The sequence below is a fragment of the Protopterus annectens genome, chromosome 8.part0, assembly GCF_019279795.1.
Source record: "Protopterus annectens isolate FY-2018-M chromosome 8.part0, PAN1.0, whole genome shotgun sequence".
NCBI lineage: Eukaryota > Metazoa > Chordata > Ceratodontiformes > Protopteridae > Protopterus > Protopterus annectens.
In genome coordinates, this window is record NC_056741.1 from 219568409 (window position 1) to 219640497 (window position 72089).

The following is a 72089-nucleotide window of genomic DNA, read 5'->3' on the forward strand; positions in this document are numbered from 1 at the left end:
AATATCAGTAGAAATTTTATCAGTGGCTTTGTCTGACTATAATATGGTAATATAGGACGACAAGGAAGAGTGTTTTCCCAAAATACAAAATAAAAAAGATATGTCCCTCTTAATAAAAAAAATTGAACAGTAGAGGCCATGGGTATGTGGATTATACAGTTCTGGCAAGACTTCCTGGGATTTTCCATCCTGATTTTGCAGGCATGGGATACTTTTAAGTTAAATTTATTGGACTATGCTCACCATATCAGATTGCTGAATAAACTAGAGGACAACTTGCAAGGTCAAATCAGTAACTTAAAAAAGAGAGATAAAGGGAATAAAATATGCGCAAAAACATCAGTCATGAGAGGTTAAAACTATATCAATGGATACAACAAATCAACTCCCCTGAAGTATTAGCACAATGTTTGAAAGAACGTAATCAGATCTGTGCTATTGGTCTTTGAGGGATAGAGAAATTACCTGCTACTGCTCAGCACAAGACATCAGTGCAGTTTTTGCAGATTTTTACATAACCTTGTATCAGGCCCCCATGACATCCATACATAATACATGACAAGAATACGATTATTACTTATTTAGTTTATTTATTTATTTAATGACATTTGTTAACCGGGTTGCTCCAGCTGGGCTTTTGGCCCGTTTTCAGTAGAGACCCAAGGAGAAAAGCTCCAATACAGGCAGTACAAGAAATAAAATGGAACAGTTACATTAACATATGATACAATGTTAAAAGATTAGTCAAGAGTAATACAAAATACAAAAAGAAAGGAAGCAAAACATTTGTGTTATATTTACCGTATGTTTACAGAGTAGAGATTATTTACAATATTTACACACAGATTGATTGAATGAGATATGAGAACACAGAAGAGATTGTTACCCTCAGCAGAGAGATCATTATGTTGAGAAGGGGGTGAGGGTTAGTAGAGAGGAGGGTCAGCCTAGGAGGGAGAGAAATAGATTAGGTCGGGGCTGTACAAGGACAGATTCTGGTGTTGAGCAGATGGAGTTTGAGTTTTTCCTTAAAGTGAGCAGGGTGAATGGTGGAACATATTTCACAAGGCAGTTTGTTCCATGTTTGGGCTATGGAGTATTTATATAAGAGTTTGCCTACTGATTTTTTTGGTTGGTAGATGTGTAGATGTTACTGATTAGAAGTACCGAGAGTGCGAAAAGGTGTGTTGATAGAGATGAGGGCAGAGAGAGCTTGGCAAGATGAAGGTTTGTAGAGAATGAAATGAAGTATTTGTAGCTGAGAAAGTAACAACATACTGGGGAATTCTAGCCAGTGTAGGGATGAGAGGGGTAGACAGTGATGTGTATTGTGAGGTGGGTTTGTTATGAATCTAGCTATCTTATGGTAAGCCTGTTGGAGTTTGTTTAACGTAGTGGTTTGGATACTGGTGAATATAGATTATATTGCCTCTTTGCAGGAAGAATGGAAGAAATGTATGGGATGACCCTTTTCCCTCATAGCAGAAAAACAAGAGATAAGGTCCCTGAAAAGGGGGAAAATCCCCAGGTCCAGATGGTATCCTGGCTGAATTATATCAGAAAATGGAGAGGGAAATAACACAATCCTTGCTAGCCTTGTTCACCAATACCATACCATGTAAAAGTAGTGAATATAGTATCCTTGCTGGAAGAAGGGACGTACGTCTCAGACCTTCAAATTTACAGACTTGTTCTCTGATCTTGGTAGAGACCAAGGTCATACCTAAGAAGGGTTGTTAAATGCAGACATGGCATCTCAGCTTTATTAAGATACTTATATAATGTTTATAAGATTATCTGACAATTAGCAACACCCAAAACAGTGCTTTACAAAGTCCTTTGACTCCATTAACTGGGATTTTCTATGGCAAGTGCTGAAAGCTTAATCTTTTTAAGTCTGAATGTCGATCATCCCTAAGCACATTACCCAAAGGCAGATTGAGTGAAATAGCATTTGCCAGAATATTTTAAAATTGTATTGGCTCTACTGTGAGATCACATTTGCATGAGGCATGGTTCATCCTTAATACATGTTTTTTATTTTTCTAATGCTGGCCATGCACAGTTAGTATTTGAAAATAACGGTGAACTCCTCCACATGGGGGTACACAGGGTTAACCTAGCCTATTTTTATGCTCTACGTCAGAAAGATGTATTTCCTGAAGACTAACCATTTCAGAGACTAAACTATGATACGCTTATTCCAACTTACAAGGTTGCACATGTTTAATATTTCATGACATAATTTTTACGTGCCTAACTAATCTCACATGAAAGGATAAAGCATCACAACCTCACCCATAACAAAGGACATAGCCTCATGCCTTTGCTTTCTGCATTTATCACAAATCAGACCTATATAAATGAAGAAAACTATTAAACTATCACCTAAAATGCCTTCTACCTTCATATTTATTGACTCTACAGGATATGATGATTTTTGGCAACCAGTCAGCTTACTGATGGAGCTTGCTATGGAAAAAGTGGAAGGGGAAAAAATATGGAAAACAGTATACCTGAGCATCAGCAGTGTACTTCAGCTGATCCAGCCATTACCATTTGTTAACTAAATTCCTGTAAATGAAGTTATTTATGAATATGCAAGACTGCAGTAGTCAGAGGTCAGATGTGATGGCTAAACCTTGTAAGCACTTAAAGCTTGTTGTAACTGATTTGGCTGCTTAGTTGACAATCTGTTCTCATCTGACTAACCAATGGGAAGAGACATCTCCAAGAACAGTTTTCTCTTGCTTATGTGGCACAATACCAGGGCATGGAGTGGCTAGCCGTGACCTGTTGCTGATTGAGGTATGTAGAACATAAGAAGCCAGGCTAATGAATAGCATTATATCTTATTCCTAGGTGAGATTTTTCATTTATTTTAATGGAGAGCCATGGCTAAATTATTTCATTAGTGCAATCAATATATTAAAGAATCATGCTATTAATTTAATTAACTATTAAAGAGTTATATGTAAAGGGTACTTATGGTGGTAACATTTTTTTTGTATTACTTTTAAAATTATTTTCTTTTTGATTTTTAACATAAATTTCTTATGTTAGGTCACAGTGAATATTTATGTTTATTTTAAATAAAGGAATCGCTTCCTTCAGTAATAATTATAATAGCAATACGTGCTGGTAAGACAGGACTGCATCCTAACAGCTTTCATAGGATATATATATATATATATATATATATATATATATATATATATATATATATATGGGATCCGGACAAATCCCCGAACGACCATTTCGCCAAACCTCATATGGCTGGGCATACTTCCGTGAAAGTGCTTTTCACCGAAAAAGCACTTTCATGGAAGTATGCCTGCAGCTAGAGGGAGTGGTGGGGAAATGACTGCTGCGGAGATCGTACTATGGTGTGGATAAGGGAATATTCATTTTCCCCACTGTAGTGCGATCTTGGAGTGAGAATATTAAAGTAGGTGGGTGTGGGGGGCACAGGGTGGCTTGCCCCCCTGCATAAACATTAGTTTAATTTTTTTTGTTTTTTTTGTTTTTTTAACATAGTTTAGCGAAAGCGCTTTTTCAGCAAAAAGCGCTTTCGCTAAAGTGTGTTCGGTGAATGTGGATTCAAACTATTGAACTTTTGTTCAATAGTCCTGGATCTATATATATATATATATATATATATATATATATATATATATATATATATATATATATACATACACACACACACATATATATATATATATATATATATATATATATATATATATATATATATATAATGCAGTCAAACAGCCCTTAGCCCTTAGCCCATAACCAGCCTTAGTCTAAAGTACATCAAGGACTTACATGAATAATGACTAAAGAGTGACATTTACTCATGTTCTATCAGGGATGCAATGAAAATTTTAAATGAAGGATAAAGCAAATGTTTGTCATAGATGAGAGTGTATACAGTGTAAATAGTTATTTATTCAGCATCTATTGTATGTTTGAAATATTTTGATTTTTCATGTTTAATAGAAAAACAAAATAAAAATGCTTTGTAAATAAAAAAATATAAATGAATCTGCACAACAATAGATTAACTGTAACCCCATCAGCCCACACATGCTGCTTAGAACTTACACACATTTTCCAGTAGACTTTGCATGCTTTGATTAAACAGTGGATGTGTTCAGAAGTTACGGACAGACACATGCGCACACACACACACACACACACACACACACACACACACACACACACACACACACACACACACACACTGCTTATCCCTTATATACAACTTTCTGTAGACTTTGTACACCTGTTGTTTGTTCACAAGTCACTCAAGCACACACACACACACACACACACACACACACACACACACACACACACACACACAAACAGGGGAGCTAAAAGGTATCAATACAGCATGCACTAAAATTATATAAATACTTCAGATGTGATATGTTAAAGCTGACTTTTTAAAATCTTACACTTTTTCCAAAACATGGTTTGTTGCAGGTCATTTCTACAGTTCCCTGTAATCTTCATAGCCTTATGTGTGACAGAAATTATCCTTAAAGTATATAAGCAAAACTAACAGATACACAATGTTACACAATGAGGAACACTCTTTTGCACAGTACAGTTAACTACAAAAATTCTAATTACTGTAAAAGCACACATAATTAGGAATAAGACATAGCATCTGGTGAAATGATTACAAAGATACAATAAAATGATTCATGCAAACTTTCTGCCCAGCTTAACTAATTGCAATTAAGATACAGATAAGGCACATTTAAAATTTTCAGTCTGAAATATTAGCCCTTGCAATCTACTATAGAAAAATAACATATACTGTAAATAGCCATAAAGATTTTCTCAATCTTTGTTACAAAATGCTATATGTCATACAAGAGATGAATCATATAACTTATCATATACATCTAAAACTGTAGCGTTCATGAAAGAGGTGCATCCTTACATTTAAGAAGCATTATAAAACTATAGCATACATGAAATGCACACTAACATAATTACAGACATGCATTCATGCAACTGTTGCAGGAAAAATTGTGAATGAGAATAGATATTAATGCATTGAAGCAGGTGAACAGACCAGTTCATATGCAGAAAATATCTAAAATGTCTGTTTAACATCTTGGAAGCCAGTCTGTCACAGAAGAGGTGTAATACCTTTAGAGTTCATCACAGAAAATGAAGTGATAAAGGCCTCTGAAGATTAAATACAGCATAATTGTGGTCTCTGACTGTCATCTTTTCTGTTGCACCTTGATTTAGGCCACATATTTTATAAGAATAAATAGCACATTTTGTATTTTACATATGTCTGTATAATCCACATTAACATATGCAATTACATTTGGTATGCCATAGTGATTTCTGCTTATGAGTGTACCACACTATACCACTTTTTTTGATCTGCCTCTGAAAAACCAAGCAAACCAAATCACCACTGTGCCATCATATTTCAGGGCTGCATCTTTTAATTACTGCTAAAGATGAGATTAAGTCCATTAAAGGTAAAATATTTGAATTCTCCAAGTCTTTTCTTAGACATATTCAAGAAAATATGTAGAACTCTTGGAAATATTTACGTATTTATTTCATCATTCCAGATACTTAACTAACTGCAAAAGAAAATACAGTATGGGAGTTACAGATAGTGTTAGTAAAACACAATACGGTCAGACCATTGCTGTATAAACTTTGTTTATCTTTTTTAAGCATGAACAGCAAAAATGGGAATGTTGACTCATTATAACAGCAAAAAATGTTCAAGATTTCTCAGTCTGAAATATTATCCCTTGCAACCTATTATAGAAAAATAATATATAGCATAAATAACCATAATGATTTCTCAACCTTTGTTCAGAAATGCTATATTTCATATAAGAAACAAATCATATAACTTATCACATACAACTGATGAAAACTGAAAAGTGAAATAAGCCCCATTTTACATAGTGTTTACAGTTATTGACAGGATACTTATCTGTCCTCTAAATGTTTCTGTTCTTTTGTTCTTACATGGTAGCAGAATATATACAAATATATACCTGCATGAGATTTGAATCTGGATACATTCTCTGCAGTGGCTTTATCACTCTCAGTTTCGTAAATATCTCCATGGTCATTTTCAGATGCAAAAAGCAGATTCTTGTACCGAGCATCATATTCCATAGCTGAATATTAAGAATACTATTTCTCCAAATAACTCAGAGTTATTATTAATATGAGTTCCTTTTTCGTCAGCTGTAAATCATATCTGTACTTAGTACAGATAGTTACACACCCATTATGCTAAGCAGTACCAATATCTTGTTACCTCCCCACCATGTAATAATGTAAGAGCAAATGCATACAGAAAAACAAAGAGAGAGGAAAGTGAGTGCACGAAAGAGGGTAAACAATGCTAGAGGTTTAGTAAAACAAATGGTAAAAATTAACAGTGGTTCTGAAATCCCAGCACTATTCATTCATAAAATATGATTTTTGTAATTAGTTTAGAGATAATTTATTATCTAAAATTATGCTCATTTCCAGAAATTAGATACTTACTACTTTAAACAACGTAAATTTGTATTTTCTCTGCAGATTTTTTAAGTCAGCTTAATGTTCTAGCAAGCACATGTCAAGCATTACTTCTGCTATATCATTCCCTTCCCTTGTCGGTGCCTCAGTCAGAATTTTCATAAATCACAAAAACTGGTTGACTGTCTTTCTAGAAGCAGTATATACAGAATACTATTGAAGGCAGCTCTGTGAGTTTGTTGGTTAGTTTACAGCAGAACAAAATTTAAAAAATCGGAAAGCATTTGTTCAACAACTAATACCTCAAGCATTTGTTCAACAACTAATACCTCAAGCATTTGTTCAACAACTAATACCTCATACTTCCGCTGAAGCACTTCAGTCTCAGGGAGTCAACTTTAAAGTATAAAGGTCAAGCTTACATGTATTACTATATAATATACAGCAAGCAAACAAACATGCAAAAACAATGTAGTGAGCAAACATACTCGAGCAAATTAAAATTAATAACTGGGAACTGACAACCTGAAAGGAACCTGTATTAAAATATTACTTGCAGAGAGGGGCAAATGTGGGAAATGCAACCATTCTGGCCATGGGTTTCTCAGACTATTTTCCAGTGCCTGTGATATACCTACAATTAAAGATACACAGAAAGTATTCCCATTGAAGAGAAATCTATGTCTGATATCTAGGCCTTTACTCCAGCCATCCTGTGGGGACTAGCTGTCTCAAATGTGTAGTTCCCCATTTCTTGTCCTTTCATGTCTGATATTCTGTCACAGTTGAGTGATCACCTATCCTTCAGGTATATTGCTGAGGCATAACCTTCAATCTTCTCTTCATATCTGAGAGGAAATAATCTAAACTTTCCTCTGTCACACACACCTAGCCTATATCGTCTGAATTTGCTCATTTTATCATAGAGTGACAAATCCCTCCACCCCAAATAGCCAGATTCCAAAAGATCTGTGCTCAATGTAAGTCTGCCCTGATTACAAAAGGTTTCCTCTCAATGTAAGTGACTTAGGTGTAAGAGCTCTCTATAAAAAAGGCTTATACCAGGGGCCAGATTTGTTCTCAGTGTAAGAGGTAACACACTGAGAGCAGGTCTTCTGGAATAAGTCACTTAGACACACCTGCTTTGCCTTCATGCAGCAGTTTAACAGCTTTCTTGTTTTTTTTTTTTTTTGTTTGTTTTTTTAGCCATCACATCTGACCTCTGACTACTGCAGTCTTAAAAGTAGTAGAACCTGAGGCTCCCACAGTTTAGTTTTTCACTGTTCCATACATTGTTTCTACCATCAAGGATGGTTAGCAGCTGATGTATTTTTTTTTTGAAGTGACAACCATTTGATACTCTGGATTTCCTGTAAGCCATCATTCAGTCATCTACATGTTTGGCTTTCATCTCCCTTGCCCAGTGGTTAACGATAATAAAATATCTGCATTTCAGCCTTTCCTGCAAAGGAACCCTGCAGATTTTGAGTCCAGCATCTACCTTACTAGGATTAACTTTTCACTAAACAAGCCTTGCCTCTGTGTATGTGGTTGCCCAAGTTCATATACATGGGTGATACTTCATGCCTCATCAGGATTAATATTTCAGTGTTATCTAGTTATTTATAGTCAGTATAAATACCACGTCAAGTTTCCCCTTAAAAGAGGATGCTGACTAGTGGGGCTAAGCTTGTCAACACAAGTTAAATAAAAATAAAGAAAACTAAGCTAATGTAATGTTGAGGCGGTACATGCTTGTCAAGTATAAAGGGTCCCAACAACTCAAGCTACCTAATGAAATCTCTCACTTATTGTGTTATGTTTGATGACAACTCCACAGGCATAGGCAGCAGAAGCAGATGGATGGTCACCCTCCAGTCTGCCTTACTCCTATTTCAATACAGCCATTATGCAGCTTCCCCCTCTTTCACATTTTTTGAGACAATACTGGCATTCCCTGGTCCTCGTTATATGTACCAGCTCAGGTGCTACAATGCCCACTAGTGTTTACCTGATAAGCTGCTCTAAAGAGCAATGTCTTGTACCCCTGTCTTGATGAGAGGCAGTCCTATTGACTGCTAGGGACCCAGCAGTTGGAGTAGTGCCTGCTATAGAAGAGGATGGCCCCAACTTACCTCTGCCTACACCATGGATGATCTTACAGAAAAAAACATTAACTCAAACATAGTGACATAATAAAAAAGAAAGAAAATGAATAACTGAATGGCACAAAACAACTGCTGACACATGTAGTACAGTCTATTAAAATATTATATCTAAAGAAACGAAACAAAGTAAAATAAACAGAAAACGACAAAATAAGAATATAATAGTAAAATAATAGAAGATGATATGGAAAAAAGCAGTGTTGGCGCTTTGGACTTGATATGAGTTTGACTAAGCTGTGTTGCAGCTAACTCGTATCTCAACAATGTAATGCCGGAACTAACTTTATCAATTTTTAGCTCTCTTGTCCTGCCCCAGAGCTCATTGTTTTTTTATCATAAGAATATAATAGTGTCTCAAATGTAACTGTTTAGCTATACATTCTACAGGTTATCACCCTATTACATTAAATGAAAAAAAACAATATAACAATAAAAAATAATAAAATGCGAACTGGAAAATCTGAAAAAAAGGAAAACAAAAATTACATAAATACAGCTGTTCAGTTATATATTGTAATGTTTATTAAAATATTACTTTACTGTCACCAGCACAATACATTTACCCTGCTTCTTGGAGAGTTTTATCCGCCTCCTCTGCTAGGTGATCCTGTGGTACTCAGCCTCCTGTGCTGCTACAAACAACAAGCAGTGAGTAGAGTATACCTCTGATAGCAGAAAGTATTTATAGCTACAGATACTAAGCCTAATTTGCAGTGATAATGTAAAAAAAACAGAATGATTACAATAACAGGGGTAGTTCTCCCTCTCTAAGTCTTTCTCCTTCCCGGAGGAGGTGTGTGTGACACTTCTTCAGGTCATTACACTTATGCAAGCACTGCTTACTAGGCTTTCACTTTATAAGGGGGGGTCCCCTCAAAGTCCCCCTGCCTGCCATTTGCCAGGAGTAAAGATTTTGCACCCCTGCTGCACCATATTACATCCCTGCCACAATCTGGTCCTGAAGAGGCTATGTCCATTCTCTGGGACAATTTCATGGGGAAAAAATGGTAGCTAGAAAGAACACAAGACAGCAAACTGCAGGCAACACATGAAGGGCATGGAAGGGCTGCAGGGTAGCATGATGCCCATCAATAGTAGCAAGATGCACATGGTCAGAAGCATGATGCAAGATAACACTAATGTGGCCAAACTCTGCAGGTATGTTAACACTGCATGACCACAAAGCTGTGAATGGATGTAATTGGTAAAAATCAGTAATTCCATCTCTGCCAAATGCCCTATTCACAATGGAGTCCCTTAAGGTCCCGTCTTAGCACCACTACTCCTTTCTCTTTTCATAAACTCGTTTCATAGGTTCATAGGTTCACAAGTAATTACACGGCTAGCGGACATTGTGGGATATTTTAAGCCTAGCCAATTTCCTTTTTGGTGCTTTAATTAACCTGTCCCATTTGGGGTTGGATTGGCCTTACCATTCCATGGTCAATAATTATATATTACCCCTAGTAAGAATAACTTCAATTAAACCATAAATAATTTGAAGGGATCCATGCATGGGATAAAGCATTTAGGAACTGTCACTTTCCATTAGTAGTACAGGGGAAGTCCTGTGGTAAATTTACTTTGAATTCTTCATCTTAAGTACAGATGACATGTTCATCTTTAGATCTCTCTTAGGCCCACCAACAACCGCTCTTAAATGCAAAAGCAACTCTAAGAACACATTCTTGGTCTGTCTTATAGCCTCACTACCTAAAATCTTCTGCTTAACACCATAAAAACCAAACACATAATTTTTGGAACTCAACAAGATCTAGCTAAAACCATTGTGTATCAATTATCAAAGACCATAATTACCTCTCTATCAAGACTATATTGGCATTTAAATATCTTGTCATATGGCTAGATCAAACTATAAACTTCCAACATATTGTGAAAACCAGAACAAAGATTAATCACTCACTATTCTGGGCTCATAAAATCTATCAACAATTGTCTCCACAAACAACAGCCACTAGGCAAAGGCTTACCATTTGATCAACTGGAGAATAATAAACACAGGCAACAGCTGGAAAGGCCACAGAAATAATTCACAAAGAGAATCCATGGCCTCCAAAACCTGTCCTATGTGGACAGGTTCAAATCATTATCACTCTACTCGATATCATACAGATTGCTCAGAGGTGATCTGTGTCTCGCGTACAAGGCAATCACAGACCCTGCCCTACCAGAGATGCTCCATATCCATAAGTCTAACTCCTCGCACATTACCCACTCAAAAGGCCTAAATCTAATATGCAACATTAACAAAATCTGCTGGAGAGACAGGTTTGCCTCCCAGAGGCTGCCCCATCTCTGGAGCAGACTTCCCATATATGTCAAACAGAGTATGTTGCTGACCCTCTTCAAGCACAACTTTGATGAGTGGATGGGGAAACCACAAATTTGTCCCAGGGGTTCCACCTGTGTTCCTCACTGACAGGGGTGACAGGTACTGACTAAGGTTTCTTTTTTTGGAATAAACTCTTGGCTAGGTTTGTAAGAGTCCCAGGGCCATTCGCCTAGTAACCTTCTATGATCCTATGATCTTATGATGTAATCTTGCAGCCACTGCAATCAAGAGGAAACTCAACTACATTCAAACTATGTCCAGCAAAACTGGTTGATTTATTAACAAATTCCATTGGAACAAACACCACTGCTTCACAATCAAAAAGGCAAGATAGTGTCCAGTAAGTGTTGACATTTACATGGTTTCCTTATATGCAGACTGCTTTATCAAGAAACAGTCTCTCATCCTTCTGTGCATAACTCTTTCCAACTAATTCCTCATGCAGCCTCACATACGACTCCCAGTCAGGACTATAACTTCAAACCCCAGAGCAAAATGTCATTATAATGACCACAGCTTCTTCACCCAACCCTCAAACACTTGCAGGGGCTCATAGACTGCTCTACCACTGAGGGTTTCCCCATGTGGATCCTTCAGCATAGACAGTGGCGTCTAATGGGTAATGCCACATGCTAATGCAGCAGTCAAGAGAGCTAATGCTGTTTAGCCATGTGCCCTCCATCCCTCCCTCAGCATGCACACAGCTAACTGCTTGGTACAGTAAATTTTTACTCTAAGAGGAAAAGTGACCATCATCAATACATGGCAGTCACATGGGGTCGGGGATGTGGTAGTGTGTGTATGTGTGTTTGTCGGGTGGTGCCTTTGCTAAAGTGATACATAAGCCACCAGGGAGATCACAAGCATTGTCAATTTTTTTTATTCAGAGATGTGGTAAAGAGCCAGTAATGAGGTCCTTTTCATCACAGACATACCTGTCTCTGAATCTTATTTTCTCACCATGATGCTAATTGACCAAACTGCAGTGGGTATTCAACAGAAGTAGTGAGGATATTGCTGAATCCTAAAGTTTTTCTGATGAGTCAAATAAATAATTCTATTATGTTACATACAGGATTATATTGTATTTTAAGGCAAAGCATGCCTTTGTTCTATCTTAAGTTCTCATTTTGTTGTGGAAAATCATTTTTGCTCGGTTACTACAACTCGAGCTGGCCCCGAAATTGGTCAGTTTTTTTTTTTTCAAATAATTTTTTTATTGTTTTCAAAATAAGTTCAATGCAAACAGAATAGAAATACAAAACATTCTAGGTTGAAAACCATGTGGATGAACCTGAATAAAGAATTACAAACAGTACTAGAATACAATTCTAAAATAAGAGGCATTAGGAGAAATATAAAGCTGGAGGCATTGAAGACCACTAAAAAAAAAAAAAGAAACACTATTTACAAAAACAAAAATAGAAACCCCATGCTACCTAAATGTATAAGAGCAGTATCAAAAGAAAGAATTAAAGAGGTAAGACGAAGAAAGATATAAACACCCCGTTGGGTAAAACTTGTAGTGGAAGATAGATAGGACAAGAAATTGCAAAGGAATGTCACATATGAAATGAACAAGGTATTAGTCAACTAGAATTACATCTAATAGGCAATTCCATAGATTGGCGAAATAGGCTTTCTTTCTAGGACCATTGATAATGAATTTTTGAGCTGATATATATTTTAATGCCATCTCTTTGAAACCCTGCCATGACAATTTTGTGCGATCTATCCAGTTATTAGTGATGTAGAGTTTGATTAAAGAGCAGAGGGTGATGAGAATGTGAAGGTGAAGTTTAGGCATTTTGGAAAGGGGAATATTCAGTATGGCTGTTTGCCAAGAGAGAGTGGAGTTATAGTAACCCATCTTTTAGTCGCACTTTGAGAGAACACCATAGTTTATAGGAATGATTACAGTGCCACATAATATGAAGAAGATCTGCTCTCAAGCAAGGGCAACAAGAACAAGCGGAGTTGTTAGGATTAAATTTGTTGAGTATTACAGGTGAGTGATACGCATTGTTATTTAACATCAATTGGGTATATAATAATTTTTTGAAGGGAGCAAGTTCAAGGGTGGTTTTTATGGCTAAAAGTTTTTGATCTTCCGTAATGGGAGAACCTATATTGTCCCAGAAGGTGGAGAAAAGGCAATTATTATTATCTAATAATGGTTTAAGTATATTGTAAGAGGAAGAGACATTTTTTTTGGGATTTAAAAGTGTAGAGATAATTTCAGATATTTTATTGATTCCCAATGAATCAGGTGTAGTGTAGACAACTTGAGAGGAAATGGTTTCAAGGATAACTGTGTATTTGTTATTGGCCTTGAGGGATGCCGTAGTTCTGTGATCGATAGGGACTTATGTTTAAGGAGGTCCCAAACTGTAAAGTCCTTAATAAGGGAGAACTTAGAGAGATCAAACATATTGTTGTTAATTTTAAGATTTGGATTCAGGTGTAGTGGTTGTAGAAGGGAGAATGTTTTCAAGGTTAATGTCCTTGATCAATTTTTGAAATAACCTAATTTTATGCTTCAATAAGGGGAGTAATTTGGAGTCATAGAGAGGTATGGGAAAGAAATGGGATAGCTTTCGGGTTGATTTTGTTGGAGGTGACATGACGGTGCCATATCTTCAACCAGGCAGGAGTATGGCTGAGTGGATTAGGATCCATGTATGAAATGGACAATAACCTGTTTGAGCAGATAATCGTGTAATACAAATGAAAATTTGGAAGGCCCACTCCTCCTTTCTCTTTGAGGAGAGTAAGTTTAGAGTACGAGATCCTGACTCTCTTGGGAAACCAGAGAAATTTGATGTTATTGTTAAATTTAAGGAAGAGATTATTTGATATCATTATATTGGTAGCATTAAATTGATAAAGAAGTCTCGTAGAATATTCATCTTCACAATGGCTACTTTAGAAAGAAAAGCTAGATTAAGAAGTTTCCATCTTTGTAGGTCTTGGCAAATAGTAGCCCAGGATTTTAGTAAATTGTTTTGAAGAGCAGAGGCTTGGTTGTGTTCAAAATTAATGCCGAGATATTTGATACTATATGAGATATGAAAGGAGGATTCTGGGAAAAAAAAAAGGTTTATGAGCGTCGGGGTTAATTGGGAGAATAAATGATTTTTCTTATTAATTTGAAGGCTAGAGACACTAGAGAAGTTGTTAATTGCATTTATAATTTTTGGTAGGTCAGAATTGGGATACTGAAAGTATAAATTTAGATCATCGAAGGCCGATAGGGCAACTTGTGTATTCAGAATTCTGGGGATGGTGTGGTGTGTATTCTGAACAATATATAAGAAGAAGGGTTCAATAAATATATTAAACAGGAAAGGAGAAAGTGGGCATCCTTGTCTTGTTCCATTAGTAATCATAATCGTGTTAGAGCTTTTTTTATTAATATATAAGGAAGTATAAGAATTTGTATAAAGAATTCTGATCATATCTATAAAGGTTTTAGGGATATTGAAGTGGGTCATGGTGGAGAATAAGAAGACCCAGTTTACTCTGTCGAACGCTTTTGAGGCATCAAGAGTCAAGGTGTACAAAGGATTTTTATCTCTTTTAGTAAAATGTATTAGTGAGTCTAGAGTTAAAGTATTATCCCATGTATGTCTGTTGCTCATGAAACCAGCTTGATCCTGAGAAATTATATATGGCATTATCTGTTTGAGTCTGTTGGCCAGAACAGCTGCAAATATTTTAATATCTACATTGATAAGCGAGATGGGTCTGTAACTGTGAGGGTCTGTTTTGTCATGATTATTTTTAAAATTAAAATCGTTTTAGATATATTCCAGTGAAGGTCGGTAATTCCATTTCTTATAATAAAGTTGAATATCTTAAGAAGAATAGGGGCGATCTTTAAACTAAAGGTTTTAAAGAAGTTAGTGGTAAACCCATCTGGGCCAGGAGATTTGCCTAATTTGAGATTATTAATGACATTTTGAATCTCTTGAATATTAAACGGAGCGGATAATAAGGACACCTGATCTGAATTAAGGGAAGGGGCAGCAATTGAGTTGAGAAAGATTTCTATTTGGGGGTTTAAGGAATTTTGGTCGTTTTTGCTATAGATATCAGAATAAAGATCATGGAAAAGTTGAATTATTTCAGAATCAGATTTGTAAAGTTTATCCTTATATAGAAGGATGGAGATTTTGGCAGCACCATTGTTATTTTTAAGTATTCTAGCCAAAGTTCTCGAGGGAATTTGTGCCCATTCAGAATAAGTAGCAATAAGTCTTTGTTCGTGAAGTGAGTAGTTATGAGAGTGTAGATCAAGTAATTCTTTACGTGTTGTTTTAATTAAATCTTCTAATTTTGAGTCAGGGTGTGTTCTCTGTTTTTTTTCAAGAGATGCCAGGGTAATGAGTAGGGCAGATTCTTTTTTTTTACTGAGTTTTTTGAAGAATGAGGCTTTACTGATTAGAAATCCTCTTAGTTCTGCCTTGCACGCTGCCCATTGTTTATCTGGTGTTATGTTGGAGTTTTCAAGATTAGAATAAAGGTCAGTGAGTGTATTGTTAATTTTGTTTAGAATCTCCTTGCTATGTAAAAGATTGTTATTAAGAGACCAGTTAGAGTAGGAAAAAGCAGTGCGCGTAAAGATAGTTTTAAAGGAAATTCTTGCATGGTCAGAAAGGAATCTCGGTTCGCTACTGAAAGTGTTGTTAAACTTAGAGAAAAAATTGGAGACTAGAAAAAAATCAAGACGTGACCAAGATTTGTGGCAATTAGAGTAGAAGGTGTATAGATTGTCCTTAGTTAAGATGTTACTAAATGCAATAGTGTCGATAAGGTAAAAGTCTGAAATAAGTTCTTCTAAAGCTACCGAGGCTTGAAAGTTATATGATAACGAGTTACTGGTGCGGTCTAAGTTAGGGTTGATTACAGCATTCCAATCACCACCTATTATATAGAGATAGTTTGGAAACGAACTGAGAATATTATAGATTTCAAGAATGAAGGTGTGTTGTTGAAAGCAAGGTCCATAAAGGTTAAGAAAAAGAACTGGATTAGTTGTGCCAGGGAGAGTAGAAGTAAAATAGCACCACCTGCCATGTTTGTCGGATCTGACTAGGTTTATGGTATCCTGAAATTGATTCTTAATTATGATGGCTACTCCCTTAGAGTTTGTACTATCCCCATCTGCTATAATGGTTCTAATCCATTTCTTGGAGGAAAATTTGTCCCAACTCTCTTTTGACAAGTGTGTCTCTTGTAGGAAGCATATATTGGCCTGAGATTTGAAGATAAGGTGAAGTAGTAAATTTCTTTTGGCAGGATTTTGTAGTCCTTTGACATTCCAGCTATCAATTGTCCAGCTCATGGAGACAGACTAACAGGTTGAATTAGTGAAGCAAAATTGAGTTGAGAGATAGTTAAGTAAACAGAGTGTGATATAGAATGCTGAGAATATATTAAACAAAGATTAAACAGGGTGAGGTGCGAATATAAGAGCAAAGGTACAGACTTTGAGACAAAATAAAGTATATCTGTAGAGGTAGCAAAATACTTCTTAACAAAACACTTCCTCTGATAGACCCCGGTGCCTAACCACCCCATCACCTTAGTAGAAGAAGTAAAAAAACATACATGCAATAACCAAAACAAATCTATACATATATACAGGGTATTACTATTCCTGCAGATCGTCATCCTAGATCACTAGCATTACACTTAACAAGCAACCCTACAAGTCTAAAGTTAAATGTAAAGTGACGTGTGTTTGTGTTAGAAACGAAGATGTCCACATTAATGATATGTTGACACGTCTGTTCAATTAAACAAGCTAAAAGAAGTCTAATTTTTCTTTCCTATCCTTAATAATAAAAAAAAAAAAGAGAGAGACTCTAAGCAGAAACTATCAAAGTGTACATAAAAAGCATTAGTTATAGAATACACATCTTTAAATGTTACAGTAAATCTGCACGTAGATAACAACCATGAAACATAAAACATTTTAACAATCACCTAAAATTATGCGAACCATGTAGCAAGTGTAACAGCTTAAGGTAATATTTGAACAATATTCAAGACTTACTTATAATATATGACTAAATACATTCTAAGTATAAATTTCACATACTCTGTACAAATTATCTGATCACGTGCTAAAACTACCAAAAACTAGCAACTTTATTTATCTTTATTCACCTAGTAGACAGAGATATTTCTTGCTTTCGAGGAATTATGAAGGCAGTTGGAGAGAGAAATCAGATTTGATAACAGCTTTACCCCGAAGTGAAACCTGGGATTTTTCTATTATCAAATGAATTGACACAATCAGTATGAATGACTTCCCTTCATCAGAATAAATACAATAGTCCCACAACAACAATTATGGCATCTTACATTTAATATATGACAGCCCGTTATAAATGACAAGCGTCTGAAGCACATAAACACATGTATTTAAGCTCTAGGAGCAAGAGATTGCATTAATCATTAATTTGCTCCCTCACATTCTATATGACATGAAAAATCCAGGTTTCCCAAATCCTTGTAGAAATACAATGTTAGTTTGGGGAGAAATTAATAGTTTTAGTCCTCTTCCCCATCTTGCTCATTTCTTAATTACTCTTCCAAGTGACCTACCTTCCCTTGCTCTTCATTTTCTCCACTGTCCTTTCAAACCTATTACACAAGTTTAATCTGGTCAAGAACTGGACCCATAGACCACAGACATGGCCAGAAATGGAATCTAAACAGAAATCTATGGCAGAAACACAAAAATGATTTCACATGCTGTAATGCTTTGCCATCAGTCTCGCACCAGAACTTGAAAGCATGGTGTTTTAGTGAGCAATTCTGACAGACTAAAAGCCATGTCAGTGGGCTGTATTGCTTGTAAATGATTTGCTTGGTATATATATAAATGCTAACAGGAGTCTAATGCAATGCACTTGGTGTAAATGAGTGTAGGACTGTCATATTTTCTTTCCCATTGTCACAGTGTGTTTCATTCAGCTTGTTTACCTCTAAACATATACGCAGAGTGATATTGATGCCTGCCGTAGTATCCAAGCCATATTCTGTTTCTAACATCCTTCGTAACCGTTCCGGTTGCAGAAGCACCCCACAGCTCGAACGCACGTGTTTGCAGAGGAGCAAAGACAAATAGAGTTTGCTTGTGGAGAAAGACCAAACAATCCTCGCATTAGCAAGAGCGTAGTGCTTGCGATCCCGGAAGCGTTACCTGTTAAGAGGTCCCAGTTGTAAACAGCAACCACCAGGATTGTTCCCAACGAGCGCGCCTTTACTATAGAGAAGAAATCTAATATATGTGAATTAAATTTATAAGATTATAAGATTATGACATCCTAGAACCAGCAAGACATTGCAACATTTCTGAAGAACGGATTTGCAAGTCAAACAGCAGGTAAGCAAACTATGCCAAACCTTTTACTATACAGAGACACATGATCATATTATTCAGCTGGAGATTCATTAAAAGCCTTGATAAAGGCTGATTTTGCCTCCGCTTGTGTGGTAGCTGTATATTTAACTTCCTTGTTGTAAAACGTTAGTGTATTGGGATAGCGCATCTGAAACCTTATGTTCCTTTGAATGAGATACGAGCAGAATGGAGCCATTTTTCGTCTATTTTCTTTGATGACAAGAGGGAAGTCTTGGGAAAAAGTAATTTTATGATTTTTCCACATGAAAGGGTTGTGTTTTCTTGCAGACGATAGGATCTGTTGTGTAATCTGATAGTTGAGAAGTTTAGTGTACACTTGACGGGGCATAAGTGTGTCTTGGCGCTTACGGAGTGCACGATGAGCTCTTTCAATGATTATTTCAGGCTTGTCACCATCCAGCTGTAGAAGGGCTTCAAATATTTGTTTTGTGATAGAAAGTAAGCCCTGATTATCATAGTTCTCAGGTAGACCCCTTATCAGGATGTTGTTTCTCCGGCTTCTTGCTTCTAGATCAGTTAATTTCAGTTGTAGTTCTTTTATGGCAACAGATTTGGTAGATAACTCATCAGAAAGTGATTGTATTAGATGTTCATTTGACTGTGTTTTAAGTTCAAGTGTGTCCACTCTATCAACAATTTGATTAATAGACTTTCCTATATTAGAGAGTTGTTCGAGAAGTTTTGTATAGCTGACTGTATGGGAAGTAGGGCCTGTTTTAGTTCCTCCATATGAAAACTGGTATCCTCGTTAGAATTAAGATTATATTTGCTAGGTTCAGATTGCTGTTTGTTAGTTTTTTGCCTTTTTGAAATGTTCTCCTTTTCTGGTGAAAAAATTGCTGAAGATTTGGCTTTTGTTGTTTGTGTTTCCATAATAACAGGATCACTTGAAGATTTCAGTTGCCTGGCCATGTGGTCTTCGGAGTGGTAAAACTGTATTCCGGCCTTGTCAGTCTCTGTGAGTATGATGCTTTTGAAAAGAAATATAGATTTTGTGACTTAGTTTTAGCTTTTTATAGATCAGGAGTGCTGTAGAGTCCAAACAGATCAACAATAAAAGATTTGTCCTTATTTCTGAGAGCTTCCCGTAGCTTTAGAAGGATAATAAGCTTGCTAACTGTAAGTTGAAGTAAGGAGCTCTGTGTAGATGCAGTTCACTAGCCGACCACCATTTTGGAATCCAAAATTGGTCAGTTTTGATCAGTGCCCTCCCCTGATAAACAAACAAACAAAAATAAATAAATAAAATAAAATAATACTCTGTGAAAGCACAATTATCAAGCCACTGGGTGAACTATTACAGGAAATAGTATACTCTTATCACCTAAGTAATGAACAGGTAGCTTGAGTTTGAGGCAGAGTGGTGCAGTGGTTAACATTGTCACCTCCCAGTAAGAGGTTCTCCAATTCAATTCTTGGCTGGGGTGCCTTCTGTGTGTCCTCCCTGCATTGGTGTGGGTTTTCTCCAAGTATTCCAGTTCTAGTCAGACTTTCCTGGTCAATAAATGAATATAGCAAACGTTAACCCTTTTGATTTTCTAATTTCTGTTGTTTTACCCAAGTTATTCAATATCTCTAATTAACAAATTAATTTTTTATTTATTTATTTGTCATTTGTTAACCGGGTTGGTCCAACTGAGCCAATGGCACATTTTCAGTGGAGACCCGAGGAGGAAAGCTCCAATATACAAAACAAAATAATGCAGTTTATGAAAGCAGTAACAAAGAAAATACGGTGCATTACATGAGAATAATAAACATTACATGAAATACAAAATTTTGAATAGGCTAGAAAAAAGAACATAAATTACAATCTTATAAAAAGTGTTCTGTAGCATTTACAGGCAGAATTAAAAATGTTTACTTGTAAATGATTCTAAAGGTTTAACAATATTAGCAAAGAACCTGCTGCAATCAATAAACTATAATATAGTTACAATTTAATGACATTTGTAGATGAAGCTTCCAAAATGGCATTTACTATACAATCTGCAGGACATAAAAGTGCCAATAGTATATGTTCAAAGTTGTATTACTATAAACAATACAGATTTTTAAAGTTGCAGATTTACATTCTTCAGTCTTTTAACACTTCACCTACGTTTTGCAGATGTTCATCTGCTGTAGCCCATGTAACTTGCTGTGACAACTGTAGCACTGTAAAATAAACTTTATATCATTCTCTGAAATTCACATGGTGCAGGTGACATTCCCAAAGCTAAAAGGTTGTATGTAAATACTGCTTCAGAAAAAATATATTCCTCTCCTTAGCACTGAATGCATGCTAATTATCTCAGCACCTGCAAGTAATGTCAGAAAAATTATGTAGATTTCAGAACCCAGTCAAGCAGCCATTAAAAGAAACCCAGTGTTTTTTTATATTTAGATGTTGCTAGAATTGTCTTAGGATGCATTTTCTGAAGAAAATGAAGTTGGAAGCTCAAATGTATGACATTGTTTAATTATTTCAATCCTTTGTGATTTGCCAGAAAACCACAAATTTTATGAGGAATAGGCTAAAAGTAAGAGGCAAAAATCTAGACAGCAGACAGGTATGCCATCATGTGTATATATCAATACAGAACAAGCCACTTTGCTACTTCTCCATGTTTACTATCAATGTCTTTTCCCAGTTAGAGGTCACCACAGTGGAACTCCAGTCCACTAATGATTGGCAGTGATTTTTTAGAGTGTTGACTTGCCAGCCTATTGCCCAACCTTCAAAGAAAGCACACCCACCTGCATGTCTTTAAATTCACTTGACCACAGGGAGGACATGCAGACTCTGCACAGAAGGTTCTCTAGCCGAGAATCGAAGTGGAGAACCTCTTGCTGTGAGGTGGCAACACTAACCACTGCACCACTGCTACTGCAGTTATATTAAAATCCGTGTACATATGGGGCAAAATTGTCCTGGCTATTTAACTTTTATATTGCACAGGAATCCTAAACAGTAGAAACAGCCTTAACTGCATCCAATAATAATTCCTTGAAACATTTACTAAAACCTTTCACAGGGTGCCCGAATTGTCCTTTACACGTATGTGTTTTCACACACTGCACCGTGGCAGTACACAAAGTGGTAGCATACTTGGTTACCATGAGGAGTAATTATAGGTCTTTTCTTCAGTGCAAAGAAAGCATTTCATAACCAAAAGTCTGTCAATATTGAGCTCATATATAATGCACCAGAAAAGCAGTCTTTTCTGTCACTGAAAAGGCCACCACAAACCATCCATGTTCTGACCATGGCAGTATAATTTATCTAGCTTCAGTTTTCAAATGCATTTCAGTCTTTAAGTATGAGGAGGCCATATCAGGTGAATTATGGGGCATGTATGCAAGTATAATCTCCTAGAACTTTTGTTAAGAATGGCTAAAGTATTAATGAAACTCAAACTCTTGTATATATGCTCTGTAAGCAGGGATTTATACGCATTTTGCAATAACAGACAGCCATGTTGCATTATGCTTGGTTTCTATTAAGTGTAAGTATATGACTTTTTTTGAAATGGACAATTCACTACTTGTCCAGGACAGATCTGAGTTAGATCACATGAGAATTAAAACTGATATATGTTTCTTAAAAAAATAGTGACATTTTATGTTACTGGAAAGATGCCACCATAAAAAATCTCTTATTGATCATGGCAATATGGCCAACTGCAGCACTGAGATATATTTAATTCCTTTAAGGTGGATATGCTGTCTTAAATGCATTATGTACTTGTCGGTGCAGGCATAATTACTGAAAGTGTGTGTGTGTGTGTGTGTGTGTGTGTGTGTGTGTGTGTGTGTGTGTGTGTGTGTGTGTGTGTGTGTGTGTGTGTGTGTGTGTGTGTGTGTGTTTGAGTATATGTGTACCGCTGTGTGTGCAGTAGTGCCTTCTGTAAGTGTTCAATTCAGACACATGCAAATGAGTCATTAATAACCTTCTCCACCATTCAACTCTTACATGTCTCCAAATCATTAGTTAGCTCCATAGCACTGCGCTGCACAATAATGGAGCACTGTTAGTGCTGCAGGGCTATCTTCTTTAAATACGCCATGTCATTCTGCATAAAGTGAGAATCATTATTCCTTTTAAAGGTGGTAAAACATGACATTGAAAATGGTTTAATATCATTAAAATTCAATATGCAATTCCCCCTTTGTCTTAAAAGCTAGGAAAGCAGTCCGCAGACATTTTGCAGCTAATTAGTCCAGTATTCTTCTCAGACAATTTCAAAACAATATGTCAAACCATTTTCCAGATGCAAGTCTTTACATGCAGGGACTGAAAAGGCTAAAATGATAGTAACAGGTACAGCCTTCTCGAAATTGTTTATAGTACAGCTAGAAAGTATTTCTTAGATGGGTCATCAAAAAACATCTTCAAAAATATGTCTCATAATTACTTTAGAGAACTTGTGATTCACTGCTAACAATGCAAAACACTAAACTAACAAAACAACCACATTGAAACACAAGGATTTTTAGTACTATAATTCAAGCTCACAATAAGCTCATTCATCTGACAAAATTTTATCAAACTGTGAATCGCAACTGCTTATCATCTGATTCTAAAATTCCAGTCCCTAACATAAAACCCTTCTTTTCAGCATACCCTTAAGTTTAACAATTTCATTGATGCCTGTGAGGTTACCAGCATTTAAATATGCTTGCCATACACACTTTTTTCATCTATATCTCCTACTCTAACAGTTACATCAACAGATCAATATTATAACAATAAATTTTTTGAAACTAGCACAAACTCTGTTGACCCTGTGCCAGATTGAGTAAACCAAAGATGTCAGTTTCAAAAACTGGTAATAACAACTAAAAAGTCAGGGACAACAAACCATTGTCTATGTTTTTACCTCTTATTTCTGACACTGATGAAATTAAGAAAGTAATGTTGAAAAATTGGAGTACTTTGATTGGTCATATAAAATATAAATGAAGTACACAGCAAGTTGTTGAAAATAAAAGATGCCAAAGTATGAAGAATTGTTTGACAAGGATAGCAGTGTGACAGAGAGTACCTGGAAAAAGAAAGGTGCATTCCTTGAGGCTTTTGTCCTAAGTACACATTTATTCAAAATAATGGTAATATTACAGCCTGCCAGTTGCGCACAGAAATAAACCCCTGGCTATGGCCTAGGTGACCTGAGTTCAGTAAGTGATTTGGGCATTTAATGGAGCTGGCAAGAAGACTGGACATGCCTATCCTGAGTTTGGGTGAGGAGGGGCACACCTATTCAGGAGGAGGGGGAAGGGCATACCTATACTGGGAGGAGGGTTTATGCTGGCAAGGGTGGATGCTGTTCAAGCCCTGGTGAAGGCCAAAGCTTATAATGATCACTAACCTGGGTATGTAATAGGATTGGTAAAGCGAGGTCACACCTATGGCCCAGGATAGACACATCCACAATTGATCAATCTTCAAAGAAAGATCCAGCCTACAGCTGAGAAGTCAGCATATTACAGACAGGGCACAAGAAAAGCCTTAAAGTGCATGACATAATCTGACACTGCCATCTTCTGGCTCTGCTCTTCCTCCCCCCAGAGAAGCTCCACTTCTCTTTCTAACACCACCCAGCCATAGAATTTTCCCATATACTGAAGGGTCGCCTCTCACTTCTCCCATTCCTATTGAAATATAGTTGTACATGGATGCACTTCTTGTACTACTTACAGTTTTTCAGACTGGAAAAGTTCTGTTTATACCTTCTTGAAAAGAAAGGTGATCCACCCGATTATAGAATTTCTGGTACAATCATTCTGACCTCACATGCCAGAATAATTCTTCTCAAGATTATTCAGTGGAGATTATAACCACACTTGGAATGAAAATTGCCATAAGTACAAGCAGGAAACAACAGGGAACAAGAGCAATTGTAGATGGATGATGAATTCTTAAAAAAGACAAAAATAATATCAAGCAGACATCTACTTGTGTTTCATTAATTATCTCAATGGTTTTGAATGCCTAAATCATAAAAAACTCTAGGCCATACTGAGAAGCATGGATATACCAGAACATAATTTAAACAGAGGTGAATCATTTTTTTAAACTGGTAAAGGTGTATGTCAAGCTGCATTCTTTTCCCTCTCTTATTTAATTTAAATGCAGAACAAAGCATGAGAGAAAAATTGTATAAAAATAAAATCTGAAAAGAATAATCAACAGCCTTCAATGTCATGACAATATCATATTACTAACTAAAAGTAAAGATTTTTATTTATTAACCAGGAAAGTCTGACTTGGAACGAAGCCAATTTTCAGCGGAGGCCCAGGGAGAAACACTCCAGATATATGTATGTCTTTGTAACATGGCAGGAAACCAGAGCACCCAGAAGAAACCCACATGAATGCAGGGAGGACATGCAGACTCCACACAGAAGACACCCCAGCTGAGAATAGCACTGGAGAATCTCTTGCTGTGAGGCAACAATGCTACCGCTGCACCACTGTACCATCCTGAGCTGAAATTTATGCTTATCAACTCCAGGCAACATAGTCACAAAATGGGTTTGCATCTAAACATGAAGAAGACAAAATCCTGATAGCTGGTAAAATCAATAATTTTATTCTTGATGGAGAAGAAATAAAAAGCATTTGGAAATCTCACCCTGCTTGGATAAATAATCAGTGATGAAATGATCAGTGGTCCAGAAATCCAATGATAACTCATTGTTTGCAAAATGGCCATGAAGGAGTTAGATAATATCTTCAGTTGTAGACATGCATATTTGCATACAAAGATTGAACTTGTCCAAGCTATAACGTTTTCCATAACATGTGGATGTAAAAATTGGATAGCGATAAAGCAAGATAATGATGCCTATGAATAACTGTGTTGGCAAATAATAATATATATTCCATAAACTGCCTGAAAAATATTTCAGTCATTAATGGAGGATCTAAAGTGTAAGTATTCCTTGTAAACTCAAATAACAACATTGTAACTTTCATATTTTGGGCATATCACGTGAAGAGAAAGATCATTAGGAAGGCATGGTATGGGCAAATTTGAAGGTTAACATAACAGAAGAAGACCTGTAGTGTGATGAATTGGTAGCATAACTACAGTGGTGAATGTGCCTCTTTTATCTGACTGAAGAAAGATCACAGTTCCAGACAATTATCTATAGAGTCACCATGCATTAACATCAACTCAATGGCATTTAAAATATCATCAACCATGTGGTATACTTAGCTTTGCTGTTCAACTGTATGGTAGTTCCAAACATCCATAAAAGCAATACAGGGTGCACTATAACATGTGGCTGAGCATTCAATATTCAGAAAATAAATGTCTGATGTGCATAGTCTCCTGATGCGCTGTTTCATAATACAGTACATTAAGACCCTGTGTCTTTCATAGCCATCTGAATGTTACAGCTATCCCTATGCAGCTATCTCCTCTTTCATATGTCCATCCATTCCTTGCTATGCTCCAAGCATCTTTTAACCCCTTTCACAGCCTACAATGCAATAGAAATTCATACAGTATATTCCAGATCCATATTACCCTGTCCATGCAACACCATACTCTCATGGGTAACTGTTTGAAATCTTAGGAATCAGAATGCTGAACCCTCTAATGTAAAGACTGATTGGCCAAAAATCTGGTCTTAAAATTTAGTCCAAAATTACCAATAAACAATTCACAAGTCATCGGTGTAAAAAGCATGCCAATAGTACACCAAGCACATCCATTAATAGGTAAAATAAATAAAGTTTAGCAGTTTTGTCTTCATATTCAAATTAGGACTTCATCAGAGCTGACAATACATAACCTTAAATTGATTAAATAATATTCAGGTCGTCCCTATGACCCCAATCAACATCCATACATTTAAAAAGGACATGAATGCATCCTTCTTAAAGAACATCAATAAAAAACATATTTTTTTAAATATTTTAGGAAGGAGCAACTGTGTTAAAAAATAAATAAGTAACCAGCATTAACAAAAAATATTATAAAACAGACCAACAACAAAGCTGTGATAACAAAAATATGAATAAAATGTTAATATTTTAGAGTTTAGCTGCCCTAAGGCAAAGTATATTGTTTATTGATACATGTTTGTTAATGCCTGGTTCTTGGGTGGCACTCAAACAAGTTGCCAGTACAATTTTCTGCACTTCAAATGATCTTTCCAAGACCTATAGCATTAATTTCTATCAACCTTCTTCAGCACAAAAAAACACTATTTTTTTAAAGTGACATGAGCTCTTGAATGCTTACAGTCTTGTATTTTAATTGCACGAACATGATCATAAATCCTGGCACTAAGTGCTCTCTCAGTAATCACGACATATTATGCCAGGCGGGAAATGCAACCTGTCGGGTATACAACTGCAGTAGTGCCACAGTTGTATCTCACCCTACATGAAATGACTTTTGGGTAGGCAATCACAAAAGTATTAACTGTGTCTACAATTTATTGACATTGGGAGCATGCTGCACACTTGAACATGTCCTTAGACTTACTTCCTGCATGTAGAGATGAGTGTAGGGTTTTGCAAAATAACCCTTTATATTATCATTTCTTTTAAATGAAAAAGCTGGTGTGTCACCTGACTTGTCTTACAATCCTGCAGATCCAAACACCCCACTCCAGTTATTCCTAAAAATTTCCTTAAAATCATAACTACTGTTGTTAAAAGATAAAATTATTGCATTACTAAATTTCACATCAACCTTCCTGTTGTTTCCAACTGTTGATGAGGGGTGCCTTAAAAACAGTTTAAAGCTGGTGGAACTTTTCCCCTCAACTTCCTTGAATATTGGATCCAGGAAACAAGTTAGGTATCCCTTTTCTAAAAACAAACCTTTCAAACTGTCCCCCTTCTTGCTGAACTGAAATTCATCTGACACCAATCTCAACAAACTCACCATTTGCACTTTAACTAAATTTCTTTTTTTGCCACCTGGGGTAACAGTTGGAATTAGTACAAATAACTGTTGGAGCAAGTCTCCTTTCAGTAAATATTTGGTTCAAAACAATGTCCTTCCACATTTTTATTAATACACATCCAAAACAAGACGCCTTTCAAAAGGTGAAGGTTAAAAACCCAACAGTAGAGTTAATATATAAAAACACTGTTTTGAAGCCATCCATGGTACTTGCCTAGATTAAAAAAAATCTTCTAAATATCTGAGGAATAAACCAATGTAACTTCAAAAATTTCACTGTCTGCGTGTTTTTTTCCCCTGATTTTTACACTAATAGATTTTGAATTATGTACTGGTTTGTGGTTTGTTATGAGTACCCTTTCACAGGAACTTTTTAGTATTTCTCAAGAAGCTGTGGCAGAGGTAGCTGTGGAAGTAGTCTGGGAAAACTGTTAATTTCATTTAAAATGTCTAGGTGCACATCTTAAGTTATCTAATCTGTCATGAGGCTAACACCATATTTGAAATTAACGGCACCCTTATTTGTTTTGTTGCTGGGTTTATGTGATCCACATAGCAACATTTGCAGATAGTTACAAAAACACCAAGTCTTCCAACGAAGCAAAAAACAATGAAATAAAAATAAAAAGTCCCAACATAAACGTGGTTCCACCGATTTAATAGCACAAAACACAAAGATCCCAACGACCGAGCACTTTCACCATGAGAATGGCTTCATCAGAGTAATGTTGGTTAGTACAAACAACATTTAAATACCCCATCCCCTACCTGCTGACCAATCCACATTGAATGGCATCATCGCAAAAATTAAAAAAAAAAACAGTTGATTATACATGAAATATAAAAACATAATTGAACCAAAATACAAGATAAAAATGCACTTGTACAATATGCTTAAAGATATAAAATGTTGTGATGCTGATATACGTTGTTAAATATATAAAAAGGAAATTTTATTTAATCACATTTGCTTTAGCCTTAAGTGTAGGAAGAATAGCAATACTGTCATTGAGGCCAGGTGGATTTACTAACGCTGGTGTTTTAATTGGCTGGCCTTTATTTACTGTTTGTTGGGGGGGGGGTTAGCTCTTAAGCCATCTCTCCCTTATGATTTGTAACTGTATTCCATAAAGCTGCTTCTCTGGGAAATAGGTAAAGTATAGCCTGTGTGGAAAGCAAATCCATTCAATGTTGTACGGAATACACGACTTCTGCTTGAGCACTTATGACTGGCACTTTATGTAATATTTTGTAAATGGGTGCTTTCTCATGGAAGAGCTGTTTTGGAGAGTTGGGCTAGACATTACTGGATGCCACATTTCTGATATTTTAAATAGTTACATTTTCTGAGTGTACTTTTTCAGATGGTTTTAGCTCTGATTGGACTAATGGACTTTTTTTTATCTATTTCAACAGGAAGTTTCAGCTTTTTTTCTTGCTAAGTGAAGAAGTAGCCATCACTAAAGACCGGACTAGCTCAACCATTACAATTAAAAGCAAAGTTTTTTGGCACAGGAATCAGACTGAGAGAACTCTGTGTACCTAACAGGAACAGCAAACAACCGAGTTTCTGAACAGTCATTTGAGAGGACTGGATGTTCATTTTAATTAAACAAATGGACTTATCTCCATTTTAAGTGAATGAATTTCTCCTGCACTTTAGCTGCTCACTGCAGGAATTTAAACAAATGTGATTTCTCCCTATACCCAAGTATAGAAATGACACTGGCTGTTTTATTTCTGCTGAGTCATACCTGACTACATGTTTGTATGCTTCACGATGTGATTATTAAATTTTTATCTTAACAGACAGAATACCATGTTTGGCCATGCATCTGAGTCTTATTGAGTGGTTGTTTTTTATTTTATTTATTTTTTTTTTTTTGAGTAAATAGTGAATAGGAATATCTTCTACTTTAAGCTTTGTTATGCATGCTATCCCTCACCCAACCTCCCCTTTCCAACCACCTTCCAAGTACTTTTATACTCCAATAACACCTTCTACCTTCTCCATACACCCTCTGTTAACTGCAACATACCCTCTGTCTATTTCCACTTACTTTTGTGCAACCACATACCTCCAATTTTGATTAGAACAAATCACTAATTGATTGCTTATATCAATACAAAAGCTGCATTAGTGAACCTAGCTCTAACCAGAAAACTTAATTTGTACAATCATTTCCTCATGTTATTCTCACTCACCATTTCTTACCTCTGAAAACATTTATTATTATAGTCAACAATGTTTTTACATATTTCTTTTCCAGTTTCATTGTCTCTCAGTTTTTTCTACCCTATCTAACATTCGGTATAACACTCAAAAAAAAATTGGTATTTTAGCACACATCTACTTAACAAAAGGAAGAAACATAACAGAGTAAAATACAGCTTTCAGCCACTAAGCATTTGCAGCCCTATTTAAACATGCAGGAACTAGCTCCTTTTACAAGTACACCCTGAGGCCCTAATAGCAGTAGGCCCGTCTTTTCTTTTCTTTTTTTTTTTTTTTCGACCCTGGTGACAGCAGAGTTCTCTGTTCTATCCTTTCAATCCTTAGTGCTATCAAGAGGACTATTCTATCCCCTCCCCTTCTCAATCAACCCCTGATGGTAGCAGGATACTGTCTCCGCTGAAAATTGGCTCATTGCAAGTCAGACTTTCCCGTTAAACAAATGTTAAATAAATAATAAATAAATAGTACAATTCTTTACTCATCATCATTTCATCAAACCCCTTTTTCCTATTTTTTCCTACATGGAGTCAGGGTGTTAGGTCAACTGTCGCCATCTCTCTCGATTCAATGCCACTCTCCTGCTCTCTTTGACACTCATGCCTTATTGTCATAGATCTTCTTTCACATAATCCATCCACCTCTTTGCTGGATACCGTTGTTTCCTTTTGCCTTCTTCTTGTCTGTCACAAATCTTCTTCATCAGATTGTCTCTTGCTTTTCTGCACATGTTCCCAAACCACTGTAATCTGTTTGCTTTGATCTTTTTCTGCAATTGTAGCTACTTTGGCTTCTGCTCTTATGTCCTCATTTCTTCATCTGTCCCACATTGTGCATCCTAACACCTGTCTCCGGAACTTAATTTCCTTCACCTCTAGCTTCTTCAACTGCTCTGCCTTTACTACCCAGGTTTCTGTACCATACAGTAGTACTGGTCTCACCACTATTTTGTACACCTTATTTTTCAGCTTTTTTGGCATTCTTCTGTCATACACAACACCTGATACTCTATGCCGTTGGCTGATTTTAGCTTTAACCTCTTCATTCAGACTTCCCTTTTCCTCAACCATTTCTCCCAGATACTTGAAGTTGTTAACTTGTTTCACTATCTTCCCTTCTATCTTAATTCTCAGCTTCTTTTGATTTTCACCATTTGCTGCCATTACCACTGTCTTATCTATATTCAGTTTTATCCCATGTGCCTTCAGTTTTGCATGCCATTCCTCTATCCTTCATGGAAGTTCTTGCTCAGTGTCTGCCTGTAATGCTAAATTGTCTACATACAATAACTTTATTGATCTGTCCCCTCTAACCTGTTTGCTAATGTAGTCAATCACCAGTATGATGCGCACCCACTCCCACTTGGAACCCCTCAGTGTGACAGAACACTGCTTATACTTGAGTTGTTGGGTCCATGTACATAGCTTGCACTAATTGTACCAATGTTTCTGGTACTTCCACCCATCGCAGGACTTCCCAAATCAACTTTCTTAGGATCCGGTCATATCCTTTCTCCAATCTAGGAATGCCCATTTCGACATTATCCTCATCTCTAGCATCTTCTCAACTATCTGTCTCACTCCAAACATCGGGTCAGTTGTGCTACATCCTGGACTGAATCTTACTTTCTACTACGCTGCATATTCATTTATCGATCACCCTCCTCAGAACTATCATGCAGTGTGACAGGAGTGTGATAGTTCTGTACTGCTCACAGTTGTGGATGTCCCCTTTTTTCTTGAACACTGACACTAGTATGCTTACTCTCCAGTCATCTGTGGTACACCTTTCTATCCACACTGCTTTGAGTATCCTCAGGGAAACATTTCTCCCCCATCTCACCCAGCATCTTTATCATATCTGCTGTGACCTCATCTGCACCCACTGCTTTCCTGAATTCATTTTCCTTAGTGCTGTTCTTACTTCTTCTAGGGTGGGCTCCTCCTCTTCTCTCATCATAAGCTGAGTCTGGGGCAGTATAGCTACTGTGGGATTTTATTCATTCAGAAGCTGCTGGAAGTACTCTTCCATCTGACTTTGATGTCCTGTGGACTAGTGAACAGGTTACTGCTGGCATCCCTTATGAAGCCTGTCTGACTATCTTCTTTATCTTTCTGTCTTTGCCTTGCAATTGTTTCTTTCTGCCATCTACTGACTCACTTTTCAGAAGCTGGTAGAGTGCTTCTTATGCTGTGTTATTTCCTGTTACAACTAATTTCTTAGCCTGTTTGTTAGCCAACCAGTATTTTTTCCTAGCCTAATCCATATTTTCTATCTCCCACTTTTTCCTGCACTTTTCTTTCTTTTGATGACTTAATGGATTCTACATTCCACCACCAGCTTTCCTTATCTACCTTATTTCCATACCTGGCGTGCCCACATAACTGTTCTGTAGTATTCATGCATGCTGTTTTGAAGCACTGCTAGTCTTCTTCAACTCCACCTATTTCCTCTTCTTCTTGGGGTGCTAGAGCCCTGAGTAATTCCTTGAATTTTATGTTTTCTCTCCAGTCAATTTCCAGGTCTTCAGCCTGGTCTCTATTGACCTTATAAGGCTGGAGTCTGATTGCCATATGTCTGTTACTAAATCTGATGACATCCCTCATTCTTCCTCAGCACAATTCAAACACCTTTTCCAGCATGTCCTCTTCCTGAGTAGTAGATTCTGGATCTCAAGCCAAGTAGTTTGATGCACTGCCCTTCCTTCTTGTCTCTTAGATACATATGATGTCCATCCTCCTCCATACCATCATGTCATCCACTTCCAAGCTCCATCTTGTCAACGAACCTATAATGAGTATAGCAATTCTTAGTTCATATTTGGCAGGTTGATTTGTTTTATGTCCAGTTTTTGCTCAACAGAGCTATCCCAGGTAACTCAAGCTGTACAACTGGACTCCAGCCAGCCAGAAGCTTATTGACCCAGGGCTACTGGGCTATATGGAGGGCACTGGCCAATAGAGACAGATATACCCCTCCCACCATTAGCATGGGTCCCCGGAGTAGGTCAAAGCAGGCTGGGTTCTCAACCTCCTTATCACCAGCAAATGCCTATGCCCATTTTGGCTACATTAGTCAACATGACCAAATCACCTCGAGCCATATTTTACACTGTTGCGTGACGAGCCCTGCCACAATGTGCACTCTGTGATCCATGTTCTCCTTTCTTGAAGGTACTGCTCACCACAGTAAATGTCAAAAATGGTTGATCCAGACAACTCTTCCCCCTATAGGGCACCATGTAGAGTCTATGCTATTGCCCACAGCTCCATTCTTTGGTGAGTTTGAGATGGAAACACTCAGCATGTTTTTCAGAGGTGGGAGGAACCCCAGAAAGACACATAGAAAACATGCATACTCCTATAATCCTTTACTGATCCCAGATATCAGTAAGGTTCCCCCACAGTTGACATAACTTCTCTTTAAATCTACCTTCTCAACATTATAGTTGCAACTCCTCTAACATTAACTCTTCCAGCTCAATCCCTACAGCAGTGAAGGTGCCATTCTCACTAATGGATTTCAAAATGAATACATTTGTATCTCATTCCTGTATGTCTCAATTGAACATCCTACAAATTCATCCAGGAAGTGAGCCTGCAAATTTAGTATTACCATTCAGCCACTAATCAAGCCTTCAGTTTTTATACTCCTGTAAAGACTTTGGCAGATAGTAAGTTAGTTGTGTCTATATCACGTTATCAAAAGTTTACTTAATCGAATCAATAAAGGTCGAACTTTATTGATTAATTAAGTAAAATATCAAATAACGTAAAATAAAAATTAAAAAAAAAACTAAATAGCGTAGGCAGGGGAAAAGCCCCCCTGCACCCCCCACCCCCCCACTTAAATATACCAACTCCGAGACCGCACTACATTGAGGTAAATGGAAATCTCCCCTTATGGAGATTTCCGTTTACTTGCAGAATGTTCTTCACTTTCGATATTGTCGTGCTGACAATATCAGACTCGATATTGTCAGCTTATGACAACGTGAAGTAGACTCAGTTACTCATACTTTGTGATATTTTATATCCTGGAATAGTCATGTAATTGGCTGATTTTAATAAATCTAACAACAGTTTTTAAACTGATCTCTCATTAAAGTCCATCTTCACCTTAGCATTTGCCTTTGTTAAAGGTTTTTAATGTATCAATTCATTATTGCAGTGTAAATGGGTGAAAATATATTACTTCATTTGGTGTAGAGGTTTAACCAATTCAAAAGTTAAGTTCTGGTCCTGCTTTCACTTTTGATTATGTAAAAGATAGCAATGATGTGCGGCATAATTATTCATTTTTTCCTCATGATTTAATTTGCTTTGCAGCTGTGAAAGGCATATGAGTACATTTTCTTTCCTCTGTATTGCCTATCCTCCACAAATGTATTAACATTTTAGAAAGCATAAAAAAGTTTTAGCAAAGCTCCATTTTATTGCTGGTACCTGTCACTGATGGGGGAGGACTCTATCCATAGCTAATCAAGTATTACAATCCATTTGTCCATTAACATGACAGTAGTTACGGAAAGGGATTGCAAACCCAGTGTAATATTATCAATAAATGTTTTCTAATCCTTAAATGGTCCATATATATAAATATGTTGTAATTATAAATAATATATGCTAATAGACCATTTTCCTGGATGCCTTTTTTTTCCTTATTAGTACATAAACTGCTTATTTATCTTATCAAATCTTTCAAATCTAACTATGCGCTCAGCTTGATTTCAAAGGTAGAAAGTAATAATGAAACATTCGTTAAAACCAGAAAAACTGAAGAGGAAATGTGAATGCAACACATTATTAATAATCAATAAAGTATCATTCAGCTGCAAATTATAACAAGTATGCATGCAGTCTCAGAAGGATTTTGTGCAGGCACGACAATAAAAAGACATTTGCCAGAGTGCCACAGAAACAAGACAAGAAAAAGGGAAAGGCCAGTAAATAATAGATAAAAGTATAAGTTTAGTAGCTTGTCACTAATTACAAATGGAATAAATGCTGAAACAAATACAATTAAAAACTTAAGTTCCTTGGAACCAAGCAGCACAACCTACTTGATGATTTCATATACTAAAACAAGGACGTTTTAACTAATCTACTCATAACTTCTTCAAAGACTATTCATTCTTCAATTACTAAACACTCGAAATTGAAAAAACGACTCCAATACAGGAATCCACTTGGATAAAAGATTTGTTGTCAACCACAGTGCAGATAGAAAAGACAATGAGGCACAAACCAGGAACTCGATGCAGATACTAGTAAAAATAATTTATTCCACAGAAAAGCACACCGACTGAGCGCTTTCACCAGGTAAACTGGCTTCATCAGAGTCATAAAAAACACACCCAGCATGCTACTCTTAAATACCATTCCAATTATCAATTATTCAATTAATAGATGTTAATTAAAACAGCCTGCTACAACAATCTGTAAGAATATTGAACTGCTAACATTTTTCTTTTTTCTGTTCTAAAAAGCACAAACCACACTATTAAAATACCATTAGACCTTAACAGTATTACATTTAAATCAAAAAATGTTTAAATTGTAAACTACATAAATTTACAGAGATAGTATATAGTGCTATTTTAAGTTACTTACAAAATTCATAATTCATAAGTACTATATGATCTAAACATTTACCCTGTGACTTCTTACAAATATGAAAAAGTTGAAAAAGTTTTTTAAATTTTTTTGAATATTTTAAATAAAATTAGCCCTATGTTGCAGTAAAGGTTTCAAGGAAATACTCTCATTGATCCCAGGAAATTTTGTGGCATTCAATCTAATCTGCCACTCCATTTCACGTAGTGCTACATAGTTGTTGATGTCACAGTGGTACCTTATTTGACCCTGTCAACTATAAAAAATAAACATTTTTTAAACTCATAACACCCCTTAGAGTGTATGAAAAGTGCATTGTGTTCATCCCTTCTTCTGATAGAACCACAATGTTCTCTGATTCTTTCTTTCAAACTTCTCATAGTCAGGCAGATTAGATTGAATGCCACAAAATTTCTTGGGATCAATGAGAGTATTTCCTTGAAACCTTTACTGAAACATAGGGCTAATTTTATTTAAAATATTCAAAAAATTTTAAAAAACTTTTTCAACTTTTTCATATTTGTAAGAAGTCACAGGGTAAATGTTTAGATCATATAGTACTTATGAATTATGAATTATGAATTTTGTAAGTAACTTAAAATAGCACTATATACTATCTCTGTAAATTTATGTAGTTTACAATTTAAAATTTTTTTGATTTAAATGTAATACTGTTAAGGTCTAATGGTATTTTAATAGTGTGGTTTGTGCTTTTTAGAACAGAAAAAAGAAAAATGTTAGCAGTTCAATATTCTTACAGATTGTTGTAGCAGGCTGTTTTAATTAACATCTATTAATTGAATAATTGATAATTGGAATGATATTTAAGAGTAGCATGCTGGGTGTGTTTTTTATGACTCTGATGAAGCCAGTTTACCTGGTGAAAGCGCTCAGTCGGTGTGCTTTTCTGTGGAATAAATTATTTTTACTAGTATCTGCATCGAGTTCCTGGTTTGTGCCTCATTGTCTTTTCTATCTGCACTGTGGTTGACAACAAATCTTTTATTCTTCAATTACTCACTTAAGCCAGATCAGGGTTGTATTAGTGTGTACATGAGGGGGATATTGCAGTATTCAATGGTCTGAGTTTCCCCTCCAATCAGTAAAAGTTATATATAAACTTCTCTCCAAAATAATCTTGATTCATACTTGTATAGCAGGAAATATCATCACCATGTTATAGCAGTCATGTTTCCTGAAATCCAGTAGACCACAAGTTTAACAACTGAATCCATTAAACTATATTTGTGTCAATAAAGATTTTTGCTTTCATACCTATCTTCTAAGATGTTTTGTCATTACTGAATTTGATGGTACATAAAAACTTATTCATTCATCCTATCTACCACATGATGATACAGCTCTCAGGCTTATTGCCTTTCGACTGTTCCATAATTTCCTTTGCGTGCTTCCTTCTACTTTTCTATTCCTTTCTTAGTCTATCCATATCATTTCACTCTAAGTTAGTAGCAGTAATGCTATCTACTAATGTTTTTATGAAATACTGCAGGGTATCCTGCATTTCTCAACTCACATCCACTCCACGTGATCCATTTTCCTCATATACATTTAATTTATTGATGGAATAAATCTTCTACAGCTGCCCCTTTAGAAACACCTCAGTAATCTATTGTTCTGATTAGCTTATGTCTACTGTTCTGCTTCAAATATACGTGACTGCTTGTGTTTGACAGTGACTTTTGTCTGGCTCAATAATTTCATCAGTAGCACATTATGCTGGTAGAGCCCATGTCCTTAAAACACAAATATCTGCCATATGCCAAGGTTATATATATAATTTGCCTTTGAGTCTCAAATCTAGAAATTATATTGGATAACTCATTTACAGCTACACTTTTCTGAATAGGCATTATTGCTGATAAGAAGCAAGCATCCTGCAGATAACAATGATAGTGAAAAAGTACGATACGTAAAGCAGCATACTTTATTTTGGACCAGTATATCAAACCTGATCCAATAGTTTTCCATGCCATTCTGATGTACCATCTTGAAACAATCTCAATACTTTTTGAAAATTTGAAATTAATCCATGACAAATAGTATGTTGAAATATGAAATCAGCATTAGGGGCCTTGAAAATGTCATGGTTTTTCATTAGTGTTTTAAGTTGATTACCATCAGTTGTTTTGCAGCACTAGCACAGTGCCATCTATGGACTAAGCCATCTGACACAGCAGAAATAATGCTCGGCTACAAAGATTTGCAAACAGCTCAAATCTTCTGAGCTTATTTGGTGTTAATAATTAAGCAACTACATGGAAATCAGGAAATGGATTTCCAGAGAAAAAAAAGAGTAAATTCTGCTAAAAACAGATTATGCAAGTAGGTTACTAGAATATAAATCAGATCTTCAGCTGCAAACCCAGCAATATTAATTTAATCAGTATGTGAGTCAGCCTATCCTGTCATCTGAATTTCGAAATGTCTGAGTCTAGGAATGAATGTCACTTAATAACCATTCTCCAAACAAAATAAAATAAACATAAAAATGGAAAAATCTGAACAGAAATTTATTTGTTCACTTAGTACGCATCTGTTAACTGAAGGGTTAAGCTGCTCAAATGACCCTTTTCAACCACAACCTAGGCCATTGGCATACGATACAATACAAGGGAAAATTACATTTGGAACATTAGTTTCATCACTGAGTCAGACTTTTTCACATAAGTGCAACAACTTTTTTCCAAACAATTAAGCAGGTCCTGTGTAGTGGTAGTAGTAGTATTAGTATAAATAATACAATGACAGTATTACACCATTCATTTGATAGGTAATTACTATGAAAGTGTTTTAGGCAGGAGGGTTGGTGCTGATTTGATTTGTTGAAGTATTGTACTGAGGTAACTAAGTGGAGATTTACTGGCATTTTGAATGAGGGTATGGTGTGAGGCTATGATAGAGGATTATGAAGGGGACACCAATCATGACCTGCTTATTATGTTTGAGACATGGATACCAAGCAATCCATATCAAGAACACTTAATAAAGGGTTATGGTTGAAAACCCGAGCATAATTCTTTGCAGTGCATGCAGCTTTATCTGCTGCATGTACTATTAGTTACAGAAAAAAAGGTTAAGTGTTTTGCCATCTTTCAAAGCCGTAACTTATTTAACAATTGCTGTCAGAAAGACAGTGTGAAAAATATCTCTTATGTTTACACTCACCTTGCCATGCTTGTCAACTGTCCAGATTTTTTTTGCAGAATATACAGCTATTTGCTTCATATATTTGGGCTGTTCTTCATAAAATTTGTGGTTTTCTGACAAATCACTCAAGACAGAAGTCACTAAATAATGACATACATTTCAGTTTCAGACTTTGTATCTCTTAGAATATGCAGGCTAACATAAATTCTGTTATTCTATCAACTTTCTAAGTTTATAAATCAGGAACACATTAGCAGTGCAGACCAGCAGGCAGAAGCAAATCTGTTTTTATTCTGCCACTGGTGTTTGCTGGCCGTTACTAGTATAACTGACTGCCTAGCATGAGGCCTAGCCTTAACAAGTTAAGCAATGGGTGCTCAACATTTATCAAGATCTTGTCTCCCACTATAGTAGCATTTAACTGATTTGTCTTTTTCCAGGTATTTGAGCATAATCACTGCACTCCATGCACTACACGTATATTAGGCAAGAGTGAGTTAAAGATGGCCAATGCAAGCTTCTGGAAGATCCCACTCTATAGTGGACATTGTAGGGTGATGATCTAAGTGCCAACATTATGTAGAAAATATGAGTTACTGATGACTGAGAGAAGCAGAGCAAGGGATGAATAGAAATTTAGGTACAGAATTGTGTAGACGGTAGTGGAAAGAAGAAATGTCGCCCATAGATAAATCAGAGCAATATTTGTAGAGAGAAATAAATTGCAGTGGGATTGAGATGTGTGATGTTACCAAAGATGAGATTACTGCATTACTGGATGTAATTCCTTAATTTCCTGTCACAGATAAATAACAATTTTGTTTTCTTTGATATTTGCAGTTACCCCTAGCTTGTTCTCCATTTTACATGTTTCAATAGTTCCCCTGCTAACATGTTTTAGTGTGGTGTTGATGTAAAGGGAATAGGGATTTCATATTTTTTTTTATTTTTCTTCTTTTGTTAATGGACAAATGGGTAATGACTTTTCTATACAGTTGTTTGGGTGCTGGAAAAAGACAGAGGTGAATGCTGCAGCTCTCTTAGTTAAGCACATTTGTGGGAAATTGCTGATAATTTTTGCTAACTAGTTTTTCTACGAGCTGAAGTAAGGTTGCCATTTAAAAGTCCCTAAAGACTGTCTTGTTTGGTACTGTACTGGTAGCACCTGGCCTGAGGTAGAAGGCTCATTTGTGATCAAATTTAACCAGGGATGAAGAGATGTAGGGTGGGATATAGGCAGGAGTTAGGTTGGTAAGGACCAGATCACGGATATTAGTGCCTGTAATGGGTATTTTTTTAATTGTCTGCAGTGTAATCATATTTAAGTCTAAAAAATGTTTAGCATATCCATTTTAAAGGCATATCTGCCAGTCAACATTTGGGTAATTGTAGTATCTTAGAAAAAGGTATCTGGCTTGCCATTTAATCCCTGAAAGAAATTAAGGTAATATCATAAATATCATGATCTGTGGGAGACAATTGATGGGAATCTATAGTTAGCAAAGAGGCAAGAGTTTATTTACCAATAAACATCAAAGAAAGATAAAGACAAAACATCAACTTATATTATTTAAAGAGACCGTGCTTTTAGTACAGGTTTAATAGAAACCCTGTCATTTAGACCTGGGTATTTATAAGCTTGCTATAGAATAATCCAATGCAATTCTCTGCTTTCAGTAAAATTTTTAACATCACCAGCACGTACATTTTCAGAAATAATTTCAACAACTTGAAATCTGAAACCATGTTCATTCTCATTCTGCATACAATATCTGGCTAGTGCATTCTTAGTGACACTGTTTCTATTAAACTTGTACTAAAAGCACGATGCCTCTTTAAATAATAAAAGTTGATGTTAGGTCTTTATCTTTCTTTGATGTTTATTGGCTGCTTTGAATTAATGTGAATGTATTAAAAGTGTTTGCTGATGCAGTTTTTTATATGGTCTGATGAAGCACTAGTATTTGGTGTGAAAGTGCTTACCTTATTAAATTTTAAACTTTCTATACTTTCAGTCGTGTTTTTGTGCCTTGTTTTCTTCATTAAGTGGTTATTTCCCCTGGAGCGTTCTTCGTTGTTCCGCTGGTTCGATGAAATGGGATTTTGATATTCTCGTCTCAGCACTCTGGTTTTCGATTATGTGGGTTTTCAATGATTTAAAGTAGATCTATATATGTATATGTATATCTATATATCTAGCTATACTGATGTAGATATATATGTATATATATATATATATATATATATATATATATATATATATATAGATAGATAGATACACACACACACACATATATATATATTTATAGAGAGAGAGAGAGAAAGAGAGAGAGATATGTATGTATATATATATATATATATATATATATATATATATATACACATATATACACACACACACACACTTATATATATATATATATATATATATATATATATATATATATATATACTGAGAGATACAGTTATATAATATCCTACATAATTATTGATGTGAGGAGGGCAAGAAAACATTCTACAGTTGTAACTGATGCATAAACTTATTACAAGCATTTGAACCATTTACAGTGCAATATAGATAGGCAAACAATGAAGACAGATAGATAGATAAACATAAATATATGCACACTATATATGTACAGCATGTACAAGCATATTTTTGATGCTCAGAGGTTAAAATCAATTACTAAGAGTAATGACCACATGTCCCTGATGAGTTGTTGACATTTTCCCTAAAGAAACTGCATTTGCTCTCACTGATGAGGTGCTTTCTTAGTGTTTTATTAAGTATTTTAAGGAATACAGTGTTCTCACTTCTTTGTGTAGATGGTTCCAAATGGAAAGCCCTAGATATGAGAAAGCTTTTTGTTGCCTGTTGTACTTTTATATCAAGGATTGAAGAGCATGATGTCATTATCCTTTAAAGTACCCTTCTAGCAGCTCAATAAGCACTAACTGCCATACAGGGCAAGGTTGGTCTCCGAATAATAGTTAAGTTCTTTGAGCTTGTCAGTATCTTAGTCTCAGTATTTTGAAGTGAAGGCATCTCAAAAGGAAGGGGAACCTATCAACTACATATAGCCAGCAAAGTCTGATTATTAGGTCACATTGTTGAGTGCTAGAGTCTACTTGTGGAGCAAATCTGAACATTTAGTTGGATTTGTTAATGATACTTTAGAACTCTAGGACCTTCATGTTACAGTTATGGGTAATTTGATGTCAGATGACGATGTTTCTGACAAATACCTGCAGGTATTAGAGGTCCTGAATACGCAATAGACATTAAATTCTGATATAGACGGAGTGGTCTCATTGCACTGGAACTATGAGTCAGTATTTACACAAATATGAATTTGTCCAACTTGCAGGAGGACATCAAGTTCTGGAATCCTTCTGTTTAGACTTCTAGCATTGAGCAATGCCACCTTAATGCTGTCTAAATTTGAATCCGAGTTTGCTAGATTAGGATGTCTGGTACAGGGACTCCATTAAGAAAAAGCTCAATGGCAGCAGTAGAAATTTTAACCAGTATGCAGGAGCCCTGTTAGGAGAAGTGTTAAGCCACTTATGGTGAAACAGGAAGTCTTATCTACCATTCCATCCAGATTGACTCAAAATGGATCCCATTAGAATGACAGCAACTACTTTGCCAATTGTTAAAACTAGTTATCTTGTCCTGGTGTCTAGGCATCATTCTTGGTGAAGGCAAACTACTACTCAAGAACAGTGTCTTTCCTGCCTGCAACACATATGCAATAAGTTCCATTATGTCTGTTTTTTTGCTGCCCTCTCACAATCTGCTACTCCCAGGAGCCTCTCCTCAATCACTGGGTCTAGCAAATGTAATAACCCTTGCCTGGATTTTCACTGACCTTGTTTGCAGCCAATGATGAAATAGAAGTACCCCAGTATAGCATCATATTATTGATGAAGAGTATGTATGTATGTATGTATGTATGTATGTATGTATGTATTTATGTATTTATTTAATTTATTTATTTGTATGCCCTAAGTTCCCTCCCCCTTACACATACCCATAATGTATATATATGATTGTGGAATAGGAATGCTGGTGTATTATCTATCCTGCACATCAACTCAACCAATGCTCTGCCTCCCTGAAGACAACACCATCACCACCACCACCACCACCACTACCCACCACCACCAGCACTTGGTCCTGGCCTCCACTGGAGGTTAAACACAAGGTGCATATGAATGCATGCTCATTCTACTACTGCCAGTACCTCAGGCATGCACTTGAGATGTTAACTGCATCCTGGTCACCAGGGTTATAGTCAGGGCTTTATTCTTCTTTGCCTGGAATTGGCTCATTGTGTCTGTCTGTGTGTTTTTATGAGATGAGCTCAGGAAGTATTTCACTCCCACTTGGGCCACCACTAAATCATAATCATATCTGTCTGACTTAAGGGGCCTTAGTTACCATGTGACATCATGGACCCTGGCACCAAACCAGTAGCTTAAAATCACCCTGTTCTTATCCATTCTGAATAGTGTGCAGTCTATATGTTTAAGTCTATACTCATCTATTACTAAAATATTTCTGAGTGGAGGTAGACATATTGGGCCTTTAAGGGCTTAGACCTACTTCCCGGGAGACTCTTGGATGAATGATATGGATTTGCAGTATGTGTTAGTGGAAAAGGAGTAGGTGTTGCCTTTTGTGCTATAAGATTATTTTAGACTGAGTTGTAGGAGGTCTTGTCAAGTCTTTCTTTACAGACTATGAGCCTGGTGGTTTGTGTTGTGATTGATGCTCTGTTGTGGATGTGTAATCCTTACTGATATTGGGCTGTTGTGAGAAGTTTACTACTTTGTTTCTGAAAAGCATACATCTCTTGCGGGTTGTACTATCAAATGGTAGAAGTAATGAACAGTCAGTAAGTATAAAGCAGTTGTTACACTTCTTTAGACATCCTATTGCAAATTAAATATTAAGTTCAGTCAAGTAATACACCTAGTATTTGTAGGAATCATTAGGATCAGATGGATTACTGAAGAATCTAAAATGGATATTATAATTAATGAGAGTTTGTATGGTTCCAAATTACTTTTTTGTTTAGGATGAATTAATTGTGAGTTTGTGGTCTGCAAACCATTGCCAAATTCTGCTGAAGTCTTTGAGAGACACATTGTAATGGGAAAAAATGTATACTCTGCACTGAAACTGCAAATTATGCAACATGAATTCAACTTGGAGTTGCAGTATTAAGATAAATTCATGCATGTTTATATGTTGTGCAAATAGCTTCAATTGTCACTTTCTTGTGACTATGAACAAACAGCGCCAGTCAATTTGTGTAAATTCAATCAACTTAATAGATGCAGCTGAAGCAAAATATGTGCACAGTTGGTCACACTTGGTCACACACTCACACACACACACACACGCATGCACGCGCACGCACACGCACACGCACACACAGATTGCCTGAGATTTTTGTAATACATTTGAAACTATATTCGGCATTCAACATCACTGATTCGCAATTTGAAATAATGCATTCTGTCTGCAAAGTCAAAACAAGTATCAGCAGGAAAGGGTTAGAATAAAATCTATATTTATTAATTTATTTACACTTTGTTGAATGCTCCACAAGACCAAAGGCCACTTTTCAGGGGAGACTTGAGATGGTAATTCCGACTGCCTATGAGAAATTTGTCAAGTCCACTGGGGATCTTTCCGTATTATTTTTGTAGTTGCATATCCAGAGGGTCATTATCGGAAGACAGCAGCAGCATGAAGAGGGAGGAGATAGCGAAATGGCACGTGTGAAATGCAGGACAGCATGGGATAAAATGAAAGTTATTCAAGTTATTTGGATACAAATGGTGCAGCTGGTGGATTACCACGAGTTATTACCAAGGTGCAGAAGTGAGGTTTGGAAAATGAAGTAGTAAGTTAAATGATTACTAAAGCAGAACCAGGAGATGAGGCAGTGATGTCATTGTTGGATATAGTGCCAGACTGTTTTCTGAAAAATGTAGAGATGTGTTAGGTTGCTGGTATTGCTCATGTATCAGGTGTTAGTATGCAAGATGAGAGGAAGGAGAAACAAAAAGCTTTGGAAGGAATGTGGACCCCAGCCATAAACAAACTCTACAACAAAAGGAGGAAGCTACTACAAGATAGAGCAAAATCCTTAAAAGGTAAGACACCCTTGATCACTATAAGTAAAAAACTAAGAGCTCTCATAAAATCATCCAAAGCAAATTTTGAGAGAAAAATAGCTAAAGACTCAAAAGACAGTCATAAGGCCTTCTTTAGCTATGTTAGAAACCTGGGAGGAAACTCCCAGATATGCTCAGAACTAGTTCAAAATGATGTGAAGATTACTGATCCTACAGACATTGCCAACATACTGGCTGACAGGTTCAGTGCAAACTTCTCCCCTCCCCAAAAGGAGAGATATCTATACCAAGCGATTGCAGCCCCCAAACATCTCCAACGCCCAAGTGAGACCTGCTCTCGCCAAAGCAAAAAACACAGCATCCATGGGACCTGATGGTGTCCCCGGCTGTGTGCTCCACGAACTCAACGAGGAATTAAACCCACAGCTAGGACAGCTGTTTAATCATAGTCTTACCTCTGGATACGCACCCAGGAGTGGCGCACTGCAACTGTGGTCCCACTTCACAAAGGCGGTGCCTCCACCGACCCTGGAAATTACCGCCCATTAGCTTGACAAGCCTTATCTGCAAAGCCATGGAGAGGATCATAATGGACCTCATAAATAAAGACATAGGGAATTTGCAGACTTTGGATCCATCCCAGTTTGGCTTTGTCAAAGGCAGATCATGCCTTCTAAACTTGGTTGACTTTTTGAAACAGTCACCAAAGCCATTGATGAGGGAAAGGCAGTCCATACAGCCTACCTCGATCTGGCGAAGGCCTTGATACAATACCCCACTCGGGTATCATTGAAAAACTCATCAGCTTAAATGTTAACCCATACATCACAAGATGGGTTGCAAACTGGCTGAGTGACAGAACCCACAGGGTCAGAGTTGCTGGCGCCATGTCAGACTCAAAGCCTGTCACAAGTGGTGTACCACAGGGCTCAGTCCTGGGCCCACTCTTGTTTGGCATCTACTTTTCCAAGTACAAGCAAACACAGGAGGGTTATGGCTGACAAAGTTTGCAGATGACTGCAAACTGGGCCATAGTAGAAAACACATCTGACACAGATATCCTTCAGAAGGGTCTCACAGAAATGGATAACTGGTGCCAGAGCCATGGCCTAAAGTTAAATGCCAAAAATGCATAGTCATACCCTTCGGACAAAACAAGGTTACCCCTAGCTACCAAATAGGTGGCAATCCACTGAGCACAGAAGAAGTTATCAGGGACCTGGGGACCCAGGTTGATAGTAGTCTGTCATTCGACACCCATGTAGCTAAAGTAGTTAGGAAGACCTTCTACATTGCCCACCTTATCATGAAGGGATTCTCATCTAGATCAAGGGAGGTCATAGTCTCCCTATACTCATCACTCATCAGACCAATGATTGAGTACAATGCCCCATTTGGAATGTATCTGACCCGACACTTGCAGCAGCTGGAGAGGCCACAAAGTTCCTCACCAAAAGGATAAAGGGTCTCAAACATCTGTCCTATGCTGCCCGACTGAAAGAACTCCAGCTCTATTCAGTCACTTACCGCTTGCTCAGAGGTGACCTTTGCCTAACATACAAGGCCATGTCAAACCCAGATTTGATGAATATGCTTCACCTCAAAAATCTAGATCCGTCAGAGTCACAAGGGCGGAGACTTAAACCTCGACACGGCTATTAATAGGACGTGCTGGAGGGATAGATTCATCACCCAAAGACTCCCTATGCTGTGGAATAAAATCCCGGTATATGTGAGGCAGAGCACCTCGCTGGCCTTGTTCAAGAGAAATCTTGACCAATGGATGGGAGATCGCAGATATACCCCAGGGATTACCTCAGTGTCACTGCTCAACAGAGGCACAGCAAAATAATGGGTATAGTTCCCCATACTAAAGGGGTGGCGTAAGCCACAAAACTATGGGCTAGGCTTGTAAATGCCCTCGGGCAGATAGCCTAGTATGAACCTATGAACCTATGAACCTATGAATATGCAGAGCAGTCAATGAAAGGAACTAAATAAAGGGAACTGATTGGTTCAATATTGTATCACATAATTCTGTAAATGTTAAAGGGTCTCTAAAAAGTTAGTTTAACTGCATTTGAAAGATAAAACCCTGTGATTACAGAAGAGAAAATGAATGGAGAAACATCTGTCAGTTATATGCTGGACAATATAATTTGTTCTTTGGGCTTTGTTCCAGAAGATTTGAGGCATTTTATTCACTTTAGAAACAAAGCTTTTTGTGCAGTATTGCTTGAGGCACTTGAAAAAGCTGAATATTTTATAATGTTGTTTGATACTAAGGCCTTTTGTACTCTGTGGAGCTGTTTTGTAATAAAAGGGACAAAAAGAATGCTTAGGTGAAAACTGAAACTGCAGTTTAGAACTGCTGAGATGACAGAATATGAAATAAGAATTGGTTTTGAAGAAAAATGTAAAAACGTGTATTCAATTAAAAATGCATTGATGATAGAAAGTTCTGGAATGGGGGTAGGAGATTATCGTTTGGACAGCAAAGATGAAAATGTTATGCATTTACTGAGTTTCGTGTTATTAATTAGTAAAAAGGAATGTTGAGATATTTGTGACAACCCAAAATGCACTTTCAGTATGGCATGGGGGATCATTTATTTAGTGAATGCCTAAAAATTGTTAGCAGAGTGGTGAATTTGATCATGGGGTCAAAAATTGCATGATACATTGTAAGGGAAGTACAAGTAAAAATCATTTTTCATTTGATTGTGAGACCATAAAAAGCTGAGGTTGGAGAAATAATGAAATAGCAATGACTTTCAGAAAGTGAGAGAGAAGGGAACATAATTATGTCTAATAAGATGTAGAAATTATAGTAGAAAACATGGGGAGAGGGAAGGATGATTCCAGTGTGGACGTTCAAAATCAGTTTGAGAATTTAAGTCATAATGAAAGAGATGGGGATGAACAGGAAGATGTTGGGAAAGGTACAGTTGGAAAGAGAGTATGGACAAGAAAAATAAAGTTACTACAAAATATACAAAGAAGAGAAAGAGCTAGTTTGATGATTGGGTCATTGAATGTTAATAGAATAACTAATGAAAAAATAAAGATTAAATGCTGTTACATAGTGTAAGAGACAGAACTGTGATGTGATATGTTTGGTAAAGATTTGATTATTATTTAATCGTATGCAAAAATATTGTAGAAAATGTATGGAGCTTTGGGGAAAAATTATATTAGAAATTGCTGCTATGACAAAAATGGAATAAAAAATTATGGATTTTATTGTAGTGCAGCCAGGTCTTATCTGTAACATAAAATATAGTAAAAAGATATGGAAGATGACTATAACACATGGATCTGCAGAAACTAAAAAAAGAGAGCATTTATTTCAAAAGGGTAAAAATGTTGTTATGCTTAATATGGCTATTATTATTATAGGAGATTTTAAATGTAATTTGAGAAAAAAAACAGCAGGAAAAGTAATTAAGGACAGTCAGACTTGGAAAAAAGTGATGAAAACAAAAATGTTGCAGGGTGGGAAAACAGTTTATACAAATAAGAGAGATAAATCCGGAACAGAGATGGATCATACATTATTTTCTATTATACCATGACACCCCATTAATATTCCAAAACGTGCACGCTGATTGGCCAGCGTGCATGTTGTAAATCGACTTATACTAATGGAAAAATGTCCGGTCACCCGGACTTTTTCCATTAGTATAAGTCTTTTTCTAAAACACTGTCTCGCTATGTTAAAAGAGTTTAACATAGCGACACAGGTTTAAAAAAAGCAACGGAGATCTCCGTTGCTTTTTTTAAAGCTGTCTCGCTATGTTAAACTCCTTTAACATAGCAACACAGTGTGTAAAAAGCAACGGAGATCTTGCTTTCTCCGTTGCTTTTTTTTTAAAACCTGTCTCGCTATGTTAAATGGGTTTAACATAGCGAGACAGCTTTAAAATAAGCAAAGAAGATCTCTGTTGCTTATTTTAAAGCTGTCTCGCTATGGTAATCCCATTTAACATAGCAGAGGTTTAAAAAGCAACAGAGAACGCAAGATCTCCATTGCTACTGTTCGCTATGTTAAATGGGTTTAACATAGCGAGAGCTTTAACATAAGCAACGGACATCTCCGTTGCTTATTTTAAACTGTCTCGCTATGTTAAAACCATTTAACATAGCAACAGTAAAAAGCAACGGAGATCTTGCTTTCTCCGTTGCTTTTGGCCACAGCTCTGATGTACTGCGAGGCATGCGCAGTACATCAGAACTGCCGCTGATGCCAGACAGCCGGAAGGGCAGCAAAGAGGCATTATACAATGCCATTATTTAAGAAAACTAATTGTTTCTTTTCTTAAATAATGTCATAGTATAATAGCAATAACGCCTGGGTGGGTAATGCGGGATTTACCCACGGTTGTCTTTGTTTGGTCCCTCGGGCTTCGCCCTCGGGACCAAACCACGCCAACCGTGGGTAAAACCCGCATTACCCACACCCAGGCGTGGGTTATTGCTATAAAGGTGTACAAGAAATTTAAAAAGAATCATATGATGCGTGCCTTACTGACGATTATGCTAAAATCTGAGGTCACTAATATTGAAGGTTATATAAAAGAAGGAAAAGTAATATGAGACATAGTAAAACAGGAATAAAATAAGAAAGAAAGGGGACAATTGTGGATGGATCATTGTTCAAAGATGGGTTTTTACAAGAGGATTGATCATTACTGGGCTGAGTTTAAAGAAAAGGTTATAAATTAGTGTATAAGCCGAGAAGCTATTTTTTGTGAGGGGAAAAAAATAAAGCTACCCAGCAGTGTAAACCTTGGCTCTAGATGATTATCACTGTTGAAGTGATACTCCAACCACATGTGTAAAATGGTAAGGAGTTTAGGATGGATGGATGGATGGATGGATGGATGGATGGATGGATGGATGGATGGATGGATGGATGCTGAGTTCATTGCTAAACATGATGACTTGATAGGAAGGAATGGTAAACTGAAAAATAAATATGTCATGAGAATATGAAAAAAACAATGTTGTTGATGTATAAATAAAACTATTTGTCACAAAGGAGGTTTGAGGAAACCTCACTGCTTTGAGGGAAAAAGGTTAAAATGATGAGGGGACAATGATGTGTATGAAAACAGAAGATGGAAAGATTTTTTATGATATGGAATATATGAGTGAAGTAAGAAACTATGTCATGGAATTATATGATAAAATGTTTTTAAAATGAAGAGATACATGGAAAGTTAAGAAAAGCAGAAAAGAATAGTGTTGAAATATTATGTAAAAAAATAGAGTTAAAAGAATTTAATGAGGTGTTAAAGGGTATAAAAATAATAAGTACTCCTGGTCCAGATGGCATAGAATATGAATTTTACAAAGAAATGGAAGATAGTAAGAAAATTATATTAATGTAAAGAATAATTGGATTGAGAAGGTATTAATAATGAGAGATTATCTGGGCATAAGATAAAGTTTATATATAATCAATGGGATAGATCTAATATTCAAAACTGGATGCTATTAACATTTTATAAGAATTTTTATAAAAGGTTGGGCAACATAGTGTTATAAATGGTAGAGGAAGGTATATATGGAATTGATGGTAGACGTTATAGGATTTATTAATTATTGTAAAGAAAGTAGTAACCAGTGTTAAAAAAGAGGGATATAAGGGTAAGATAGCAATATGTGATGTGGAAAAGGCATATGATATGATAAATCATAATAAGATATTAGACATTTTGATGGAATAAGGTTTAAATGAAAATGTTTAAGAATTATAAGAAAAGTATATAGTTAACTGTATTTGGAAGTAGTTATTAATGAATGGTCTGGTAAATAAATTAAAGTTGAGCAGGTGGTTAAGCAAGAATGTCATTTAAGCAGGACTTTCTTTACATTAGTTATGAATCCTGTAACTGTTATAGCTAAAGAGAGGGTTAAACAAGGTATTTTAAAATTGCATAACGAGACAGAAGTTCATTTGTATATGTCCTAACCAGATGATTTAATCATAATAGCAAATGGAAAGGATAAATAAAATAAGTTATTATTGAAACTTGGATGGATAAAATGGATTAAATATGGGTTAAATAAGTGTAAAGACTTTGGTAAGATAGTTAAGATTGCTGGTATTTATTTCTCTCTCTAGTAGAGGTTAGTCTTTTAGGAATAAAACTAAGTGGGATTAATATTATTGAAAAACAACATAGAGAAGTATTACAGAAAGTTAAAAACACAAGTAGATCAACTGGTGGCACTGCAATGCAGCATATGAGGGGGGCTGCAGTCCTGGGTGTGTATGAAGGGTGCTGCATTCCTGGGTGTGTATGAGGGTTGCTGCACTCCTAGGTGTGTATGAGGGGTGCTGCAGTCCTGGTTGTGTATGAGGGGTGCTGCATTCCTGGGTGTGTATGAGGGGTGCTGCACTCCTGGGTGCACTGTCCTTCAGACAAGATGTTAAACCCAGGCCCTATCTGCCTGAGTTGGTGGTAGCTCAGGTGAATGTAAAAGACCCCAAGACACCTGTCACAATCAGTAGGGGAAGTTCCCAGTGCCCTGGCAAAATTAATCTCATAGTATAAATACAACCTTGGGTCTCCCCTGAAAAGAGGTTACTCGCCTAGTGGGACTAACCTGGTAAACAAGGCATAAATTCCAAAGACATGCATCTGAAGCATTTCTCCCCGGGCCTCCGCTGAAAACAGGCTCTGTGGAACCTAGTCAGACTTTCCCAGTCAACAAATGATAAATAAATAAATAAACAAATAAATAAATACATAAACAATAAATATATAGAAAACATTTGAATTAAATGTATCTGATGCATACTATTAGTTTGAGTAAATTGAACTATTTAGGAAGTATTTATTTCCTAGGCAACTGGAAAAAGGAATTGTTAAAAATTAATTACCTTTTTTATTTGGGGATCAAAATTAAATCTAATAAAAAAAGGGGTGACATAATGTAAAGTAAAGGGAGTGAGTTGAGATTAATAAATCCAGTTGTTTTCTTGGTGTCGCTGCATCTGCATTGGGTAATGACAAAAATAAATAGTGGGAAGAATGACTGTGTTGGAGAGATGATGTGGGAAGTATAAGGGCAAAGGGCATATAGGAAAGAAATAATGAAAGGAAAAGATTTATTAAGAAAAAATAAATGATTTTATGAAACGATAAAAAGATGAAATTTTAACTGGAGTGAAAATAAAGACACAAGAAGAGAAAGGTACAAGGATGCTATGGATATTTTTTATGTAAAGAAGTGAGATAATAAAGGACTGGAAATTCAATGAGCAATAAGAGAAAGTCAAGAGAGTCTTAAGGTTGATTTGGAGTTGAATGATTTATATGGAGCTTTATGTTAGATTACCAGTTAAGGCAGTGATGAAATACAAGCAAATGAAAGATAGAATATGCAATATTTGCAATGCTGAGGAAACTCTGGAGCATTTTGTTATTAAATTTGAAAGAATAAAGTCAGTATGAAGTTTATCTGAAAAATAATTTTATAAGGTTTTTACCAAAGTTAATATTAACATTATGGTGTATGGGTTTCATGAACACAAGAAAGAAGTAAATAACTGAAAACCTGGATAAAACAAAAATTAATACTGTGATGATGTGAAGTAGTGCCAACTGTGCTAAGGGGAGTAGGGGAGTGCATGTGTAACATATACCAGCATAGCTAGCTGGTGTTTTGTAAATAATTATATGTCATTTGAATATTAAACTGATATGTACAGATGCTTGTGTTAAAAATGTATTTGTAAAGTTACTTGTGTTAAAAATTTATCAACAGTGGGTCCTGCTGGACAGAAAAGAAATATACATGTATGGCAGGCTGTATTGTTGTAACTGAGGAAATGTATATATTTTAACAGAGGATTCTGGAAGGTAAGGGGTTAAGCTCAGCCCAGCTACCTTAAAGAAAATAGCCTGAAATTAAATGACTTGGTTTAAGGCCATAAAGATTCTATCTCATGTGTCTGAATGCAGCCAGAGACACTGTGGGGGTAATTCAATAAAACCTACATGGAGTGGTCTGCCATGTAAGCATAGTGGCACAACCCCAACATGTAACACGGCCACCAAGCCATCCAATAAACAGGGCAGAGGGGTGTGCACCAGCTTGCAGACACAGAAGTGTCTGTGGAATGCAAATCACCTCATAAGCTGGTGAGATCCATGCAAATGAGGTTGATTTGGGATCCAAGAAGCAGAAAGGCACCCGTGTAGGTGCCGTGTTGGTGTTAGAAATGTACACAGACAGAATCCATGTACCAGAATGTAAAATTTAAACAGGGGCTGTAAAATCCCCCAAAAAAGGGTGGATATTGCACTGTAGGCATGCAAATGAGCTCAGTGTCACCTGTTTGCACTCAGCTAAGCACAGCTAAGTGGGGGGAGGGTGTCTGATGCTGCTGAACTGTGTTTAGCCCTGCAGCATGTGTTTTAGCTGGTTTAAGAAAAGCTGAGCGTGCCCTGCTTGGGGGAGTGTCAAAACTGCTGAGCACTGTTTGTACTAGTGCTGCAGGTTTGCACGCCATGCTGCAGTGCTTAGCAGTGAAAAATTTGAAAAAAAAGAAGAAAAAAGAAAATTGCCTGGGAAAGCCAATCAGGTAGAAATGACTGATAAGCTGTGCAACAAACACTGGCCCATTCAAACTCCCAGTGATATACCAGTCAGATGCAATGAAGCATAATGAACCAATCACACAGGCTGCATCTACAGCACACCACTATAAAGTATGCATACGCCCTACAATCTGATTTTTCCCACATACTCTGCACCATTGGATAAGTGACAAAATGCTAGGGCTGCTACTGCTCTGCTATATCTGTATGTGCTTGAGGTTGAGGTCAGTGATGATGGTGATGCTGACAATAGGCCCAGACTGAGAAGGAGAAGAATGTTCAGGCCTAGAGTAACCTTCCAGGGGCTACATGAGCTGGAGATTGTAGAGTGCTATAGGGTGAACAGGGACATACTACAAGAACTCACCCTCACCTCAGACCCAGAGCCAACAGAGGGGAACCCATCCCAGCAGAAACAAAGGTATGTGTAGCCATAAGAATACTAGCTACAGGTACTTTTCAAAGACCAGTTGGGGACATAAAGGGGGGGGGGGTCTCACAGGCATCTGCATCCAAGGTACTCCACCAATTCCTGGATGCCATACAAGCACATGCCAGTGAGCACATTTATTTACCTCGCACCCCTGAGGAGAGAGTCAGCAATACGCATCTCTTCCACCATGTAGCACACTACCCTGGGGTACTGGGTGCCATAGACTGCACTCATGTGCATGTCAAAGCACCTCCCATTGAAGAGGGTATAGCCTACATCAACCACAAGGGGTATCATTCCATCAATTGCCAGAGCATTATCATGAATGTGTCTGCTCGCAGCCCTGGCAGCTATCATAATGCCCACATCTAGCACACCTCACAGCTGTACCAGACATTTGCCAGGGGGACATCCCATACGGCCATCTACTGGGGGACGCTGGCTATGCACTGGAAATGTGGATGATGACACCCATCAGAAATGCACACACACCTACTGAAGAATTCCATAATGAAGCACATGCTCAAACTAGGAACATCACAGAGCATGTGTCTGGACTGCTCAAGTCACAGTTCTGCTACCTCGATATATCTGGTGGAGCCCCACATGTTCATAGTATGTTCCATGTTACACAATATGATCCTGCGGAAACAGCTGCAGCAGGAACATCACAGGGAATGGACACATAGCTCCCCACCAGTGCCAAGGTTCCCACAGCCATGGGGGGACTTGGAGGAGGAACCCCCTGAGCTTGTCCCTGTAGGCAGACATAGGCATGCCCAGTATGCCCTGGCCTTGGCAAAGAGGCAACTCATAGTACATGCACTGACAACCTAGGGTCCTACGGACTGACACCTCACTCTGACTCACATACATAGTAAAAATGATGCCAGCCACACCACAAAACCTGTACCTTACAATGCATTGGTTGTGTACTGCGTGCATCAGACAGAGACAGCCCTGAAGTACTGTTATCTCAACTTCTGCAGTCACAAGGTAAGTCACTCTTCTTTACAACAAATGTATGGGGTACTAGATTATGGTAGCATATGTATGGACCTGCTGCATTTATGCAAGGCAACAGACTGGGCTACTGGGCTACTTGCAGAGAACTAACTGCTATGTGGGACAACAGAAACTCTATGCCCAATACTGTCCACCCCATGATATGCTGTAGGCCCCAAGCCAGCAAAATCCACTGCACTATGCGAGGGAATTACAAACAGTGAGGTCATAGGACAGATGCTTGATTGTCAATGCCACAGTCCCCTACCTCCAACACACCCATGTTCCCATACAACTGCAGTAACATTATGTTTGCAAGGTAATAGCATGAGACCACACAATCCCAGGACTGTCCCAATCAACCTGGTGACATCTTCCCTTTCCACAATATGCAGGGGTCAGTGTGCTATGTACAGTATGTCTGCTGGTGATAGTGTCAGGAATTAAACTGCACTGTCTGGTGTCTGTTGTGGCTTACTGGGCTAAGTACATTACCATGATTGATGGGGCTCATGGTTTGACCCTGGATGTGCCTACTATTTTGCATGTGAGCTACACCTATGATAGGAGTTCTACAGACTGTCCATATGTCACTATTTGTTACTGCAAGAAAGCTGGACAAAGCCAGAGACAATGGAAGGATAGGAGGCCACAGATATGGACAGTACACAGCTCTGTATAACCTAGACGGTAGCTAGTAGAACAGCAGGTTGTGACAATTCAGAGTAGCACCAGAATGTAAAACTATGTCAGTACTTACAAGTCAGTGGGTACCATCATGTCCATCAAATGTACAGAGTGTCACAGAATGTCCACATTCTTGCCTCATATTTATGGTCCATTTTACATAACATTGCATTTTTCTAGCAAACTAGTGGCAAATCAATAAAGGTTGAAGTGAGAGAATAATGACAGACAGTTGAGATGCACACTTCATACCCATCACAACATTCATGCTAATACAACACCTGAATTCTATCAACCATCTATCTTTGTAAGAGCAATATTCAAACCTTGTTCCTATGTTTGTGTCAGTGCCTGTGTTTGTGTCCCACTTATATATATGGCTTTGTCCAGATTCCAGGCTCTAAGAGGTCAATGGGCGTGGGCGCCATGTAGCCTTATATTAACAGTAAAACATACTTAGGACCAGAGCAGACATTTGGGGTACAAGGCTGGACATCCTGCTAAACAGGTATAGTCAGAGGTATGAAGTCTGTAACCCTGTGTGTGGTGTTACATCACATACCCCAGTCACAGCATACCTACAAATACAAAGAGCAGCAACTGTGGAGAAAGCCAGGAACTGGAGCAGAGTAGGACAAAGGCCCACATATAAGAAGAAGGAGAAACTACTGGTCATACAAATGCAGAAAGTGCAGAATAGAAGTGTTTGAGCAGTAGCATGGGTTCCTGGCAGTGTATGAAGTCAATAACCAAAATGTCTGTCAGAGGTTCCTCATGTCAATCTATAATGATCTGCCACTAACGTACTGGGAAATCATAGTGCTATGTAAAATGTACCAGACATATGATGCAAACTCCTGTACAGTCTAATACACTCTGTACACATCCTAGATAAGAGTCAGCTATTACAGACAGCACACAGCCAGGAAATCCCTCAGGCATTATATCAGGGAGGTGCTGGACTGTTTAATCAGGTCCAGCATACAATTCACTGTAGCACACAAAATCCCAGACTAGACAACAGGTAGGTCTGGCTTGGAGTCCCATTGTAAGTACTGATGGTCACACTGGGGCATTCTCCTACACTTAGCTAATTTCAGCCCATGTCTGAGGTCTGACCTGGAGTCCCATTGTAAATACTGATATTCACAGTGGGCATGCTTCTACACCTAGCTAATTACAGCCCATGTCTGAACCCTCATCTGACTATAGAACCAAGATGTCCTATGTATGCCTAACTGTCTCCCCTATTCCCATCAGACATAATTACCCTTATCTATCAGTATGTGGCACATTTAAGATATGTCTGGATCTGTACAGTTGTATATACATATATATATATATATATATATATATATATATATATATATATATATATATGCAACATATATGTATCATATACAGAAAGACAGAGTGGGGGGGAGAGAGAGAGAGAGAGAGAGAAGAAAGAGAAGGGGGGAAGGCCCAGAAAGGCATAGAGTGATGTAGTGCTGCAGCCACTTGTACAGCAATTGTAACCAGTGGTGTGTGCAAAAAGTAGGGTGAGCTGTAGTCAGTAATAATAGGTAGGTAGGGGTTCACATCTCACATCAGCCACCTTGGGTGTGTTTGTGTATACAGTCCACATACAGCAGAATACACATGCCCAACAAGCCTATGTCTGTGCAACAGTCACTCATTTTATGGCCCTGTGTCTAGTGTCCTCCACAACAGTGGTCTCCCTGTTAGCAGCTGCTGATGTCATCCACCTCAACAGCAATGGCAGACACTCTTATAATGCATAAACTTCACAATGCATGTGATAAGTACATTGTACTAGAGTATATATAACTAGATGGGTAAGGGTTCTAATCCCAGCAATGGCAACTCATTGAATGAGTTTGTACATGTAAGTGTATCCCCTTAAAGCTGTGCCAATGTGTATGCAATGCCAATGCATTTTAAGGCCTGTGCCCACATGTTAACCCCACCATTGGCTAACTTTACTGGGCCTGCTGCTGTCATCCAACATAGAAGTACAGTTACACACTCTCCAGACACATAAGCTCCATGACATATGTGATACGTATGTAGCACTATAGTGTATACAACTACATAACTAGGGGTTCTAATCCCAGCAATGGCAACTCATTGAATGAGTTTGTGTGTGTAAATGTATCCCCTTGCAGCTGTGTGTATGTCTTGCCTATGTGTGTGTGCAATGCCAATGCATTTTAAGACCTGTACCCACCTGTTAATCCCACCACTGGCTAACTTTACTGGGCCTGCTGATGTCATCCACCATAGAAGCACAGTTACACACTCTCCACACACATTAGCTCCATGACACATGCAACAAGTACATTGTTCTATAGTGTACATAACTAGATAGGTAGGGATTCTAATCTCAAAACTGGCAACTCTGAAAGTGTATGTGTGTTTGAATGCATATCCCCTTGCAGCAGGGTGGCTGTCTTTCTTGTGTATATGTGTGTTTGTGTGTGTGTGTGTGTGTGTGTGTGTGTGTGTGTGTGTGTGTGTGTGTGTGTGTGTGTGTGTGGTTGTTATACCATTTTAAGGGCTTGCGCAAACCTGTTAATCCCCCATTGGCAAGCTATTCAGGCCCTACTGATGTCATCCACCTTAGAAGCACAGAAAGACACCATCTAGCCCCAGTAGTTCTGTGGTGCATGCGATACATATTTAGTATTATAATCTATACAACTAAATAGGTAGGGGGTTCTAATCCCAAAACTGGCAACTCTCTGAGTGTATATGTATGTGTGCATGTATGCATATCCCCTTGCAGCAGTGTGGCTGTCATGCCTGCATTTGTGATCTATGGTTATACCATTTAAGGGCCTGTGCAAACCTGTTAACCCCCCAGTGGCAACAATTACAGCATCTGTAGATGTCATCCACCCGAATAGTAGTGGCAGACACTGCAAAAGCATATAAGGTCCATAGCGCATGTGATATGTATAAAGTGCTATAATATGTAAAACTAGACAGCTAGGAGTTCTACACTCGGTAAGGGCAGTTCATGTGTGTATGTATTTATATCCACTTGCAGCAGTGTGACTGTGTTAGGGCCACTGCCACTTGTCCCATCCTGCAGGTTGCAGTCCATGTTTGACCAGATGTGTCCTGTGAAAACAACTCAAACAACACAGAGGTCCCAAGAGTGTAGGACAACAAACATTTCATAAAATTGTCTAATAGTTGCATAAAGCAGTTATTGTGCATCAGAAGCACCTTAATGTCATGAGAAATGGCATAAGCAAGGGAAATGCTACATAAATAAGTTGTCATATTTGCAGACCAAGAGAAGTCCTGTCCTTTGCACTTGCCATGGGTATGGTTTGTCTGGCAAACTCTCATGATACTACAAGAAGTGTCCCACATTGCACATTTGATAAGGTGGCAACCCTATTCTTTGTTGCCTATTTTTGTGCAATATGTAGACATGTTGAAGCCCTGTGAGTAGGTGTTGCCCCCAGAATCCCACATGTATCTAGGCATGAATGCAAACTGCTGCCACCCACATTTGTAGGTACTGCCTAAGGCTGTGACAACTATAAGTTGTGTGCTGTCTGTCATTGACTCACCAAATGATATTAACACACTCCAATGGGGTCTTACATTGGGTATGGAATGGTGCCAAGGTCCTAGCCTCAAGCTGAAGGCAGAAAACAGTACCATCATACCATACAGCAAGGACATGGCCCCACTATTTCACACATCAATGTCAACCCCATAAACACACAACCTGTGTTAAGAGATCTGGGTACTCAGGTTGATAACAATGTCGCATTCAGCCATCAAGTAGCGCCAGTGGTCAGAAAAGTCTTGTATGTGGTTCACCACATAGGTAAAGGGAGTGCATACAGAAAAAACTGGACACTACCTCTGTCTAATCCTCAGTCAGTAGAACAATAATGTAGTACCATGACCCATTTGGTATGTACTTATCCAGACATCTGTTGCAACTGGAAAGGCCATGGTAATACACACAAAGGTAATCCATGGCCTCCAACACCTATTGCATGCAGACAGCCTCAAATCAGCAGATGTCCACTCAGTATCAAACAGGTTGCCCAGAGGTGGGCTCTGGCACTCCTAGTAGGCAGTGTCGGGGCCCTGCCCTTCAACAGCTGGCCCATATATGTGAATCTAACTCTTTGCACATTACCAGCATGATAGGCCTGAATCTGATATGCAACATCAACAAAACCTGCTGGAAAGACAGGTCTGTCTCCCAGAGGCTGTCCTGTCTCAGGAATGCATGTCCAATACATGTCAGACAGAGTACCGTGCAGATCTTCATCAAGTGCATCCATGATGAGTGGACGGGAAACCAAAAATCAGCCCCAGGGGTCATATCTGTGTGCCTCAATGACAGGGGCAACAGGTGCTGATTGATGATTCTGTCATGGATAAAGTAATGGCTAGGCTTGTAAGGGACCCAGGGCCATTACTCTAGTAAACTTCTATGATCCTACGAACCTATGATCCTACTGAACTCCCAGGTGACATGTATCAAGAGTAGCATGCTGTGTCAAGGGGTATGCATGCAAGATTATGCTGTCTGCCCCCATTGTCCCTCACACACTGTTCTACATATACACACCTAGGTAACCATGCACCTATACAGCTGTATCTTGGTGATGTCACATTTCTGCATTACCACCATGCCATTCTGAGCCACTGTATTGGCAGCAGGTCCCCATGGTATAGACACACAAACACCTGGAACAGAAAAAGAAAAAGGTCTAGGAAACAACAGTCAGTCAGCAATACTAACACAATACTAACAGCAATACAGCATCATGGAACAAAGGTACATACACTTTGATGTGTATGCATTTCACATGCCAGCAGACAGCACCTTACAGGGCATAACACTACTGCACTACAAACTGTCATTAAGTGTACTATATTCACCCTGTGCATCAGACACATATTAGCATGTCCTTGCATCAATGGTATGGATGACAGGGATGTGACACAGGTATCATCATATGCACAGGGTGTGGTGTGGGGTTGCCAAAGGCATAGGCTGTGCCACACAGCTGACATCATGTGTGTGTGTCTGGAGGGGTGCTGGTCAACTGGGCCATGGAGAGGAGCTGTGTTTGTCTGGTGGTGATCTGCATGTGATAGTGATGTGTGAGTGTGTGCATGTACACAGTCAAGCCACTTGTCAGCCCTACATGAGGGTATGTTGGACAGCTGTGGACCATACATGGCAGAATGTACAGTTCACTGTCTCCAGCCATGAACACAGGAACTGGTTCCACCAGGAGTGGCAATGGCACCACCATGCCCAGGGCCAGATATGGTACTACTTGCTGATGGTGATCGGTGTCTGCTGCATCTGTGTGCTTCAGGGGATCACCCGGGACCACATGCCCATGGCCTGCCACATTGTGGTGTGGACAGCACCCTCCCTTTGGTAGTGCTGGTTGTCCTGCCACTACAGGAGTGTGACTGTGCATGGCCAGTTGGGGTCTCAGCTGATGTTGTTGCTGACCTGCATCCACATGTCCAATGCCCTACTCCTTCCACATTTTAAAGCTCAGACATTGCACAATTAAGGACTGACAATGTCTCACCCCACCGTCTATACACTACATCAGCGAACTGATGTAAGGCATCACCAATGCCATGGATGGAGTCATGCATGTCAGGCACTGTTGCATCTGAGCATTGATCTGATGTTGAATTCAGAACATGCCTGTGCCTTCACGATGGACCAAAATGTGCTGTGACTCCTCTAACAGGTGCTGGATGGGCAGCAGTCCTCCTTCGAGCACCACTGTCAATCTGCCTGTGTGGGACTTCGCCAGCTCTCTGGCTATAGCTAGTAACTGCAGTCACAGATGCAATCATCACCACACTCTCCTCTTTGATGCCACCACTCTTTGACTGCCCAATATCTGTGGCCACTGGGGACTGGGTATATGTGGGCATATTGACTGTGTGCAGGGACATTGGGGGAGGAAGTGAGATGTCAACCCATGGGACAGATTCATCCCACAACAACCCCACCTGTTCCTCATTATGGCCATCATCATCAACAGAGTCTGATGAGACACTGGCATCAGGTTGTGAGGGGGACACACTCCAATTCCCATGGTCATGTGTGAGGGGAAGACAACATTACTGCATTAATTCCTCCACTATAATGTCTGCTGATCCACACACTCGCACCCACACACACACACACACACACACACGCACAGAGGCAAGATGCCACAAATGCATTATACATACCACACCTTATGACTGATGCCATGTACAACACACAAGCAGACCACAACAGACACACACAAGACAGGCCCTTAACAACATGCAGTGCAGCTACATCGAGTTAATGTTGCTAGTACTATACACCTGTGAAATAAGTCACATGTCAGTGTATGTGATGGACCTTCACCTAAAACACAGTGCACCAGTTTCTACAATAGTAATGCCCCCCCCCCCCATTATAGCAGACTGCCTAGACTTTCACAAAAATATGTGCAAATTCAATACAGATGCTGCCAATATGCTACTTTGATTACTGATGTAATCCATTGCACTGAACCCCTCCACAACTGAACATGCAAGTATTTATTTATTTATTTATTTAAATTTGTTGACCGGGAGTGTCCGACTGGAAGTAGATCCATTTTCAGTGGAGGCCCAGGGAGAAAAGCTCCACAGTTAAAATATACAGACAATAGTTACATTGGATTTACATAGCAAGCAACAATTTGATTTACATAGCAATTAACAATTACAAACATAGTTACAGATGAAGAACATAGTACATCAGTAGACAACTAAAATCATTATCTGTGAAGTACATAACAGACATTAACAATTACCAGTAAATGCTCACACAACACAGAATACTGAGAACCAAAGTGGAAGCGGTACTATAAAGGCTGTCTTCCGAAATCACCACACCTCCAATAACTCCACCAAATGTTGCAAGGCTCAAAACACTGTCAATTCACCGATGTTGTATAAAATACATTAACAATTGTTACAATAAGAAGTTCATGCTGTATAATAAGTAGTAGGCTTATGAGCATCTGAGCTTGCTATAATCAAGGTAGTTAGTGGGGTGGAAAGAAAAGTAGTGGGTGTGTGGATGGGGTGGGTGATATTAGAGTGGGAGTTGCAAGGGCATAGCCTGCATGTTTTTAAGTGCACTTTTAGTAAAGTTTTGAAGTGGGTGCATGATGGTACGGAGGTAATTGTGGGTTGGAGGGAGTTCCATAATTTGGCTATGGCACAAGAGAATAGTGCTTCACCAGCAGAGTTATTGGCTTTAGTGATCTGCAAGTGATTTTTGTTGCTGGATCTTAGTGGTCTGGTGGTGCGATAGGGTTGGAGTACATTCTGGAGGGATGGGACATTTAGTGGCTGGTTTACTAGTTTGTGGGTGAGTGTGATTTGATACCATTGAAGGAGGTGAGAGAGTTCAAGCCAGCCCAATTCAGCAAGTGAGAGACATTGGTGACTACGGTAGGATGCCCCTGTGGCGAATTTGGCGATTTTGTTGAAGCAGGTCTCTAGCTTGTTTATATCGCATTGCCTTAGGTTGGTATATATTGGACAAGCATAAAATAGAGTGGAGATAAGGTGGGAATTTGCTACTGAAATCTTTGCTGCTTTGGTGAGAAGTTGTTTATTTCTGTATAACGCTCCTAGTTTTTTGTGGACTTTTTTATGGTCATGGATATGTGAATGTCAAATTTTAGTTTATTGTCTATTTCCACTCCTAGCAATTTGGTGTGTTCTCTTTTGCTGTGACGTTAAAGTGAGAGTTGTTTTGAGTATGTTTGGTGAGTTGGAAGATGAGTAGTTTAGTTTTGTTTGGGTTGAGTATTAACTGGGCATCGGATAACTAAGTTTCAACAGAGGAAAAGGCTTCCTGTGTGACTTTTTGCAGTTTGGGTAGGGACTGGGCTGACCAGATGATGGCTGAGTCATTTGCATATTGTATGAGTGTGCCATGTTTGGTGGCAGAGGCTAGATTATTGGTGAAAATAGAAAATAGTAGGAGTCCACGGATGGATCCTTGGGGAACCCCTATAGAGACAGGTAGTTGGGGAGATATGTCATTCTGCCATATAACGGATTGTTGGCGGTCAGACAGATAACTCTGAAACTAGTTGGTGACTGATTGAGAGAAGGATAGGTTATTGAGGACAGAGATGAGTTGTTTGTGTGGGGCCATGTCAAATGCTTTAGATAGGTCTAGGAAAGTAGCAGAGGAGAGATAGCCATTGTTTTTATGCTGAAAGATAGTGTTAGTAAAGGAGAGTAAGGCAGTGGTGGTGCTATGGTTTGGTCGGAAACCATGCTTAGTATTGTAAAGGAGGTGGTTAGTAAGGAGGTAGTCTGAGAACAGGGAGTGAATGCATCTCTCTAGTATTTTGGAGAGTGAAGAGAGAATAGCTATGGGGCGGTAACTGGTTAGTTCTGTGGAGGGGCTGCCTTTGTGGAGGGGAATTATATGTGATACTTTCCATAGAGTGGGAACGTAACTTTCTGACAGAGATCGGTTAATCAAGATGGATACTGGGTAGGCCAGAGCATCAGCTGCGATTTGTAGGTATTCACTTGGGAGGTTGTTTGCTGCTAATTTGGTGGGCTTAAGTTTAGTTAAGAGTTTTTTTTATGTTGGAGGCAGGTGCAGGAGAAAAAGAGAAGGCAGTGGGGATATTAATAGTTGAAGGTGTGGGTTGGAGGGGAGGGGCATTGTGTTGTTTAGCTAGTTATAGTATGGTTTGTGTGAAGTGTGTGGTGAATGAGGTAGCAATATTTTCGGAGGAGTAAGGGATGTTAGGAGGAAGGGTACTGACTTTACCTGGGTGGAGGATGGAGTTTATGGAGGACCAGAATTGTTTGGAGCTGTGTTGGGAGGAGTCTAGGGCAGACTGGTAGTACTGGAATTTGTCCTGTTTTATTAGCTTTTTGACTCTATTGCATAGTTCTAGGAATTTCTGTCTAGTTGATGGGGTTTTTGTTTTGCGCCAGTGCTCCCAGGCTTTATCCCTGTTTTTCATTTCTGACTTAATGGTTTTCTGTAGCCATGGGGAGCGTTGTGCTTTGGTTCTGGAAAGTCTTATGGAGGCATGGTAATTAAGGATGCTCAGGAAGGTAGTATTAAAAAATTCTACTGCGTCATCAAGACTGAGGTACTTTAGAGGATGCCAGTTACATTCTTTGAGGAATGAGATGAATGTGAGTGGGTTAAAGTTTAGTTTTTTATGTATTTGATGGTAGATGACAGGTTTAGCTTGGTATAGGTATTTTTTGAGTAGGAATATTGGGGAGTGATCACTGAGGCTATCTGATAAGCAGCCTGTTATATATGACTGGAGGCTCTTACTAACTAGTATCCAATCCAGGGTAGTGTGCTTGGTGGAGTTTTTATTTATCCTGGTTGGTGACTGGACTAGTTGGGTGAAGCCATGAAGGTTTACATGATGGGTTGGATGGCTGCCAGAACAGGATTGCCAGTCAATATTGAAATCACCTAAAATTATAGTTTCTTGGGGGAGATGGTGGGTAGACCAGCTGAGGAGGTTTTCTAGTGGAGGGATGTTTTGGCCAGGTGGGAAGTAGCATCCAATTATGTTGATGGTTTTGTTTTGGTTTATTTTGAGGTTGGTATATATTATTTCTTCATTGCCTATTTGTGGAGCTGATGATTTAAAGATCTGGATGTTTAGATGCTGTTTAAATATTATAGCTACACCGCCTCCTTTCTTGTTTAGTCGGTCTACTCTTAGTATGCCGTAACCGGTAGGGAGGATTTGCTCACTGGTAAGGTGAGGTTTTAGCCAGGTTTCTGTCAAGTCGACTATATCTGGGGAGTGCATGTCTATGGTGGCATGGAGGTCATGGACTTTGTTGGATACACTTCTAATATTTAGGCTTAGTAGAAGGAAGTCACTTGGCTTTCTATTGGCTGTGATATGGGATAAGTTGTGGTTTCTAGTCTGATTATGAGAATTGGGGTTAGAGATGGTAGGGCCAGGATTGGGGTGGATGTCTCCACTTAGGGCTAGATTTGATATGCATGAGGTTATTAGTTTTCTCAGTTTTTGAATGTGTTTGTTTATTAGGGAAACTTTATGATTGTGCTCTGTGGGTAATAGGTATGATGGGAGGGTTACTATATTAAGCTGTAGGGATGCTTTATGTTTGAGTAATATAGTTGCTAGAATATGCAGGGGTTGCATAGTGATGGTTCTTGAGTTGGTGGGAGGGGAGCTGAGTGAGGGTGAGACGAGTGGTGGTGTGAGTAGTTGTACAGTGGTAGTGGTTGAGTGGGAGAATGATGGAGTTTTGGTAGGATGTAAGATATGCAAGGAGAGTGCATGCAGTGAGCATATGTATGGTATGCTTATACATGTTAGCTGAGGAGGAGTGATAGTAGTGGGAAGATGGAGGAGGTAGTATTGCATTTAGTGCCGTGGATGGCTATTGGAAAGATGGTAGGGGTTTGTGAGTGTAATAAAGGTAGGACCACTGGGGGTGGGAGGGAATAGGGGGCAGGATGGAGAGCAAAGCAGGTAGAGACCCTGTTAGTTGCTCTTATGAGGGGGCTGGAAACAATCAAGTAACAGAGTAAACTGATAAAAGAACATATGATAGTGAATGTGGAGACTCAGGTAGGTACCCTGTATTTCCACAAACTATCAGTCAGCTGTGCCCCAGTTCAGGCAGTTTTAATACGTTTTATGGCAGAGCTGAGCATGAGGTGCTCAAAGGGTGGTTGTAGTTTTAAAAATGGTGCCTGACACAGGTAATAGTTATTAACTTTGGGATTGGCTTAAGGTAATAAACAGGGAAGGGGGAGGGGGAGAACAAGGGTGCAAGCAGGCTGTTCTTTTGTACTGCTGCTAATGAGCCAAAGCAAAGACAAGTTTGTGTTTAAGAAACAATCAGAATTGACCAAGGACTGCTCTGCAACTGTAAGTCATTTCTTAACCATTTATCAGGTGGAAAAACAGGATAACCTTGTATCAGTAGGCTACTGTGGTCTCAGTTTAAATTAATAAACACACAATATTTATCAGTTACGGATACTATTTGCTAACAGAAGGGAATAAAAGAGAAAATGGAATATGAGTGTGTAGGGGGGGGGGCTGCTTACAAGCCAAAACAGAGTGTTCTCCAGGGGATAATGAATATTGGATCAAGCAGGTAGACACATACTCAAGGTTAACTTTAGCTGTTTGCAGACAGTTCAGACCCGGACTGCACTTTTCTTATAAGAATGATAAAGGTGGTATCGCAGCTGAATACTTAGAGTGGTGTTAGGTCTAGAAAAGAAGAGTACAGAGAGGAGTAAGCACTTTTGAGATGGTAAAGCTATATTGATATATCGTTTTTTATATATATATATATATATATATATATATATATATATATATATATATATATATATATATAGATATATAATAAGTATTGCAATATGTCTAAGCCTAACAGTTGTATCCATGGCAAACTGGCAGCCCTTATCATGCCTAGGGTATAGATGAGCCATAACAAAACAGTTCCACTCTCACTGGCTACAGGATGATGGATGCTGGCCACACCAGAGGTACCTATAGATTTGTGGGAGAGAGGTATTGTCAGCAGACACAAATGTGGCATTGATACAGGATAATATGTGCATTTATCAACATGTACAGTACAAACTGTGGTGCTACCCACATTGCTGACATTCACAATATGTATGTACATGTGTGCATTACAAAACTCACCCCCACAAATGCAGATTGACCTGACATACTTGTACAGGTATGCAGAGGTTGCCACTAGGACTGCTACAGTATTAAATTGATTACCACAGGAGGCTTACCTGAACGGTCCTCCGCTGTGGAAGCTTTGCCACCCACCTCCACAACATACTATGTGATGGATCTTTCTGAGCTGGTGGCCAAACCCAGGTTTAGGAACTCCTCTGTGGCAGAGAGTGGTTGTTGTGTTTCAGGCCCTCCGCCGGTGCCAGCATGGTCCCTGGCCACAGCTGAGGCCCTTTGCTGTGCATTATTTATCATATCAGTGGCCTGGTGTTAGACCTGCTCAGAGCTCCTTTCTTGTTGCCTGGCATGATTCACCGATGCCATGAGGTCTGCCCACAGTGCAGCATATTGTCGCTGATTATGGCAAGTCCTTGACAATAGGATGTGGTGATGGAGTCTCAGGTCAAGTATGGTGGCATTGTCTGCTTCTGAAAATGGTCGGTTTCTATGGTGGGACATCTCTATTGAAAGACAAGAAGAGTGGAACACATCACCAGACCACATACACTGCTCTCCATTATGTACACACCTTGAACATCTACATTTGCCAGCACTATCCACCGCTAACTCTCATATCATACCCCACCATCTATCACCACTCTATGTATGTGTCTATCAGCAACATAATGGCAATATATCATGCATTGCCCTACTGATCTTGATTTTTCCTGCTATTTTATTTGCTGCATGTCCTATAAGGTGTTCAACTGCATTTTCCTGTTGCACATATTACTGCTTGTTCATAGCCTGTCTACATTGTATGCAGTGGTGTCAGCCTCCTACTGTTGTTGTAAGCACTTGGGCTGTAGGCCCACCCGTTAGGTCTCCCTGGTCTTCCTCCCTCAGATTCTGGAATATATGGCTGGACAATGTCCTGCAGTTTCCCCTGCCAGTCTGGTTGATATGGGCATCCTGGCACAATGTAACACCTGCTTCATTACACTGATGGACAACCATCTACAAACACCACCAAGGAACACAGTGTGTGAGAGATGCAATGACATTAGGAATCTATAACCCATGCTCTCTCCCTGTCAAGACTGCATATCTGTCACCAAACAGGTTATTAACACAATCAGTACACCTCACCCACCACCCACACCTACACAACACATGCCCACATATGCAGAGATCCTCAAAATACACATCCACAAACAAAGGAGACCTCCAAGGCAAAGCCACACGTGAACTCCACAGCCCTCCACAGCACAAACACACACCCACATATGCAGAGGTCCTCAATATACACATCCACAAACAAAGGAGACCTCCAAGGCAAAGCCACACATGAACGCCATAGCCCTCCACAGCACATACCATACCAAACATAGCCACACACCTGTGTCCCACAGCCATGAAGGTGTCAACACATATCAAACATATTACACATAGGAGACTCCATTGTGAAACACACTGATGAGCCTCTCACCAGGCTGTCTATTGGGAAGGTCACAGTTGCTTGTCTGTCAGGTGCCAGAATCTGTCATATCACATATGCACTGCTGTCTCTCACCAACAGGTACTGTCATGAGCCTGTCACAGACCATGTTGGCATGCCTGACCTGAGATGTACCTCTCTGGACTATATGCAGTGAGACATGAGTGAGTACGCTGATTATGTGTCCCAGGCAGGTATGTCCCTAGCCTTATGCAGCATTCCACTGTCACCCAGACTGATGCCGCAATACAATCAGGAAATGATTGACCTTAACAATTGGCCTGTTATATTGTGCCATTCCATGGGGATCCAGTACCTTAGAGCCTGGGATGATATGATCAACAGACCACAATGCTTTGCCAGAGATGGCCTCCATCTGTCTCACCTGGCCTGTCTGGCAATGGTTCTCATAGCCCCCATAGTGCTTTCATTAGGAAAAATCATGAGGTTATCACTGCCAACATACAACTGTCAGCACAGCACAAATTGAAGGTCATGCTGCTAAACACTAGGAGCCTACACATGACTCTGCCCTCATTGCAAACATTCTTAACCCTGGGAAATACTGACATATGTGCAGTCACAGACACATGGTTCATTCCTGCAGAGACCACCCCAGCCTTACAATGTCAACCATCCTATCATACAGTCAGACCCCAAAGTGTGGGCGGTAATGCCATGGACATGGAGTTTCACTATATATGAGACAGGTACACACCTCCAGGTTGTACAGGCAGTAAGATGCACAGGGGACACTGCAGGAGCAGTTCACCATTGCCAACACATCTAGTCATATCATAGCTAGCTACTGCCCCCCACATGTGACCAGGAGGCCCATTCTGCCTATATGGACCTGATTAACTGTACCAGGATTCGGGTCTGTACCCTGATCCTGGGTTACTTGAATGGCCCAAGCATATGCTGGAAGACGTACCCATGGCAGCACACAAATGACCAGAGATCCATCAACAGTGGAAATACAAACACCTTGGTGAAGCTAGATGCTACCCCCACATGAGCTGAAGGCCTGCTGGAGCTAATATTAGACAAAACAGGTAACTACTGCAGCATCCCCTACAGTGTCATCCTCTGCGGCAAAGCAACCTTCATGTGGTCATGTCAGCAATCACCATCTCCCACAATACCCATCTAGCTAGGGTCAGACATACATACAACTCCAAAGTGGAATACAGCCTCCTGGGGGGGGTAGTATACACAGCTTCACAGCCCCAACCACTCTGCAGGAACTGGCACCAATATCCACAAATACACATAAGTGCAATACATGCATTTGTATAGATGCATGGAGTCAGGTATACCCAACAGGACTACATCATCCTCTGCAAGGATGCACAAACCTGTCTGGTGGACATCTGCAATAAATAGAGTCTATAACAGGGATGACATACAGCTGTCCAAGACAAAGTAGGAGCAGGTGCCCATTTTGGAGCAATGTCTCCTTAGCCTGAATAAGCAAATGAGATCACTACTGGAAACCTGCAAAACAAACCCTGAGCCCACATTATCAACATCCACTACAGGCAATCATCTCCCCTTCTGCACATATGTCTGCAACATCAGAAGAAGCACTTGGATCTGCTCAGCTGTGGTGGTCAGGACACCAGATATATCAGTGCTGCAGGTGTCACATTCTTGATGCCTGACAGAGTCAGTGTAGGCTTCACCCCCTGCCCCCCATCAGTACATCAGGATGTCCCCGTTACCTGCCCTCTTCTCCTATATGTAGGGAACAGGTCACACTGCCATCTCAAAGTCATAGTATACAGCTGCCATGGAAGCCTATCACATCACAGGATGCATCCTATATGACCCAAGCCTGACTTTGCAACACCATATGGCACTGTATTCAAACAAGGCCTGACTACTGCCTTTGTCCCAGCTACATGTAGGACAACCACTGTCACCCCTTTACACTAAAGTGGGGTGTCCACTAATCTAGCACATTATAGACCCATCAGCCTAACTAGGCTGATCTGCAAGTCCATGGTACAGTTTATAGTGAACCTCATAAACAAGGACCTTGGCAATCTCTACACACTCCATCATGCACAATTAGGCTTTGTCAAGGTGGGGATCATGTCTGTTACAATCAGTTGACCTCTTTGACTCAGTCACCAAAGCCATGGATGGGGGAGGTGACAGTGCACACTGCCTACCTTGACCTGGACAGACTTTGACAGCATATCCCACTTGACCATAATAGATATATGCTCCCAAGTAGGCATCACCCCATCTGTTAACAGAGGGGTAGCACACTGGCATGTTGACACGACCCACCTAATCCACATGGGGGAAATCGATCTCAAACAGTTGACCCATAACTAGCAGTGTAACCTGGTGGTCGGTGTTTGGGCCTCTGTTATGTGTGATGTACACTTCGAAGGTGCAGAGCACAGCCACTGGGCTATGGCCGACCATGTTTGCAGATGACTGCATGCAGTGTGCTGTCACCGGATTCCCTAGTGATGTGGACATCTGTCTAGGAGAGTCTCACTCACACATGACTGGTGCCAGAAACATGGCCTCAGGCTGCATACCAGGAAATGCAGTGTCAACCCCTTTGGGGAGTGTGACATCCCCACATATTATCACAGAACTTATAACATCCTAGGCACACAATCAGTCCTGAGGGATCTGTGCACATAGATTGATGACAGCATGATGTTTTACCACCACATTGCTTTTTGTAAGGTAAACCTTCGACATGGCCCACCTCATACAGAAGGGCATGTCATCCAGGGACATGGGAGTCATAACTTCCCTGTATTCCCCCCAATAAGGCCCATTATTGAGTATAATGCCTTATTCATCATTGACCTCGTAAAGCACATGCAGCAGCTGGGGACATCACAGAGGTTTCCTACCAGGGGATATCAAGGCCTCAAACATCTACCATACACAGATAAGCTATAAGCCCATCCCTCTGCCCAGTTTCATACGTACTCCTCAGAGGTGATCTCTATCAGGCATACAAGGCAATCATGGACTCCACATTATTGGGAATGCTGCACAAGTGCAAGTCAAGCTCCATTCTATTAACCCACACACATGCCCTCAATCTTGTGTGTGACATCAACAGGGCTTGTTGGCAGCTCAGATGTGTGTCCCACACACTCCTCCTGCTGTGGAATGGACACCCTGTCCACATCAGGCAGGGTAGTTATTTACACCTTTGCAATTGAAACCTGGATAACTGGATACTTAACAGCAGGTACACCCTTGGGATACCACCTGTGTCCCTGTTGGACTGGGGCATCAAGTGCTGACTTGCATACACATGGGCTAAAATCTGGACTAGGCTTATGAGGGCCTCAGGGCCAATAGCCTAGTAACCTCATATGATCCTAGGTATACCAGTTATGGCCTGTGTGCTGTGACAGACTGTGTGGTTATGTGTCCACACCCATTACAGCCATCTACTGTGGTGTGTCCCCTAAGGGCGACATTTCAGTACCATGTCATATAGCCAACATCCGACAAATAGGTAAGTGGTACTGCAAGTGTATGTGGACATTCCAGCAACA

At 38.7% G+C, this 72089-nt stretch overlaps 1 protein-coding gene and 1 long non-coding RNA gene across 2 annotated transcripts in view; one reads left to right on the plus strand and one right to left on the minus strand.

Annotated features, from left to right (window-relative positions):
* Window positions 1-6343, minus strand: part of LOC122808708 (hepatic lectin-like) — a 634431-nt gene extending 628088 nt beyond the window's left edge. Inside the window, exon 1 of the mRNA XM_044079696.1 lies at window positions 6054-6343. Coding sequence (XP_043935631.1) covers window positions 6054-6177 — 124 coding nt within the window. The 5' untranslated portion in view covers window positions 6178-6343. The remainder of the gene's footprint in view (window positions 1-6053) is intronic.
* A 12849-nt stretch (window positions 6344-19192) lies between these two features.
* Window positions 19193-29214, plus strand: LOC122808709. The gene is made up of 2 exons (XR_006365817.1): window positions 19193-19445; window positions 28816-29214. It is a non-coding gene; the product is annotated as an uncharacterized LOC122808709 (long non-coding RNA).
* Window positions 29215-72089: the final 42875 nt, after the last annotated feature.